The sequence below is a fragment of the Sceloporus occidentalis genome, unplaced genomic scaffold, assembly GCF_023333645.1.
Source record: "Sceloporus occidentalis isolate IW3139 unplaced genomic scaffold, rSceOcc1.0.p SCAF_120, whole genome shotgun sequence".
Taxonomy (NCBI): domain Eukaryota; kingdom Metazoa; phylum Chordata; class Lepidosauria; order Squamata; family Phrynosomatidae; genus Sceloporus; species Sceloporus occidentalis.
In genome coordinates, this window is record NW_028317100.1 from 804002 (window position 1) to 876090 (window position 72089).

Genomic DNA, 72089 nt, shown 5'->3' on the forward strand with positions numbered 1-72089 from the left:
TGTTTTGATCATTTATTGTTTTCACAGATAAACAGCCTTTTATCTAGAATGATCAGATGCCAAAAAGCCTAGGACTAGCGTCCTAGTTAATGTGCACAGGTTAATGCAATGGTCAAGTAATTTGTAAGGTTGTTACCTTTTTAGAGAGTAAGTAAATGATGTCATAGACACTGTTGATGACATTGTGATGTCACAACAGAAGCTGCCTATATATGCCCAGCACTCCCAGATGCTTGTAACATACAAAGGTTGGACCTAGAGATATCAAGTTCGCTGGCTACCTGGCAGTTTGTCAGGGTTCCAGTTGAGATATCTGAAGATTGCTGCTGCTACAGAATGAGGAAGGAGTGACACCTACAGCAAGACGGTCACTTCTTTTTTTATTTCATAGGAAATTTTTACCGGGTTAAAGGACAACTGTACTGGGGGGGGTTCTTTAAATCCTTTAAACATAATTACCATAAAACAGCACTAATCAGGGAATATTAATGTTTGTATAACATAGTTTTAACAGAAAAAATATTCCTGCAAATGTATAATATTGCATTATTAAAAACAATTATTAAAAAAAGTCCTCTAGGTGCAACATGGGTGCAGTTGCAATTTATGTAGGTGTAAAGTGGGTGCAGTGGTAAATCCTTCGTTTTGCAATATGGGTGCAATTGAAGTTTATGTGGGTACAAAGTAGACACGCCATTGCACCCAGTTTGCACTTACATAAATCGCAACTGCACCCATGTCGCACCTAAAAGACTTGTTTTTAATAATTTATAATAATTTACAGCAGGCTGCAGAGAGTGTTGGAGCTGGAAAAAGAGTATTTCTTCTATCCTTGCATTTAAGTTTTACAGCAGCTCTGATTTTTAACCCCTTTAGTCCTAGGGGTTTTGGGTACCTCAAGTCCCAGAGCAATTTTGCCATTTCTGCGGTATATCGGTTCAGCGATTATTTTTACAAATTTAAGTATATACCGTATTGGCTTGGTTATAGGTCGCACCCTTAACGTTTGGTGCTATTTTAAAGAATTTTTTTTAAAGAAATAATACACAAGTGGAATAGTAAAACAGTATTTTACCTAATGAAAATATGTATTTTAACATTTTTTGGTATCTAATATACAGTTAGTCAGCATATGATATATACAAACAGAAAACAAATAGCCATTTTAAGCCCCCCCCCTTAATTCATAATGTACCTTACTTATAGATATGCCACTCTGCCCCCCCGACTTACTAATGCATCCCCCAGACTCCCTGGTGCCTAGCGGAGGCAGGCAGTGGACGTCCACTGCAAGTCTTCATATGCTTGCATTGAGGATTACAGCCTGAGTCATTGGCCAGTAGGAGGACCAATCGGATATCCCAGCAGAGTCTAGGCAGATCCTGTCCTCCAATGACCTTCCGGGTGACGACAGCAGTGATGTGACCCCGAAGGGAATGGCCAATCAGACATGTTAAATGTAACAGTTTTACGGCGCATGCGCCGGCAGCCATTGCTAGCGATGCTGGCTTCTACTGATAGGTGGAGTACAGGCGTTCAAAAAGCCTAATCTCCCATGTAGCGCCAGGGATGTGTATGTCCTAAAGGGCTTTGCTCAATGCATTTTTAGGACATACAGGTTCATCTATAGGGGACTGAAGGGGTTAAAGGATTTAAAGAAACATTTTTTACTACAGTTGTCCTTTAAGAAACACATAGTAAATGTATAAGTGCATAGTCTACAGTAAAAAGTGCAGTGTAGTGTAGCACAGTCAAACAGGCTTTATATTAACCTCTTAGTGCCCAGAGGGAAGGGAAGTTCTTTCAGCCATGGTCCCCCAGAGATTTCCTCCAATGAGGTTTTTTCTCTCCTGAGTGCTGAAGAATGACTCTTTGTGAGTCCAGAGGGGCCCTTATGTTTTACCTCCTTTGAGGTAAATATGTGGACAAAAGCTAAAAGTACACATCTTATTTGATTCATTAATAAACTTTTATCAGTCTCCTAATTCTTTTTGTCTGTGAGTTATTATTTTAAATTATTACAAAGGAATATGTCACCTTAAATATTCTACTGGAGGACTTAAATAAAAATGTATACTGTAAAAACTCTGAATGGCCCTCGGTCTCATGACAAAGGTTAAAAGAGACCCAAAATGCCTGGAGGAAACAAATGCATTTGTATGTGTCTGTATTGCATATGTCTGACACATAACAAAACCAAAAAAAAACAAAAAACAAACATACACTTTCATTCAGAAAACTCACTCCTAAACAGTAGCATAACACAAAATCCTGGGGATCCCTGGAAGGCTCCTCCCCATGTTCATATTCTGTATTAGATCTAAATGGTTTTACATTATAAACTAATTCAGTTATATTATGGAGCAAATTAATGCAATATTGTTCATAGTATGAAATTTTATAGAAGGAATGAATGAAATAATGTTTATACTACCAGTCACTGATATATCGTTAACTTTGGCGTGTGTGTAAACATGTATTTGTGTCTGGGTATGTTTGTGTGAACATGTATCTTTGGGTATGTTTAGATGTTTAATGTGTGAACATGTGTAAGAGAGTGTGTCTGTGTCAAGCTGTGTTAGTGCTTGAACATGTGTTTTTATCTGGGTTTTTATCTTGTGAGTGTGAGGGCCTGGGTATGTTTGTGCATGGGTACTTTAGTGTGTGAATATGTCTTCGGGTAAATAAGTGAATGTGTGTGTCTAGGTTTGATAGTATGGGGTGTGTGCATCTGGGTATGTTTCTTAATGTGTGTAAGGATATTTTAGTGTGTGTATTTGAGTATGTTAGTGTGTGTGAAAATGTGTTTTTGGGATCAATAGTGTGTGTATCTGGTTGTGTTAGTTTGAGTGTCGGAGTATAGCTGTGTGTGAGTGTGTGTTTTAGGGTCTTATTAGTGTGTGTATGTGTGCTAGGTTGAGTGTGTACTAGTGTTGAATGTCTACATACCCAAACAGACTTGCTGTTGTTATAATAAATGTATATTTATTTTATTTGGTCGTTTTATGCTGTTTGTGAGGTGTACTAGGGGAAGGATATTGAGGTCGGGTATTTGGGGAAATGAAAACATGGTGGAGGGCGATTCCGAATATGCAGACTACACAGTGTCACATATTTTAGGGTTTGGTTAGACACATGCCTATCCTGACATGCAAACGTGTGACCTGTTTTTGGTTATTATAATAATAACAGCAGCAATTATAATAATATAATATTTTCATCTACAAACACAATTTCTCCTAATTATAATCAAATTCCAGACTTGTAATGTTTTTATGAAATTTTTCTAATATTTTACTATTTTGTTTTTTTTTTAAATTTTTGTACCTCCTGACAGTTTTTCTGAACGACTGCATGCAGCTAATAAAATTTGACTGATTCAGTTTCCTTAGCTCGTCACGCGCTAACAATTGTCAAATGGACTAGTATAAATAAAGACGGTTGAGAAAAAAAATGAAGAAATGAACCCACTATTACATACCTACTTTCTCCTCAATGACGTTTCAACTTCCCGTCAACCAAGCTTACCTAGGTTGGCAGACGCACATCTTGACTTTGCTGTCAGTACGCTTGCGTATCCGCGAGGTTTTTTTCTCCGGCGCTGCCGCTGATTGGCTTCTGATGCCGGTGTAGTTAGGTTGTCCGCGTAGCTGCCCTCTGCGTGCAGTGACAAGAAGCAAACATGGCAGCCGGTAGCTTGCGGTTCTTGGGACAGAGCTTTGGGATGTTATTGCGGGCAAAGCAAACACCGGTCCGGTAAGGAGAAGAGAGTAAAGTGTGTCGCCGCCGGGTGCTGTGTATCTATAGAAATGGCTGTTTCTAGGTTTATAGGTATCTGCAGGGGCTACTCTGTGGTGGGGTCACTCACGTGCGCTCGTTAACCCTTCGAAGCCTGTCCCGTACAGGGAATAAATGGCAGTAATTAGAATCCCCGGTCCGTTATAATTGCTGCGTGTCACGGCCTTATGCGTTTGGAGCTGTTTTTTAAGGAATGTTACAGAGCAATGGACTGTACCATCTTTATCATGTCACCTCTGTGGTACAGTCCAGACAGCAGCCTTTCTAGTGATATTTATCATCCGGAAGCGAAATGTTAAAGGGACTCGAAATAAACCTCCACTTCTAAATACTAAAGTGACGGTATAATAACTGTTAGTACAGTTAACTTAGTTACATCACTAATCAGATGGTAAATAAAAGTTAAAATCGTTATTATGTAACAATTTTCCGGTATATCCGTGAAGGATGTTCTGCACGAGGTCATCGGGTTGCCCTTGGAAGCTTGTCTGGTATGTTAGATGTTGATGCAACAAAATGCAATCATTTACTAGACTGCCCAGCAGCCCTCGGAGAAACCATATAATCTACTAATGTATTCCTGAATGGGTCTTAATGCATCCAGTGCGAGCGTCTGATACTTTATATTGTGTATTAATTTCCCTATAAATGTAAAAAAAACAAAACCCTGCAATATTCCATAAGTCATCTTTTATTTATATAGAGCCAGCGATTTCCGCAGTGCTTCTTAGAACTTCTACAACTGACAGACTAAGACAAACCAGGGTCCAGCTCACCTAATTCAAACTTATTGTATAAATAAGGATACATGTCTGTAAGTCAAATTATATTACATACTACTTGTTGTGTCCTGTCCACCCATTGTACGGCGCTACGGAATTTGATGGAGCTATATAAAACAATAAATAATATGTAAATCCCCCCCCCCTATATTTACACCAATATGCAATTTACAACTGCTTTCTGCTCCATCGCTTGTTCTAAATTGAAGCCTCATCCAAAAGGATTTGTGACAACAGGTGAAGTCCACCTGTCTGCTCTCTGCTGAAACAATACAGTCTGTGTTAGGTGATATAGACTATTCATCTATAGGATAGTAATATAGTTTACTACAATCTTTAATGAGGGAACATAGGAATCAATACGTTGCGTGAAATGACCTTGCTATCCAATGACCTTGGTAAAGGAGGATGTCGTTTCGGGGCTGGAAAATGAGTTTTAATCATTTAAAGGGAATGTTATGTTCAGCTGTTTATTGCATTATTTAGACACACATAATTATGTTTACATTTTAAGATAAGTCCCCACTTCATGTGTGCTTGTCAGCAGAGATCTTTATTTCCAGGTATTGCTGCCCAAGTACGGGTTACAGGAATAGAAAGTGACATAAGTTAGAAAATGATAAAACGTGTGTCTGTGTGTATATATATATATATATATATATATATATATATATATATAATATATATATAATGTGTGCCTTTGCATTATGATCTCTCTCATTGTTGCAGTAAAACCTTATAACATAAGTATTCTAAATGCATTTGTGTTCCTTCGTAACTGTTCTTTTTGGCATTTCTGTGTCAGAAAACACAAATTAGGTTGAATTAGTAGGTTTTCTGTGCCATAGACAAAATGTGTTTGATAAAAAAGTTGCTCAACAATCTATGTAAACATTTTTGTTTACTCGGGCCGCTTTGCAGGACATGCGGACGACTTCTGTGCACAGCAACTCAGCAGCAAAACAAATCTGATCAGAGCAGCGAAGAAGATAAAAGTAAAGTCCAGAACGAAGAGAGCCCTGACCCGTATCTGGCAGAGAAGGCAAAACTTGAAGACCAACTGAAAGATGTCACAGTGAGTACTAACCTACTGAATCAGGAAGTATAGCCTGTCACTTAGTATGAATAATATGTAACAAAAAAACCAACAAAACAAAAAGGTAATGGTGCCATTGCAAGACTGACCCCCCCCACACCCCCCTGATTTATGTTCAGGAATAACCCCTGAGTAAAGTAACTCACCACAAGTATACAGGTTTATTTTATGTTCTAAGGGAGGAATTTGTATGTTTTTCCATTTTTTTTCCCATTTTTGTTTTATTTTTACTTTTTCAAACTGGATGGTAAACCCTAATGATGTCATGTTTACATCACCGGAGTGCATTTGTGGTTTTTTTTTTTGGTTTTTTTTTCTCCAACTTTGATCCCCCTTGCTCCGCATCTCAAGAATGATCGGTAAGTAGGGATCCATTGCTGACTACAGTATCTATGATCAGCCTCCAGGGGGTTTACCAGAGGAAGCTAGCGATGCTTGTTCCTGCTGACAGGGTAGACCCCCGCCTGATCTTCTGCATTTGAGCGGCGAAATGTCCCTGCCAGTGCAAAAAACAAAGATTTTACGGTTGCATTCTTGGTCATTTAGACTGTTTTATAGGATGTAATAGCACGTTCTATAGTCATGAAGAGGTTAAGCACTAGGTTGTTGTGACAACACAGTCTTTCCTCAGATCTGAAGTTTTAACCCCTTAATGACAAAGCCCATACATGTACAGGCTCAAAATGCATTATTTTCAATGGGTTTAGGGACTGCCCATTGTCCTTAAGCTTCAAAACAGAATTTAACCCCTTAACAGGAGGAATATGAATAGCAAGAATGCATAACATGTTAATAATGCGTGTATTAAAAACATGTTGGCATATGGTGATTGGGAAGAAGAAGAAAACAAGTGAAAATAAAGTAATGGAACTGCTGGAGCTGTAGCACGAGTTCTGCCAGTGCAGTGAATTGTCTGATAGCCCTTAAATACTGACAAATGTGGATCTTGATTCAACCTCCTTTAAAATCAACAGCCTGGTTTATATAACCTTCTGTCAGCGTTTACTTTATTTCACTTGCTTGACACATATTCGGCAACCTCAGAAAAGTACTCCAAAATACTACAACATGGGTAAAATATTGTAGATGATGATGAATAATGGCAGGTCTGTAGGTGGAGATGTAAAGAATGATGAAATCTGCTGTAGCATATATAACACGAGGAGAATCACGTGGAGTCCTTTACCGATTTGTCCCCTTAGCCTGCAGCCAATTAGCTAACAGGAATAGTAGGACCGAAATAACCTGCACGATTATTTTGTTCTGCATCTATTCTGGTAGAAGCGAAGGGATACGTCATGCTTTCCTTTCTATTTGTTTTTCCTAGGATAAGTATAAGCGAGCTCTGGCCGACACCGAAAACTTGAGGCAGAGGAGTCAAAAGCTGGTAGAAGATGCCAAGTTATATGGTGAGTCAAAGCGATGCAATTCTCAGTATGAATGAGATTCAGGAGAAAATTATTTCCCCTTAATTTATGTTTGTGTTCTTGCACATCTAAAACTGAGTCTAGTATTCCTTGCTATGGCATGCTACACACAATCGCTCTTTCTCCGTTTGATATGGCAGGTGCTGTTACTAAAAACTGCTAGTTTACCCAGGGTGCAGTGTTACCCACTAAAATTCATATTTCTTTGTCAACATTAAAGGACGATTAATGCAAACTGAGAGTTATGGAAAGAATTGCATGTAACAAAATAATTCCCTTTCCTAGGGATTCAAGGATTCTGCAAGGACCTTCTTGAAGTTGCAGATATATTGGAGAAGGCAACAGAAAGTGTCCCTAAAGAAGAGATCAAAGATGATAATCCTCACCTGAAGAGCCTGTATGAGGGGCTTGTCATGACTGAAGTACAGATGCAAAAAGTGTTTAAAAAGCATGGGGTAGTCAAACTAAATCCTGTAAATGCCAAGTTTGACCCGTATGAACACGAGGCGCTGTTTCACGCCCCTGTAGAAGGGAAGGAGCCTGGAACAGTAGCGTTGGTAACGAAAGTTGGGTATAAACTCCATGAGCGCACCTTGAGGCCTGCCTTAGTTGGTGTAGTTAAAGGACCATAATTGTATTTTTTTATTTTTAAAATAAAGGCTGTACATTTATTAAATGCCCAGGATATATAATTATTTGCCATTCCATATTCATAGTTAACTTTAAGGAAGATGACTATTGTAATTTCACAACAGATGCAGAACACGAGCGGTCATGTTTTCCATGTTCCGCATTTACTCAGCTCTTTCTTCCATTCCAATAATTTTTTTTCTTTAGAATTGAAGAAGGAAAAGAAAGCAGTCAGATTCCATTTTGTACGGTGGAGGTACATGGTGTGGTGATGCCCTGAATCTTTGGCTAGTAACGCTTAATTAGTAACCTGTTATTGTGGCTTGTAAAGTAACAATTCTAGTTTGTATGAAACGTTTTTTTTTTTTTTTTTTTATATATATTCATCAAATAAAACTATTGTTGCTTGGAGTAACATAATTAGGAAAAAAAGTTCTGCCTTACTCTGAGGATTTATGTAATACACACATCATACAAGTGTCCATAAGAGTGAAGTAGCTATTGCTCCTAGACTTTTACATTGATCTCTGGGGCAGTTGTTTGTTATTCTTTAATACTGTAATGTTGTATTAGTTCAATTTCTAGAATGACTTTCATTAAGTATCCAACCTAAAAGCAGAATGTGTTGTGTCCTAGTCCCCTTGAGCTTTAAATGTAGCTGTCTGAGCAGGTTCGAGCCTAGGGTCACTGAAGTTTTTGTTGTCCCTCGGTGGGTGTTGCTATATATTGCTAACCCCTCCCCTTAAACATAGCACTTCTAACCCCACACAGTCTATAGCAGCCACTCCACCTATTTAGGGCTCCTCTGACTTCAACATATTACCCACTTCCCACAATGCCATCTTTAGCCCCAAACATCTTATCAGATCTGCCACCCCCAAACTTACCAGTGCCTTTAAACAGCTGTTAGTATGATTTCTGTCCCCATCTATCGTCTATGCCATCGTAGCTGCCAAATAGCATTACACAATGTGTCAGTGACCTCCGCCGCTACACCGTTAATGAAGACGGCAAGCATGAAGGGGCATCGCCCCTGACGCAGCACTCCCCACTCTCTCTCCACCCTACTGCCTAGGCTCAGGGTCTGACTTTTCACCATAAAGGCTTTCTTGCCTCTAAAGCCACCACTAGGTAGAAGCGAAGGATTAAATTAAAAGGTATAACCACCTAAATGTGGAATGCTGCTCCCTTTAAAGAGACACTTGAATCATCACTTCCACTTTGATGCATACGAGAGCTTTGTGGTCCTTTTAAATTTACATGTCCGTTTACCAAATGTACAGAGGAATTCTGGATAAACCCCCAATATGCCTTTCCCCCCTTTACCACCCCACAGATATCTTTACAAGGGATGTGGGCGACAGTAATCTCTTTGAGCTTACTATATTGAACAGCACAAAAAATCTTGAAAGTATGGATAACCATACCCTAAAAATCTCTTTATTTTCCTTGTGTTTCTCCTACCCAAGAGTGCGGCATGTACTAAATTCTAACACCCAGTTCACTTTCCTATTCGGTTTGGGTCTAGAAATTAAACCTAGAACTCCTTATAATACCAGTTATTAAAAGCAAATAACTGCAAGGTGGGATAGTGCATGGGAAGTAAATAAAAGGTCATAAACAACTTTTATGGGAGCTACGCAGCCATGAAGCGCATTCTACGCACTGTCTAGACTTTAGGGTAACTTCATGCGCAGGTCTGACACGAGCCCTCCTGTAAAGTATTAAAACAAAAGAGAACGCAGAACTGAATTATCAGTTTCACAGAAACAATTTATTACAGCATACAAAAAGAAATAATGCATATACATATATTGTATTCATATTGGATGCAAAACAATAAATTATAAAACAAAATGTGTAATGGCTTTCATAGTCCAAACAGGAAAAAAAAAAATTGTGCTCAGGGAGAGGCAATGGTTTATCAAACCTTTTTCCTATATATTCAAAGTCACAGTTTGCATTATATAAGAACAAGCTATAGTTTTATTTCGATACACATTGATATTCCCCTCCTTAAAAAATGTCTTGAATGCCAAGAAATGTTATCTGAGCCTAAAAACTATTAGAAAAAGAGAAAAAAAAAAGTGTAGCCGTCACACTGTATAAAGAAATCTATAATAAAAATATTAATTTCTGTGCAAACACTTGAAATAGTATTTTTAAAAAATATACAAGTCGATACATAGATACAACAAAAGTGTAAAAAAAAAATACAGAAACTGGAAATGAGAAACAGAAAAAAAAGTTTCACACGGAAACAATGTATAAAAGTTTATATGAAAAGCGTTCTGACCCGGTACGGGTACCCACACACACCAACATATTTAGCTCATGAGAAGAACAAGCTGAAAAACATCCAACAAACAATAAACAGAGCACAACAAATCGTCTGGATCTGGTGTTCGGTCGTGTATGATAGTTCGGCATAAATAACTCCATAAACTTTTCGATGTCCGCAAGCACCTGGCCACTTCCTAGGGGGAACTATTTTCTAATTGATATAAAACTGATGTAGAATTCATAGTCCAGGCATCCATCAAATTTTGGAAGAAAATGATCCTTTTCATACACGGCATATATTTGCAGGCGTGTGTATATATTTATATATAATATACATATACACACACACATGCGCTGAATGTACCATGTGCCACCAAATTCATCGTGGTGGAACATCTGGCAGTCTTAGTTGTGGGATCTCTTTATATGCAGTCAGCTGGCTTCTATAAAACCTACAGATGAAATGTTATCCAATGCAAAGCATCACCTATGGCTTTTAAAGAGCACATCGGGGGCCCAACGCCAATCCTGTGCTTTACGATCAAGAGTGTAGTGTCTTAAAAAGTACCTCCTACAGAACAGGGCGTGATACGGCTCTGCGAAAATAGAGAAGCCGGCCTTTTCTAGCTCTCAAATATGTCTATTATAATATCATTGATGAACTAACTTATTTAAAGCACATTAGTTCTGACACGGAGCCTGCGCTGAATTCACTTTCTCGGCTAGGAATATGGAACATGACCAGCAGGATGAGCCAAAAGAGAAATTCTGATAATGTTTAATCCGACCGCTCAGAGACACAGCGTTTTCTCGATGAGATTGGCTCTCGGTGAAATGTTCATGCCGTAGGACCTGAACAGGGAGTCTGTGAGGTTTCTTCTAATTGGACCGCGCACTAGACGGTATAGCTAGATACAAGTACTTCAGACCTGAGTATACTAAAACAAGGACACTGCCAATAACTTTTCTTCTACTGATGTCCCCAAAACACCAAGAGACTGCTTATCGCCCTTCGGCAACAGAACCTACTCATCCTCTAGACGTTACGAGCCAACTTCCAATGCACCTTGTTTGCTGCAGGCTTGGACAGAACGTGATCAGGATCGTGGTCTGTTAGTGGCCACAAGCCCCAGTAAGGGGGTAAAGATGGATCAACCCGTTTACTAAATAGTAGCCAACACAACAACTTCTCAAAACCGAACCAGGTGTGACCAGGGCATCTAAAGCGACTAATCTCAGTTTAAATACACCTTCACAATAACCACGTAACAGAACGCAATATTGCCCCGAAAAAGGCAATTCCCGAGAAACATGAAATGTGCGACAAGGTGAAGGGGCACACTAATTGCAATCTGAAATTATATTTAATGCCAAAAAATAAAACGGAGTTGTGACCCACAAGAGAGCCGAGATCCATTTCACGCCACAGACTTCATGAACAATCATCTTTCCAGAACTGAATAGAACGCAGAACTTTCACCAAATCCAGTTAGAACTTAATTGTGTAATTGTTTTGGAGATGTTTGGTTTAAAAGCCTTGAAGATGCAGAGCGCTGTGGCAGAAAGTGTAGAAATTAGCATATTAGCCAACTTCTCGCCCCACCTTCAAAAGACTGCTATCCAGAGGAGGCAGTAACAGGTTAACATAGCTGCTCCTGACGGTGTCCAAAGGAGATGCGTTTCCGATCCGTGTACATATACGCGCGCGCACACACACATATATATATATATACACGCGCGCACGCACATCGCTCTCCTCCATCGCGCCGTATTTAATGCACAGAACCGTGGAGCGGAGGGTTTGAGAGATGGCGGCAGATTGAGCTTCCTCTGTGGATTGTCATATATTAGGCACAGATACACCTATAGAATTCTCTCATCTATGGAACCAGAGGGATATACAGAGGAAACGCATTGACGACAACACAGAACCTGGACAACGGGGATGGATTTAAGCTGTTTGTTTAAATGTCACACATTTAACTTCAAAACGATGAATGCAATACACGGTATTAACAGAAAGAAGAGGCAAAGCTCCACCAGTCACAATGACGCAGGAGCTCGGCTCATCATCCAGCGCGGCCTCCGTACATACTAAAGACCACAGATAATAGATTTAGGAAAATAGAGCCAACAACCACCTTGTAACAAAATTCACACTACAGAATAAACAGATTTCCACTTTCAATATTCATCAATGCCGGAAAACCAATACCCACCTTTCCAGCTCTGTGGATATGACTCTCATCACCCTCAGGCACTGGCAGCCCAGAAACAGCTGAAGATAAATTTTAACTGCACAAAACTGGCCATCTAGCCCAATGCTGAATTTGTGATATCCTTCCTAAAGTTACACAAACTCTGACATTTCACTCTGATTTTAAAAACCCAATTTTAAACCCTTCATTACGGGAAAAATCAACCCCAAAAATTTTCGTTTAATGTGTATCATAGGCAATGAGTACACTCTGTACCTTAAGACCTGGCATGAGTGCACGCGTAGCGAGAAACCTCAAACAAAACGCCCGGAGGGCCACACAAGGCAATTCATTCATACTTTGGATCTGAAGGCCACCATCTGACCCCTCACCGGGCCCAGCAGACTGATTTTATACCCTTAGAACTTGGCATCTAAAGCCTGGTTTTTGGCAATTTTCTTAAAAGACATTAATTCAAAATCCAACACCAATGAACTTATAAAGACAATACATTGAAGAAACAAAAGCGAGTTTTCCCCGTTGGGTATCTGTTAATAATATAGGTTTTTGGGTATTGATCCTTACAGTTAATGCTGTGAGGATAATGAAGAAGAAAAGAAAACGCTGATGAAATGGAATCTAATATTTGAAGCATCTCTCGAGGAAGTTTCATCAAAATACAAAGCATTTCTTTTGCAAATTAGACAATTAGCTGTAAATCATGTAGTTAACCCAATGCTTCCCAAATCCAAACAGCGAAGGTGTGATCACGAGCACTTCAACATCTCTGGGGGACAGAAGTGCAGGAAAGACAGGTGTGAAAAGTACGTGTGCTTCGTACACAAGACGTGTGCACACGCGTGCAGCACGGATGTCACAGAGACGATGCTCCTCGCGTTCCAGGCTCAAATTCGGCGTTGGTCCAAACCTCCCATCTACGATGACTTCCAAGCCTTTATAGCCTCATCACAGAAGGCGATTCCTGACCACCTCCACGACTATTGCAATCGCTTATTGATCTTCATGTCTTCATGACTCGTCCCGATATCTGGAATCGAACCTCCGTAGTGTTCCGGTATGCTGACAAAAGGTCGGGTTTGATTCACTAGGTGAAGGAATCCACTTTCACTCTGAGACACTAATCGGAAATACAGTGCAGTACAAAATCCATAAAAAAAACCCTGCACAGGTACTAAACATAATCGGTAAGGATTAGTTCCGGCCCCAAAAAGGCTTAATGCACAAACAACAAAAATAAAAAAAATTTCAAGATGCTTCCCGAGATATCCAACCACTTTCTGTGAGGAAGTTTAAAATCCTTTTCTTTAGGACTTTGTCTAAATAACTGGGCAGCCGGCTTTTTGAGGGAATTCCCTGCCGCTTCTGTAAATGGTCCTTGATAATTATGGTTTTCACAGTCAGGTAGCGAGTAGGACTTAAGTTCAAGGAGTTGCAGAGTACCTTCTCTCTATCAGATAAGAGTTCAAAGCCGGACAGGTTTTCAATAGCAGCAAACTCTCCTTCCTTGCCTTCTTCTCGCCCTCTCTTGGAGCCGGCTGTGTTTTTGTTCTCCTTCCTCTTCTCTCGCTTATGTCTCGCAGCTTCATATTCTGCCGATTCCTCCATTTTCGTGATCCCGTTTCTGCGGTACCTCTGAAGCTCCCGGATCTTCGCCCGAAGCATCCGCTCCTTGTGCATGTTTTCAAAGAAGTCCTCGACTTCTTTGCTGGACATGAACTGAAATAACGCCCTTAATTTCAGCCTGAGCTCCTTCTCCTCTTTAGATATTTTTCGTTTTACTGGTTTTTCTTTATCTTTTTTATCTTTTCCCAAAAAGGTCGGCACTAGATTATAATCCCTTGCTATGCTCTTCCGTCGCTGTCTCTCTTTCAGTTTTCGAACGTACATGTCCACGTAAGATTCTTTAAGTTCTACTTCGACGTCATCGTCGTCATAATTTACAGACAACCCGCTAATCAAGGTCTCTGCGTCCTGATCGTACTCAATCTCATAATCATCCCGCAAAGGCATGTAACCCAACTGCTGCTGCTCCGCCACGGTCACGTCTAACGGGGGAAGCGGCGTGGTGAGGCTCGGAGACAGCGGACCGCCCGTTGGACACGTATGATCAGTCACTCTGTTGGGGATGCTGTCGGGAATGCACGCTTTGCCGAGGTTCCCGTGGATATACATGCTGACATAGTGTTCCATCACTTCTGTAGGAGTCCGAGAAGCTCCGACATGGGCCGCCATATCCTCCTGCGGTTCAGAAAAGAAACAACGCGTTAGAGATCCAGTCAGCAGCACCAAGTTATTACCTGAACAAGGCCGGGCACTTTTTATTTGAAATTTAGATACAACACTGCACTGCAAACCACAAAAACAAACAAACAAAAAAAAACAACTTTAAACCATCTTTCAGATACAGAGAAATATTTGACGGCAGATGAGTCTTGTAGCCCAAGCGGTGATCAGCTGGCCAAATATGAGCACAGAGCACATTCGGCGAGCAGGACTCAACCTCCCGATTCAAACACATCACCCAGAAAAAGCGGTCGGCCTTCATTGGCTTCGATTAAAGTACAACGTGGCAAACAAAAGCGCCCTCCCGGCCAGCACTTGACGCGTTGGCGCGTCCCGCTCTTTGGGGAACCGTAGAAGAGACTCCATTCAGAGAGGCACTCAGGAGAGGGATAAAAGCACAACGACTTGCTAGAGTTTTCTGCACTTCTCCTACGCTGCCAACACCTCATGTATGGCACGTTGAGGCAAGAAAATAGTTAAAAATTCACGCCAACAGTTACAGGAACACAATGCAGCGCTAAACATGTCCTAGTAGCGCATGTACGCCGCTCTCGGGGCTTCATGCTATGTGGAAGACATGACTGCAAGTAACCAACATAACCCCTGGCTGCCCACAAATGATTTAAACGCCCCGTCCCACCTACTCTGATTCATTTAAAACCATCACAATGAAACATTATCATAGAATAACCAAACCACTCCCCGGGTACAATTACCGAGTCACCGAATGTTTTCGCCTCGATCCTCATTTTATTTTCCTTTATGGGAACACAAACCATCGCGGGACACGTCGCGGTCATAGAACACACACACATATATATATATATATATATAAAAAACAAAAAACTTGCCAAGGTGCGTTTGCTTCTCCCGATTTACGCCAACATTTATGAGACACAAAAACTAGTAGAAATAAACTGAAACCAAAAGTTTGCAAATTAACTGGACTCTCCGGCCATCGTAAGCACTTTAACACATGTGACGGGTGTACTCGGCACGCAGGAGACGTGTTCGCTGAAGAGATCTACATGGATGCGATGTACTTACTGACCCTGTGCCGGCTCAGTGAACGCTGCAGGCGAGATCTAACCCCATGAGCATGCGCAGAAATCCCCCCAGTGATCACAATGACAGCGCTTTCCTACAGCTGGAGCACGGAGGAGGGCAGCAGGTAAGTGCTATAATTAAATATGTTTGATTGGTAAATAATATGTATTGAAGTATTTTAATATATGCTTTACTGCGGCTGCCGGGGACGTTACACACTAAAGCAAATTGGCGCAGGTGTACGCACCGTTCCATACACCCCCCTGTTTACATAGGGCTAATTTATATATATATATATTGTAGGATATTATTAGCCCATCACAGGAAAACCTCTGAGCCATGCAGAGAAATCTAGGCCTGCCAGCCAATCAGAGATAGCAACGTTATGGGGAGCAGAAAAGTGGCAAAAGTAACAAGACAAACAAGATAAAGAATCCTGCAGTACATGCACAGCCCCCAAAGCAAGTTTAAGGACACACGGCTTGGAGTCCTAAAATATGACATCATATATACACAAACATTGATTACATCCCTTTACACGATGAACTCATAACATGATATGCACTAGTGAGCGGCACCACAGGCCAGCACGTCCCCAGCCTCCTCGTACATGTTCACTGCTTACCCAATTGCCAAAGCCGAACTGCTCGATAGCATCGAGCAGCAGCTGCTCTTCCCTGCTAGTCCAGCCTCCCTCGGCCTCGGGCCCCCACAGAGTGAAACGGCCACCATCCACCAGCTGGTATCCATGCCACCGCCGGTGATTCCCTATCTCCGCGCCAGCCGAGAAGCACTCCGTACAGAGCTCAATGTCCTGACACTCGGTGCAGCGAAGGCGCAGACTGGTTACATCCGCTAGGCAGTAAACGCAATACTTCTTGCCCAGGTCCGCCATATTGGCTGCCGAACTGTTGTTGGAATCGGAAGCCAGACCCCGCCCCCCACGTCCGCTCTTACACTGCGCATGCGTTCCCCCTACCGGACACCCTACGCATCTGATTGGCCTAGGCTGAGCGGCAGCTCGCGGAGTGGAGCATTAGCAGTAGGTGCGGTTACGTCATTAGCGCACATCCACTTAAAGAAGCAATGCTGGGCTTTAGTCCCTCCCACAGTAACCGGTCTCCTCGCACGCCTTCTCCATGGAAACCACCGGGAAACATAAATACACAGCGCCGTAGCAGAAAGAGACGCTATGGAATCAACGGTAACCGATGTGGAAAACTTTGATACGAATTCCTTTACAGATGCCGTGACCGGGAGCCAAGAGCCCCGACCCCCGCTCCCTGACACAGCAAACGGGGTGAAGGAGAATCTGTCACTGACAGATCATGGAGTTGGGGAGGAAGGCGGCGAAGAGCCGGATAAAGAAGAAAGGGGGGACAAGGAGGTGAGCGCTAGTGAGGAAGGGGGTCACGAGAAAGAAAGTGCTCATCTTCTAAGCACTAGGGAGGAAGGTGATTATGAGGAACCAACTGGAACAGACGAGGAGAAAACCGGAGAAGAAGCTGTTAAGGAGATGGTTGCAGTGACCGGGGCAAATACCAGGTCACAGGAGCAAGCAGAGGAAGACAACACCCAACCACCAGTCTCTGATCATCAGACTCAGGCTACAGAGACCAGTGACCCCTCAAAGATGACTGAAAACATGTCTGACACTGGAATATCGGAAATGGATGGGGCTGTCACTGTGTCCCCCGAGGTAGACGACGTGGAGGATAAAGAAGACCAAACCAAGAGCGTGTCCCAAGACGAAGGAGATGGCAGAGATGACGAGGATATAAAGCCAGAGGATGGGGAATCTGAGGAAAGCGATACGGAGGATGAAATGAAAGAAATCCTAATTCAGCAGTACCAAGCTCTGGTTTTGGAGCGTGAGAAGGTCCAACAACAAAATACACAACTTCAGCACAAGCTCTATGAATACTTTCGCCGTAAAAAGGGTGAAGACACGCGACCTGAAGTCGACAAGCATGTCCCGGACCAAGAGCAGCGCTACGTGAAGTATCTGTCCACCTTGGAGGAGGTGAGGAAGAAATTCATGTTAGACGCTGACCGCCATCAGCAGGAGATTAACCAGCTCCGAGCCGAGTGCGAGGACGTTGTTAACCGTGTTGACATGGAGTGGGCCGCTTTCCAGGAACACAAAAAAAAGATAACCCTTTATGGCCACCGTGGTGTTGGGAAACGCGTATCTCCTGTGTTGGTTCAGGAGATTGAGCAGCTGCAGGCTAGGGAAGAACGCAAGGAGAAGGAGGTCATTCAGGTTCGCCTGGAAAACATAAAGCTCAAGAATAAGATCCAACGTTTTGAATCCACTTTAAAGTCCAAAGAAGAATTGTCCGAGGGCCTTCACCTCATTGACTTTGAGCAGCTAAAGATTGAGAACCAAACGTATAACGAGAAGATCGAGGAGCGGAACGAGGAGCTGCTGAAACTCAGAAAAAAGATAACGAACACGGTGCAGGTTCTCACCCACTTAAAAGAAAAACTCCAGAGTGTCCAGGCGGAAAATCAAGAGAAGAGGGAGCGACTGATGCAGGTGGAGGAAGTGGTGGCCCGCAAAAGGGACATACTGACTAAAACCAAACAGGCGAGAGATAGCTTGAGAATAGATAACCTGAAATTAAAACAACAATGTGGGCTGCTGGGCAACAAAACCCTTCTTAGAGATTTTGAGGACAAAGTAGATGCCACCGAAGAACTGCGCCAGAAGCTGGACGTTCTCAAGCGCAGACACGCCGAGCTTACTTTGGCCAGTAAAGGGGTGATTAAAAAAATAGATGAGGCAAAGTTGGCTATGAAAGAAATCTAAATGACTTATTCTGTGCAGATAGAGAGAACTTCTTTTCATATCTCACCAGCGTCCCTCTTATCTGTTATGTTTGGTTTCAGAGCACCTTCTTACTTCTGGGAGCGTAGGTTATTCATGTGATGTAAATATATGTTAATATATGAATATGGCACGATATGCAAGACAACAGCCACGGATAAAGTCTTATCAAAATAAAACATTTCTTTCTCACTATGTATCTGAATAGCTGTGTTTATATTCAGCACTTAAGACACTGTTTCCATGGGACTGTACAATGCTACTGTGTAGGGTTATAATTCCGCTTGTCGTTGTCCATAAACCTCTACTTTTAATATAAGTTTTAATTTAATAAATCTTGACAACTCTGGACTTTAAAACCCAATTTTTGTCACATCGCTGATGTCAAGCGCTTAATTTTTAAAATACATATATAACAACTTATAAAAATAAACTTTCATATGAGCCTTCTCTGTCTCACTAATATTTTGTGATTCTGGATTCAAAGCTTCACTTTACTTCCGATGTCATGCAACGAACTCACAAATATATGATGTAATGTGAGATCATCAGTTAAAGGTCTTGTTCCACTGAAACAAAACATTAATTGCACTTTGTATGGAATGCAACTGATTTTGTTATTTCTTAAAGGTTTAATCAAATAAAAAGACAGTTTTAATAAGTTTATTTTTTCAGTTTCTATGGCAACAGTGCCTGCTTTCTGTCACAAGTGTCCCCAGCAAAAAACATGAACAACATTTGTAGTGAAGTCCATTATAAATATTCTAATTGACCCGAATGCTGGTATGAACAGAGACATCTTAATCAAAGACTTTGGATTCCTTTGGAGGAAAGCGTATGTAGAGGTAAGATTTGTAAACGGGTGAATAATTCAATCTGTGGCCCGGAAGCCGTTACAATACGTAGTGGACACTACGGTTAATGTTAGAATAAAGCATATGACGCCCCTTTCGTTTAAACTCTTAAGTGGCCGGATCAGGACTCATTTTCAATTCCTGGGACGCCACGCCAAATACCACAATTTGGTTATAGTTATATTTGCTTATGGAAACTATATTTAGCCTAAATTTTCCCAGGAAAAACCCAAAACAATAAAAACTAAATGTTTGTTTTAAAAGACCCAACCTTTCTTAGTAAATTAATCCCATATGCAGTTCTACATACATGTAGAGTGTCTATGAACCCCCTGTACATGTAATATATAGATGCACAGCATAGACCATAATTCTATAAATCAGCTGCCAGGGGCCTTATTCGTAGCCATGGAAACAGACAGCTATACTACATTCCCAGTTAAATACTCTAGGAAAGCTTATTTGTTTCTTGCGCTTTTACCAGGCGTCTCAGGTCTGATTGGACATAACGGGGCTTCTGGGTGCAATAGGAAGCCAGGTAGAGCCTAAAGAACTATAGAAAATTGATTTATTTAGAGGGGGTCGAGTTGTCAGAGTGACACGATGCAGTTGGCGTACACTGTACCGGCCAAATATCTAAATATTAACCCAAATTCCCAAAACATTTACATTAGCTGACAAACGAAAAGCGTTCTTTACACTGTACAGGCATACTCTGGAACTCCCAAAGTTTGATCCCGGGCGTCAGGATTTTTGCCCCGATCTCAGGGTGTAGAGGCAGATTCTCAGGGTCACACCGTCTGGAATGGACTCCTTCCTATTACTTCCCTGATCATTTTGTGTTTTTGCCACCAGTATATGTTTTGGTCGATCTTCCTGCTTGAATGACAACGCTTTCCATGAGAGCTGCTCACACGATGGGCTACTAAAGGGTTAATATTTCAGCAGTCTCACAACTTATTTGGAAAGTTCACAGATCTGTTTTTAGGTAGTTTTAATAAATTAGATTCAGGTATCCTAAACACTGAAGGTGACAACTTTAAGTTCCCGTTTTCCTTCTTTTTGGACATTAAATGGATTAAATCTGTACTTTTTCGTAAATGCGGCGTCCGTGGGGGTTTTTTTGGTCCCAACTGGTCCATGTTTTAAGTTAAAGTGGTCATTGCATTCACTGCATCCCAAAACCATGCTTTAACTATAATGATTAGGTTTTAATAAAAATATCACCCTTTTCTCAAGCTCAGCCCGTTGGATGAAATTAAAACCAGATTGGTATAGTTAACGTAAACTAGATCATACAACCCTTTACATTACTGTTATTTGTATATATATACACATACATACACACACACATACACACACCAATTTTACATTATACACAGATATTAAGATACATATACATAGACACACACTAGATATAAAAACGGGAGCAGCGGAAACCTTTGCATAAGTTTATTTACTAAAACCATATATTTACAATTCAAAAAAATTATTTTTTAATACAGCTTGTTCCCAAATTAAACAATCTACAGATAAATGTACATTTAAAACACTTGCATTGATTCTTTCCTCTTTGTGCACAGATAAGTAGATCTTTCTTTGTATTCTAATGTTTTCTATACAGCATGTGATAACGTATTGTCTGATTCTATAGAATGCACATACCATGAATATTGCATAAGTGTCTTTCAGGATGTTTTAAAGGTGAAAAATAAACAAATTCATTAGCACATTTTAAGAACACCAGCAGAAACAAACCAATATTTTGTTTAAGAGAAAAAGGGGTTTTCGGGACTTTTCTAGTAAAGTGTTGCTAACTATTGCATGACTCTAATGCCCAATATCCTTTATAACACCCAATTACCCAATGTATAAATAATATTCTACTCCAGCACTGGCTTCCTAACATTTATGGATGTTGAGTATATGTGATTCTGGTGCAAAGTTTGCAAAGTGGTGTTCTCACCATAGCAACCGATGAAATAATCCTCCCTGAATCCATTGGTTGCTATGGCAACACATTTTTAAAACTCTGTACCAATATTTTTTTTATATAAGTAACATCTGTTCTCCAATGTGAGAGATGTCCGCAGCTATGGACTCTGCTTCAAAGCTATAGACGGAGGGTCTATGCGACAAACGGAAATGTATACATTAATACAGCAAGAAAATGCTTGTTTAAGCGGTTTATTATTATTATTATTATTATTATTTTTACTGGCCGTATGTTCTTAAACCCTGATTTTGGACATTCAGATTTCTAATCTTTTTAAATGAAATATTTGGTATGGTACTAGCTGGATAAATATACATAAGTGGGAACCCCAATACAAAATGTTATTACTGGTGTTCAAAATTTATTGACCGTACGCCTGCAAATTGTGCAAAATGGGATATTGCATTGCCGTTATTTTTTTTAATACATATACCACAACATTTATACAAAACATAACAGATTTATATCAATTTATAGTATTTACAACCAAAAACAGCCTGCACAGACTAGATCGCCGGGCTAAATTCACCATGGATAAGGAGAGCTGCTGCCCCTTACAGCTTCACATGAGAAAGGGTCTCTTGCAAAGCGACCCCACGCTGAGCAACTATTAGAAGCTCTTTAGATACCTTCAGCGAGATTCACCATGGCTTGAGTCCCCAGTCTTCTCCCCAGAGAGGGCCGAGTCGGCCCTTTTACACGTATGGCTAACAGGGAGGTTAGATTGTTCATATTTATGCAGCTCTGTCCTGGTGAATTTAGCCCTTTGCTACTAGCATGTCACACGTTTAATACAAAAAACCCAAAACAAAGCAAAAAGTGAATATTATGGTTTGTGCTCTGTATAATTACTGCCCAGAAGTGAACATAATAGAACTCGGAGACGCGTACCTGCAAAGCTCAAATACAATAGCTTCATTTTTTCTATACATTTTATTGTTTGTTTGGTTTTTATTAATAATGGAATTATTTGGGTACCTGAAACTGTACAAGTAATAGAAATTCTGGATAAAGAAAACAAAATTCTTAAATGAGCGTGGTGTATCGGTGCATGTATGCTGTGGCGGTAAATGGCGCCGCTGCACGCAGTAGCCGGGGACACTCGTACAGTCACTGGGCCCATTCATTTACACTTCAGCAGGGGGCAAGCCTGGCCTGTACGACTTTTTACAGTGATTCAACCAAAGCGTGTAATACGACGTTAGCTGCAGAGCGGATGATAAAATGTATTTTTTTGCAAATAAACCAATAGTTACCACATAAAAAGATCCCAATGTATGAATAAGAATGCTTCTTTTTGACCCATTTTTAGCACACACAAAAAAAGCCACTATCCTAAAGGAATTTCCAGTGTAAGAAGGTGCAGGGAATGTGTTCACGGAGTTTGAATTACCGAGCTTTTTACTGTATTCACGTGAGAAGCAGTTTAAGCAGCTTTTACTTCCAGATAAAGCTTCGTTCATGAAATACATGCTTAAGAAACCGCTAGTGAATAAACAGAAAAGGGAGTATACGATATTGTTTCTTCTATAGGTAGGGGCAACCCCAGTGCATAAGAGTCATTAAAGCCAAATTCTAGGGATGCCATGGAATGATTATAGGTCTCCCAATCACGCAGTTACACGCGTGACAAGATCAAACAAGGACATCCTTAAGACGTGGCCTCCTGGCGGCCTTACAGGATTATCATTCAGATACCAGAGATCTATCTACTCGAGTGCTTACTTCAAGTACAGATGCTTTCTATGCAAGATTCCAGGAAACAGATCATTATTAAGCGTTCTTGGACCAGCTCCTACATCAGAGACGGCCATGCGGTTTCCCAGATAAGGACAGGCATGAAAAGAATTGTATTAGGATACAATTAAACAAACAAGAAATCATCATAAGCACAGAACCTTTTGTTCACCACAACTACAGGCTAAAAGCAGTTGCTCCTACCCCGCGGTCATCTTACAAAACGTCTGGACAGTGATGGAAAGGTTTGCTTTCCAAGATGTTAATCATCACCTCAGCAGCATTTGTGGTGGGGAGATGGTCCCAGTAACAGCAAAAATAAATAAGCAGGCAAGCTGGCGGAGATGGTTACCAACCGATGACAAGCCGTATGAGAACATGATGCTCTATTTTTATGGCTATGTTGGCTTGAACCTAGAACATCATTAATGATGCTTCTTCCATCTGGATCTACTTCTTCTCTTGCATATATCTTTGGTTAAGGTCCATTTAACAATGCTTCAGCAACAAAAACGCGTGCCCCGGTTTGCCCGAGTCCGACTCGGGTTTGGGTTACCTACTTGGTAGACTCTTGTAGAATTAGTGATTTACAGGAATAGCACGTGCGGTGTTCTTACGCTAGAAGTGGGAATCTTGCTGATATACGTAGATCCATTCATACTACTGCACACACTAAGGCTTTGCCCCAGAGATTTCACCAAACTTTTGGAGCTCTATAAAATGTCTATCCAAGTCACGGAAATATAATGGTTTTAAAGGAACAGCGCCAACCGAACATTGGCTCCAGTGGTTTTTGTTTTAAGGCCGACTCCAGTGTTTTCATACAGTCCTGAATTTGAATATGTTCTAAGTTAATGCGAGTAACAAAAGCCTCGACATTCCACAAAACGTTTCTTCCGGAAAGCAAAACATTTTCAGCGCTTTAGAGCAGGACTTCTGTTTTCCATATCTCGATTATCCTTCTGTAGTGCAGACAGTACCTGATTAAATGCAAAATGAAAATACTTTATACCATAATGCTTTGGGTTTTACAATTTTGCCATCATTCTTAAAATGTTCTCGCTAACTTTGTGCAGATCTAATATATATATAGAGAGAGAGAGATAGATTTGCTAAGAAGCCCATTTTGGTGCCCTTTAACTTAATCTTATTCCTCCACTGGTTCTCACTGGGTTCTAAAAATGTAATTGTCATTGTTTTGCTAGTTAACGTTAAACATTTGTGGGGTATATATTTTGTTGCTTTAGTTTTTTGTTCTCTCAACCACACCAAGCAATGCAAACTTCAACTGTGATTCTATAGTCATCATTAGACTTGATCTAAGACTCAAGATCTATATCTTGTCTTAGATTCAGGATAGCCTTATACCTATATAAAGGTAGTCCAATACTACCCTAAAGACCAAAGCCCTGTTTGTTTTGGCAAAAAATCCACTTATAAAATATATATATATTCTTACCTGAGCCCACTTCTTATTCCGGCTTTGCATCTGAATTGCAGCAATGGAGGTAAACAAATCATCGGGGGTTAATTCCTCTGGGAGTTTAGTGAGAAACTGTGCAATGTGGATGAAGTCCATTCTAGTCAAAATGTCTTCAAAAAGTCTAAGGATCCCCAAAGCAGTCCTAAAAAGAAACTCCTCACCGTCGCGGCAGAACACATCCCACACTCGACAGGCCAAATCCAGTGGCAGCGACTTACTGTACAGTGTAAAAATCCTGCAAAGGGACAAGACGTAAAGGGTTACTGTGCGGCAGCGAGCTCTGCAAGGAGAGCCCCCTAATACCTGTCACGTAATCAAGCAATCGAAGTTCAACTCGCATGAGACTTAGCTAGCTCTAAACCTATATACATCCATTCTTCAATGTATCCATATGATACTTCAGAGTTCTGTCTTACAACAGCTTTGCATTCCAGCCACTAGGGGAGCCATATTCCTACTGTCTATGTCAGTGATGGCAAACCTTTCTGAGCCCAAGTGCCCAAACTGCAAACCAAAACGACTTATTTTTTTCAAAGTGCCAACACTGGCAATTAAACCTGAATAACGAGGTTTTAGTTTAGAAAAAACAATTCGTTGTTTGGGGGGGACAAGTCAAGTGAAGTGGTTCCCCCCCCTCGCACTCACCTTTCACCCCTCACGCTGCTCCCATCACTATGCGGCCATCAGACTGCTGGAAAACTGATCTAAACGGCCGCAGCTACTTTAATCTTTTTTTTTTTATTTATTTAATATGCCGGATCGGCTTGCCATATTAAAAATAAATAAAGTATTAAAGTAGCGCCGGCCGGCGGCATCAGCACCCAGCGGCCGTTTAGATTATATTTCGGGCGGCCTGGGGGGCAATTGCCCCCCTGCCCAGCTCGCCCCTGGGCATGGCTTCAGTGTTCTCTGGGGAGGATTCTCCCCAGAGAACTGTGGGAGATGTAGTCCGCGGGAGCCGACGCCGTGACTACAGTGTATGACTGTAGTCACGGCGTGCCCACAGAGACGGCTCGGCGTGCCACGCGTTCGCCATCACTGGTCTATGTCAATACCTGGCTCGTTTCAAGTAAACCTCCTTTAAACCAGGTCCATGTAATACCATTTATACCCTTAAATCCTAAGCTACATTTTCCATAGCATTTCTACAGAATGCAGCATGACATCTTCTGTATAGCAGTTAAAAATCTTGACCCCCTGCCTAATATTGTGTAGCTCCCCCGTTTGCCACTAATACTGCCCTGACCCGTCATGGACTAGACCTCTGAAGGTGTGTTGTGGTATCCGGCACTAAGAAGTTAGCAGCAGATCCTGTAAGCTGCGAGGTACGGCCTTTATGGATCGGATTTGTTTGTCCAGCACATCCCACAGATGCTTTACTGGATTTAGATCTGGGGGATTTGGAGGCCAGGTCAACACCTCAAACTTCTTGTTGTGTTCCTCAAACCATTCCTCAACCATTTTTGCGGCAGGGCGCATTATCCTGCTGAAAGAGGCCAACGCCATCGGGGAATACATGGTCTGCAACAACGCGTAGGTAGGTATGTAGGTATGTATGTAGGTAGGTAGGTAGGTAGGTATGTAGGTAGGTAGGTAGGTATGTAGGTAGGTAGGTAGGTATGTATGTAGGTAGGTAGGTATGTATGTAGGTAGGTAGGTAGGTATGTAGGTATGTATGTAGGTAGGTAGGTATGTAGGTATGTGTCAAAGTAACATCCACATGAATGCCGGACCCAAGGTTTTCCCAGCAGAACATTGTCCAAAGCATCACAGTGCCTCCCCAGCTTGCTTTCTTCCCACAGTGCATCCTGGTGCCATGCGTTCTCCAGGTAAGCGATACACCCGGCTATGTAAAAGAAATTGTGATTCATCAGACCAGGCCACCTTCTTTCACTGCTCTGTGGTCCAGATGTAGGCGCTTTCAGCGTGGACAGGGGGTCAGCATGGGCAACCTGAGTGGTCTGCGGCTACATGGCCCCATACACAACAAACTGTGATTCACAATGTTCTGACACCTTTCTATCAGAACCAGTGTTAACCTTTTCAGATTTTTTTCTACAGTCGCTCGTCTGTTGGATTTGAGCACACAGCCAGCCCACGTGCATCAATTAGCCTTGGCCGCCCATGACCCCGTCAGCGGTTCACCGCTTTTCCTTCTTTGGACCGCTTTTGATAGGTACCGACCACTTCAGACCGGGAACACCCCACAAGAGCTGCAGTTTTGGAGATGCTCTGACCCAGTCTGCCCATTTTTCCTGCTTCTAACACATCAACTTTGAGGCCGAAATGTTCGCTTGCCGCACACCGACATACACATACACATACAAACTACATACATACCGCTAATTCCAATTTTGCAATTTTAAAGGCACTGATTATAAACTCCTGGGATCTCGCAATACTGCTGGGGTACAAGGAAACTACGTATACAATGTTATGGATTATTACAAAAGTGAAGATTTAAAAAAATATATAAAATCTTGGGAGGATATTTTTCACAGGACCTACCAGTCTATTAGGTAGATATCTGGAGTTAGGTTGTTCTTCTTGAAGTGTGCAAATAACCTTGGAAGATTTTCTTCAAAGAATACTTCAAATGCTGCAAAGTACGTCAGCATCTAGAAAGAAAAAATATAGAATTATATATGTATATATAAATAACATCAATAATTCGCCAGTTAAATTTGCAGCCAAATGTAGCGGTCCACTCTAAGTGGACTGTTGGTGAGCTGGACAGATTTCTACATTATTCAGTGGATATGAACACTATAATGCAAAACCTTCCTTCCAAGACTCCATGTAACCCCATTCTAACATATCCAAGTGATCACAAAGTAAAAAAGAGAAAGAAACTGCAGTCTGTACCAAGAGTTACAAAGCAGGAAAAGGAAGATTTATTTATATATACACAAGGATAAATAAATATTTCCAAACCTTCGCTGGTTCTTCCAGTTTACGCAAGTCTCAACCGATTGGAAAGCGCCCTTACAGCGAAATCTGGGAGCACCGTGCCTCATTAAACCGGATTTGCACAGGTTGGGAGTTAAAGTATCGGCTTCGAGCGCGTATACTTACTAGGCCATGGTCAACTCGAAAGAACGCCATCTGGCAAGGTTTATTTAGGAGGTTTGAGAACGCGATAAAGGCATCTGCAGTATCCAAGTTCAAAATCAGGACAGCAGCAATAAAGGACATACCCTGTACCTGTAAGAGACAAGAAGGCGTCAGAGGAGCCCAAACACTTCATCAAAATACAATCTTATTTTTATGGGAAATCTCATAATCACAATAAAAACTAAATGTCCTTGTCCGTGGTTTTTGCGATAACAAGATAAGCTTTAAAAAAAAATAAAAAAAAAATAAAAAGATACGCTGTAAGATTAGAATAAAAGAAAGTACATCCCAGATGCCTGAAAACCTGTGACATCCCAGCATGGGATATCCATTGTACAGCACTACGGAATACGACGGCGCTATATAAAATAAATAATAATAATAATATCATGGCACTAATTACAGAAAATGAGCCCGTGAACAAGCCGCTTGTATGGTGACCGATAGCGCAGCTAAATATTTCAGTTTGGAAATTGTGGCACTTTTGTGTCTCGTCATTGGGGGCATATAATGCTTAGTCTGCATTTTTTAGTGTTAATATGGTTGCCTGAATACTGAGTGTTTCTTCATCAATTAAAATTTAAAATAAATACATACACGCATTAATAAATTAAATACTTACATAACCAACATCTGGTCTGTAACAAGTGTAAGCCCCCAATATACTATGCAACACATCGTGATAAGGACCACCCTGAAAGAAAGCATAACACAATTAAAACATCCACACTTATGTTTGTTAAGAGTTAAACTATAAACTGTGGGGAACAACGACCCGGATACATTCTAGTTAATTCACATTAGCTATTGAGTTAAGGAACAGATTAATTCCCAAACTAAAAGGGACAGTATAGCCAGCCCTCCATTGCCTGGGACACTGGAACAAATAATTATCCTATTCATATTTTTTCCCCTACTTAACTAAACATTTCTTGCAGGTCACCCATACTTTATGCCTGAACACGTATAAAAATGAGTGAATTGTAATGCTCTGTGAACCATGCCGGCAGCAGCAGCAAAGAGGAGAATATAAAGGCTCCGGATAATGCCAGACGTACCTTCTGGAAAATACACAGGTTGGGGAAAGTGCGTGAAATGTCCAATTTAATCAGCTCCAAACTGGCCTCTCTGTCTGCCGCCGACAGCCCTGAATCTACAGAAACATAGAAAGAATTAACAGGGTGAATAAACAGGGTGAGAACACCTTCGGTGCTATACGTAAAACTATAAACCAACACTATAGAAATCTTATGAGACTTTTAAGTTTAAGAAAATTGGGATTATACACAATATGTTGGGCTGCGGCTCTTCTGTACAAAGCCATATTTTTCACAGCACTCTGTTTTCTTTAAAAAACAAACAAACAAACAAGGATTTCACAAAAAAACCTCTAAGCATAGAGTATGATGTATAAAAGAAAAATGTAGATGATTTCCAGTAAAAACAAAACAGAAAAAGTGCCCAATTCCACATCCACCGTATTCTCTTCTGTTGAAAAGTCAGACATTAAAAAGTTGAAGCGCTCCCCCCCCCCCCTGAAAATTGCATTTTATTTTAACTTACCAAGAGAGAAAAAAAATAACACCTGATTCTTACAGTAATCTCCCAACTCAACCTGTTCAGTTTTAAATATGTAAATGTACAAAATTAGACACTACAGAATAAAATACAGCAGAAGCTAAAAGCATATGAAGCGAGCAAAATGTAGCACAGCTTGTATACATATCAGAAAAGATAAATCTCTACATAGTTTTGAAAATCATCAATTCTCTGGATTTATAAATAAAGATAAGTCCCAGTAACTCCTTCATTACAGGGCACGGCCGTAGTATAAAGAATTTTCGTTTTGGAACACGATGCTGCGTTTCAACGACCACGACATATTTGGTGCAGCCATAAGATAGGAAACAGATGACGAGAACAGCTAGATACGGGTTATTCTGTATTAAAAGTCCACGCTTTTATTTAAAGAGCGTGTTTTTCTTCACGTGCGCAAATATATTTTCCAGCGACACGTGCCTTCATTACATCCCTAGTGTCTTCCAGAGGACCTCCTGCTAGTTCCTGGGAGCGACAGCAGAAGAACCCACAATCTATGTATTTTCACTAAGAATCGAGGACTATACCTTCGTTTTCTAGTTCAGAACCTCCCATGCTCAGCGATTTCCATCTGTCCTTTGCTCGGGATAAACAAATGTGAAACAGGTCTAAAAAAGAATAAAAGTACAACCATATAACTGAACTTCGCTAGTAACCTTTGCTCTATAACACCTGAATATTAGGAGAGGTGTATATAGAAAAGGAGCCAATTCGTGTATAAACTGTTTTTATATTTATTATTTATAAGCATCACACAACCATCATTTTGCTTTAGGATAAATTTGATAAAACTTATTATACTAGGAGTTATTGGGGGCACATAATGATTCTCCAACCGACTGTGCCAATTATAACACGTATTTAAATACATACAAGCTCAGAAACAACTATTAATACTAATAATTACATATAAATGTATTTTCAAGTGACATCAACAAACGTAAGTTGACCATAATTTGGAGATTTTAGAAAGCAGACCTCTTGTATGTAACTCTCTCCAAAAAGCTAACTTTATAACCGATAGAGAGGCACGGGTATCACGTCGGTCTCACCGTGGGTGATATTTAAATCGTTGCCAATGGCCAGGCTCCAGACTCTTCCACGCACGCTGGGCGGTATCCCCTGCCACCACATTTCCCGGACTCTCCGTGAGCACGACCTGTACGAAAGAATATCAAAAATATATCTTTTAAAGTCATTTTACACAACCCCCACCGGCACATGGGTTCAGTGATCGGACCACCAAAGAACCCCGGAAAAGGGGATGGAAGTTCTTGTTTTATAGGGGAAAAACCAGTAAAAAAAACCCTTTCCTCTGCCTTAGACTGAATCTCCTTTCTTGCAGTCTAAACGCATGACGACGTATCCTATGCATAGTCCTGTTTATGAATAGATTTCCACACAATGGTTTGTATTGGCCCCGAATATATTTATATAACGCTATCATATCCGTATAATTGTTGGCAGCAGAGCACAGGCGGCTCCTAACCAGCCAGTAAGCGTTATATATACATATATATATATATATATATATATTATATAATTGCTATCAAAATTATTCAACCCCCATCGCAAATCAGGTTTATTGTCGATTTGCAGACTTTTAGATGTTTGCAATGAACAAATAAAACAAAAGCAATGGAAATAACTCAACACAAAGAACGCTTTCAGTGTTTTCCCCAAATTCAACTGAAGACGCAGCTTACAATGACTTCTATCCAAACGTAGAGGTTTTGAAGAAAAAGCCCCTCTGTTTGGGACGCAGAAGACATCCCAAGCGTTACATCCCCGGATTTACTTACATGGCTTCCCAGTTAGGTAGGATTTCATTGTTCCACATTAGCGCGGCGTTTCCAATGCTTTCCTCCAGTTTACATCTTTCTTCTAGCTGTTTCTTCCTCCTTTGGGCTTCTTTCAATTCTGAATAATTAGAACATTAAACCACAAGTTTGGTTACGAACAAGATGAAAGTGCTATAAACGTAAGCGGAATCCACGCCTCACCCCTCTTAAAGCCCACCATGAACGCAGACCCCAAGCAGACGATTCATCTTATATGTCCAGTGCCGTATAAAACACATTTTACAAAACAAAAAGCTTAGTCCTAAACAACCGGAAGAAATTAATAAACTAAAAAAACTCAAATTGACCACGTGGATTGGAGTTTTATTTAACCCCTAGAATGCAAGCCGATTGTATGTTACCAATCCCTTCTGGTACTGGAACGGTTAAAAAAATGTATTCACGGGGGAAAAAGCATTCCCTTTTAACCAGCCATTTTTGTACAATGAAACCATCTGGAATACGGTGAAACGGAGAATATATTTTATTCATTACGATGCAGCACGAGGTATTATTTTCAGGCTTCATAGATGAATGAATGATGGGGATGAATGAAGCACAGCGTACCCTTTTCCCTGCTAGGTACGCGGTCTCACAGCAAGGGGATTAAGAATGCGAATCGAGTCATTAAGACGCTGAATTCCCCACGGCGTCTATGGATTACAGTCGCCCTGAGGATACGATACCGCCAAGAGAACGATAGCTTATTCTAATTAAATGCCACTGAAATCGCTTTTAATATTTAAATGACTGCTCCTTTGAATTAAAGTTTGAAATCACCCCCCTTCACCTTATTACTCAGTTTAGCCCCCGGCTTCTGGGGTCTGGCGTGTCGATTAACGGAGCGGGCGACTGGATCATTGGCACAGATAGGGCTCCGCCAGCTGAAATCATGAATTCATTTACTAAGAGCTTGCGGGGTGAGGGCGGTTCTGCTGAACGTCACCATGAATTCGCAAGGGGTAGAAAATGATTATTTCAGGGACACCGGCAGCTATCGTATGTATGAAAGTGGATACAATGGCTGAGGCGGTTTTTTTTTTGTTTTTTACTGAAATAAAGGGATTCGTTTTTATTTTATTTTTTTACCTCTCCGTTTAGCTTGGGCCACCATTTCTTCATACTCCTGCCTGTGTTTTTGGGCCTCTTCGGCTGGCTTGGCCGGGAGGTTCCTAAACAGATAAATAAATATCGCGTTACCATCTTTTTAGAACATTTAAACTGGAAGCGTGATTACGATTGACTTTCATTAAAGCTCTAACTCCAAACTACCTTTCCAAATGTAGCATAAGGACCTGAATTGAAAACGGTTTGTGTTCCCCCCCCCCCCAACACTTTATTTCATTGTGTCTAAACCTCTACCACTTCAGAAGGGAGGCCACTCCACGTATCTACCATCCTCTGGGTAAAAGAAAATGTCAAATATGTTCATACACAGAAAACAAGACATATATAATGTGGATTGAATGCAGCCACCCAATGAGAAACGTTCCCTTAACCCCAGAAAGTAAGAAAAACTTTACAACAAAGGTTAAGTTTAAGCTGAATTTTGATGAACTGGAAAGAACGCTCCAGATTTCTGTGCATTGGACATGGAGGCAAACATAAAAATACAAAGGGTCAAACTCAACAGTTTTTATAGCCCCGTCCTGTAGAAGGTTATTTTTCTCTGAATTATCATTGCTTTCAGTCCACATTAATCTAACCGTATTTCAGGGAGACTCAAAGGCGGTGATATGAGCAATGTGTATGCATAAACACATATACATATAACCATACTTTATAATTATTACATATTGTTTTATATAGCGCCATCAAATTCCGTAGCGCTGTACAGTGTACACACACACGATACACAGATGTTGTGTTTCTCTCTAAAGGAAATCGTGTCTGAATGATCTCACTTTACAGCCAAACCAAGCGTTGGAAGACACTAGAAACAGCTGCTGTGTTTCAGAAAGAGGACACCAGAGATCAAAGGCTTTGAATATTTAACAAGCTCATAGACAAGGCCACTGGGGTTATCACCCTCCTTCTCACTCAGCCTCCTAAAAGAGGGCTATCGCTCACCCCAGAAGGGCTCGCGGCTCCTGTACCCATATGCTTAGCTGGGAAAAGGATTAAGACATAATATAAAATAAGGCAGATCCGTGTGCGGTCTTATTACCGATTTCACGGTTATATACATGCCACGATCAGCAGGCAATACATTGATTATTCCCTTTTATTTACTTACACATTAGCCAATGTCCCTTTGGGGGTTTATTTACTAAATAGCGGCCAATTCAGCTTACCTACAAAAACATGTATGATTCGGCACAAGTCGAAAAGAAAGCGGGGAAAGGTGATAAGGCACCAATAGAAGTTAATTGTGATTAATTAGATGCTGCTCACTTAACCAATTAGAAATATCAAGATTTGTAAAATAAACACTGTTAATTGTTTAGTTGTTTTTCTTCATTTTATTGGAAGATTTATTTTTACTTTGTGCTTTTTTCACTTGTTATAGAAAGAATCTTATAGGCATCTTAAAAAAAACAAAAAAAGTGTTTGTCATCTGCCACAAAAACAAAACGTGTAAAAAGAAAAAACTAACATTCTCAAAGCGGTTACATTAGCTGTATATTTATTGTGCATAATGCAGAATAATGAAAATAATACAAGATCTACGGATCCGGCCACCAGGGGCCACTTTTAGCAGCCAATGTTCAGCCAAGGTGGGGATTTGCAAAATAAAAACAGAATTATGTTTTTAAATGAATTTCACCTTCTTTGGTGAGGCTGCCTGGGACAAAGTCACCAGCAGCTCGTCCCTGCCATTAACCCGCATGGAGTTCTGGTTACGCAAAGATTTAAAATAAATCTTTATGAACATATGTTTGTGGATCTGCAGCCCCTATGAGCCCCGATACACCCAGAACATCCAAAAATAACCATATTATTTGTAGTATAAACCTTGTTGCCACCCCAGTAACGCCATTTCCTAAACCAAACCTGTTATACCGGACCTGCAAAAGAAATCGGATAAAAAAAAATAAAAAAAAATACTCAATAACTAAAACAGCGGGTCAATTAAAGGCTGTTTAGCTATAATTTTAATTGAGCGATTGGGTGTTTTAACCTTTACGGATTTACTAATAAAGCTAAATGGGGAAAAAAACCCACAAACTACTCATAGGCCACACTAACCACAAACATTTCCATGCTTTATTGAACAGCCTCTTCTTCCGTCCGGCTTTATTTTTCACACCCACATTTATCCGCGAGATGCCCAAACCTACCTTTCCTTAACACGTTCAGCCCGGGGTTTTGTTTTTTTGTTACCATAGATCACTTCGCCCATAGCCTTTTCATATTTGATAAACCAGCACAAGTCGTGTATTATTTTGTTTAGGACAAGAAGTGCCTTCTTTTAAGATCATAGAAACACATAAAACCTAATTAGTGATAATATGCAAGTTAAAAACCCCCACTAAAATAGGAAAAATTACCTTTGCTCTTCCTGACCTGTCTGTGCTGATCACACTGTGATTGGCAAGCAGGGCTCCATAGCAATGGATGTGGTCAGTAGCTTTTGGGAGAAGGAGCAAGAGGGGTCCTTTTATCTAAGTGCTCCAGGGACCCGAGACCTTAATATGGCCTTGGTCATTCGTTTCCAAGTTAAAGTGAGATCGGCATTCTAAATCTAGTTTGGACAAGACAGCTTCATCTTTTTAGAGCTTCCCAATAACGTTTTAAATAAATACCCGCTTCCAAAAAAATTGAATGATATCTAGGTTGAGAGAAACGTCAAACCCACCAATACATTAGCAAGCTGTTTTTGTAGCCCTACGTCCATTTTACAATAACCAATGGACGATTCCTAGAAGTACCAATACCCAGCACTGGAACACTCACGCTGGTCTGTCCTCCAGAATGAGGGCCGTGGTCGAGAGAGGTTCAAACACCATGCTCTTCCTCACATTCTGCTTTGGGGAGGGAGACTTTGAAGCTCGTCCCAGTCTGTCTTCATATTCCTGGAGGACAGAGAAACAAAGACGTTACATTTTAACCCAAATAGTGGCGACGTGTTCTGGAACTTACCGCATGACAAACAATAGGTTCTCCGCAAGAAGATAGGAGGTCCCGGCCGATATGCGCGGGTCTCACATAGACTATAATAATCAGAAAGTCCCAAGCCGTTCTGTAGGCTGGACTGCTGCCACCCAGAATGCCAATACAATAAAGACAATGAATTATGATTGGTCCTTTCCTCTGTGATCTGACCTAGTAGAACAATGCAAATTGCAAAGCCTGATACATTAAAGTCTCTGAAAACGCATAAAAGGAGAAGACTCCGCTGTACAGCGCTGTATAAATTATAAGACTATACCAGTTCAGTTGAATACTACGGTTTTATACATCGCCAACATATTCCGCAGCGCTGTACGACGAGAATCACATGAGTGCTGGAAACAGGTATACCGGCTAAATACCTTGGTTACAACAGGGAGTGACAAACGCAATTACACAATGGAAACGGCTTCTTCTAGGTTATTGTATTACAATCGGGGCCTCTACATTATATAGCAGTTTGCCTCTATTGTCAGATCTCCCCTACCCCATACATCCGGCAACATAAACCCTAATAATAACAATCTCAATGATTGAACTATCCATTATACAGGGCCAGCCACAGCTCCTCCTTTGAAAGCCTTCATAATGTATAGAGAAGTCAAGAAACAGAAATACAACTCCCACTTCAGCAATCTTTAGTGAATAAACCCCTTTCTCTGATTGCAAACACTTCTGTGACATGATGTCATGAATATCATGAAGTCATCTTTAGATTCTTAGCAAATCAGTTTGTTTTTTGAAACACAAGTTTAACGCACAATAAAGCCATAATAGTGGACACAAGCATTCATTAAAACCCAACTATTCCTCTTTTGCATAATCTGATGTTTTTAAGCCGTAATCGGCGATATGTCAGGATTTTTTAGGTCCTTTTTATAGCGCTGTTGAATATTCCACAAAATACAGATCTACAATTAGGAAGAATTAGCGCATCGAGTGCAATTTGACTTGTATTGAGCTTCATGGCTTCCAACGTTACCCGGCAGAAATTTGAGTTTAATAGAGGCTTTTCTACCAAGCGGCGATCTGTGAGGCAAAGAAACCCTTCTTTTAGCAGGCGGGCATCCGACTACAACGGCCAGCTCCGCGAACGATGGTTCGCAACAAAGACGAGAAAGTATCATTTAATTAGAAAAGTCACATGACGACGAAATTACATTTTATGTCAGACGCTACAAGCGCTCCGATGATCCCTTTCCCTGCGAATTAAAGAATCAACAGCAAAATAAAAATCTACGAAAGCAAAAGAATATCCACGGGGTGTGACGTACCAGGTACAGATGCTATGGGGTCACTGCGACACCCAAAGGGTTAAAGTAGGGCCAACACCCATCACAACCAGCCAGCTTATATCTGTGTGTTTTAATAAAACAGCTGGAGAGGCACAGTGCCCGACCCCAGCCACATGCACTAACGTACACATTTTAACCTATAGTATACTAAAATATACTATTACACTATTAGGCATCAATTAAAAAACTTGTCGGCATAAATTAACCTTAAATATGTATTACAAGTCTGGAACAAAATGAATAAAAATAACGAGTAACCTGACAGAGGGGGCAGACACCTCTAAAAGCCTTTTTTTTTTTATATTTAGGTCACAAAATGAGAAATATTTCTCAAAGAACGTCACTGCTTGGGTACGGGAACCAAATGCGGCGTAGCATTATAATCAGACAGAATCCTTTATTTAAGAGATTTAAAGCTCTGACAGGGATCGCTCCGGGCGGACGGGATCCGGCGAATATCACCATTGTGACAACGTTTCCCCATTCTGTTGCAGGCATCTGGTGTCATCGGTGAAAAACTAACAAGGTCAAATGACAGGGCAGCGGATCCTGCGCGGCTGGGCACACGTAACGCTCGCCCGGTCACAGGGATCGTTTAGATCTGGTAACACAGAACACGGTGATGCTGCAGATTTAATCCGGAAGCTCTCGGGGGGGGGGGGGGGGGTTCACTCACCATGAACGCTGCAGGTCCTCAGAGACAATGAAGAGGACGCTCCATGCTGCCGTGAATCATTTAAAAAGGACGGAGCGGAGAAGATCAGTGGAGAATACCAAATTACCCTCGCAGGGCTGTCACGTGCATCGCTGTCAGATCCACTCTCCAAAGAACCGAGAGGTCTGCTGCTCGCTGAGCAGGCTGCGACAGCCATTGTAATCAGCCGCAGATGGAATGCAACCAATCCGCTAGCTCCAGCATCACCTTGTAATGCCTTAGAGCAGCGTGATGGGAACACAAGAGCATCCAGCAGGAACAGCATCCAGCTCCCTGAACCGCCACACTCCTGGATTAACCCACGATGTGCCAGGCACCTAACTGGGCGATTCTGTAACAATGTCACACGATGCACACAAGAAAATAGGTTGCCCGGTGTAAATTGATACACATCCCTGTACCAGCATCTATTGTGTTAAATCATATTCAGAGAAGGCTATAAGACACTGTGTCCCTGTGAAATTAAAGGGTTACTGGCACTAAAGGGTTTGCAATAACTAAACCAGTATACAGGTAACCAATGGCGACTAAACGACTGTACTTGTTAGACAATAGAAGCCCATTCGTTCTTTCCAATGAATATTAACTCCTTAAATGAGACATCTGTGTAAGCGAATCCCTAGCCTTTATTGCATTAGTAGCCATAACGCGATACACATCGTATGCGGAATCCACGGACAGGATCCCCGGGGAGACATTCTGGTTTGGTTCACAGATTTTATTAAATAGGCCGTCGCCCACACGTTTATTCACAGAACAACGAGACACGAAGAAGCTCTCATAGAAGATCCGAAAAGATCAAAAACACAAACGCAACGCAACAAAAAGGTCAGAGGACTTCAGCACTGACCATTTTAAAAACATATCCACGAAAGGCAGAGAATGTGGCATTTAACCAGCACTCAAGTGGGAATTCACTTGCATCACATCTCACGCGCACGCATCACACCTCACGGGCGCGCATCACACCTCACGGGCGCGCATCACACCTCACGGGCGCGCATCACACCTCACGGGCGCGCATCACACCTCACGGGCGCGCATCACACCTCACAGGCGCGCATCACACCTCACGGGCGCGCATCACACCTCACGGGCGCGCATCACACCTCACGCGCACCCTGGGCCTCCCTGCCGCACATAAAATTAGTTAATACATTATAAGTCAATACTGGTAAAACGGGCACAGCTTACATTTCACCGTCACACCCCTATTTAGAAAGTACTTTGAAATCTATACGTCACAGAGGAACAAGATATGCTGTGAGTCAACCGCCCCTTTCATAGATACAAAAAACCCTATACATAGAATACATCTCAGCGCCTATAGAATCCAAACCATAAAGCCATGGTAATAATAATTGCTTTTCTTTCACTCCGGGATCATTTTCTGGTATTCTAAAGAACCGGCTGCTCTATTACACCGATTAGGCTGCCAGCTAAGGGTTAAGCTACCAATATAACCAAACCACACAAGGGATACACAGGACAGATCTGTAAATCATTTAAAAGAAAAACCTTTATCCTCTATGATGTGACTAAACTACCGGACATCAATAGCGATACAACGCCAGATAATGTGCCGGATCATCAATATCAAAACTCATGTGCTGACGTAAAGCCGTGGAGAAAGAATCCGTGGATTACCGGGAACCGCTTACTATAAAACCAGTAACGCTTAAAAAGGTTTGTTAGGAAATCAAAACAGCAAGTAAAGCCTGCTTTATGTGCTAACTTCTGCTATAAAGAGGATAATCGCAGCATAAGACGGCAAAACTATGATTATGGGAGGTTGGGCAGAATTCAAACTACAGATATGGCTGGGAAAAATACCATTTCATTCCGACACCTGAATCTTTCACTTAAACAAGTTATCCCATTCTACAATCCATTTAAAATGAAGGCGGCCACTTAATTTCTGCAATACAACCCTTCCCCAGAGAACGCAACAACACCGCCAGCCGTACCCAGAGAACCCAACAACACCGCCAGCCGTACCCAGAGAACCCAACAGCACCGCCAGCCGTACCCAGAGAACCCAACAGCACCGCCAGCCGTACCCAGAGAACCCAACAGCACCGCCAGCCGTACCCAGAGAACCCAACACCGCCAGCCGTACCCAGAGAACCCAACACCGCCAGCCGTACCCAGAGAACCCAACACCACCGCCAGCCGTACCCAGAGAACCCAACAGCACCGCCAGCCGTACCCAGAGAATATTTGCCACCAAGACCAGAGTGTTTGTTTCCGGCACAGAATACAGACCCAAACTAAGCTCATGATATTAAATCATATAGAAAAGGCAAATGACCCGTAGAGCACTAAATGGATATTTGGAGACACAGAAGAGACTAGGGCTGCAACAACTAATCGATTAAATCTATAATAATCGATAATGAAAATCGTTGCCAACGAATTTCATTATCGATTAATTGAATTGATTTTTATCGATTATAAAATAAGGGTTTTTTCAGAGCAAACGCTCTCATTATATAATCCGTTTTAGTGACTCACAGCAGCAGCTCCTACTTACCAGTCCCTCCCTGTAATCACTATGACAACTGGCCCCGCCCCTTCCTTCTCCCAGAAGGCCAGAACCACATGGCTGTGACACTCATCTAACTAAGTATAAAATTAATATTTGGGCTTTACAGTTAATTTAGGGGATGCTGTGGTTGATGGGGTCTTTAGGGTTAATTCAGGGGATGCTGTGGTTGATGGGGTCTTTAGGGTTAATTTAGGGGATGCTGTGGTTAATGGGGTGTGTAGGGTTTTTTTTTATTCTGCTGTTTGTATTTAATTTAAATTTACATTCATTTTTTTTATCCGATTAATCAAAAATAATTGGCCAACTAATCGATTATGAAAATAATCGTTAGTTGCAGCCCTAGAAGAGACATAATGAAAAGAGAAATCAATGAGTGCATTTCATTATCCAGCATTAAAGGAAATTAAATTGTTTCCTTTTATTCAAATAAAACGGTGCGCGCGTGTGTGTGTGTTAGTGCGTGTGCGGTGTCATTACATGGTTTCTACCCTCTATGGTATTGCTGATGCCAATATGACCATATATACTTGAATCCGGATACTCCGTGTTCATCATGTGAAATCCATGGTGTCTTAATCCGGGCTGAAAGGCTTGCACATACGTCGCAGCATATGATGAACGCTACATATGACGCGTGTTCAAGGTTAATGTATTCCTGGGTCGGCTCGCTAGGCTACGACAAAGACAGTCTAGGAACCTATTTTTGACGTGTCGGTGAGTTAAAAGCTCCACGGCAGATTGACGCAATAGCAAGAATAACACTATACAGGGTGGACACACCTGGCCCAACGAGCTAATCTGTGGCCCCTCAGGGCAAACAAAGTCACGCGACTCCAGTGCCGGAATGCATGACATTAATGCATGGAACGCCAATAACCATTATTCTTCAACAAATACCGCCGGCTGAAAATAGCTGACGTACTGTAACAAAACGCCTATTACATATATCTATATCTATGTCGAGCAGGGGTGTCCAAGTTTTTTCTGCAGTGGGCCACTTCATCAGAAATAGTTCTATTTATTTTAGCGATGCACTAAAATCAAAATTCGGGACCAAAACCGAAAATTCAGGGTTCACTTAGCCGAAACTGAAAGTGACCCCCCACACATTTTAATAAAAGTAAGTTACACACCAAAATTGTACAAAAAAATTATATATTATGATTGTTAACAGCAATCTCAGGCATACCCAGATTCCAGCATGTACTGGTTGGCTGGGCATTGTATTTTTCATCCAATTTTAGTGTTAACCACACTTTTATTAAAAGTAACACACCACAATTGGACAAAAAAAATCAACAATATGACTTGGCATGATAGGAGTGTGATTGCTAACAGCAAACACACTCTTTTATACCCAGGCAACCAGTGAATGCTGGAACCTAGGCATGATGGGACTGTGGTTGCTTTTAGCAGATTCCTGTTAGCTGTTAGCAATCACACTCCTATCATCCCAAGTCAGCCATTAGATGCTGGTACAGGGTGGCTGTAAGTGCAGACCCCTTACTGCTGGCAGCATCAATACACAAGGGGGGCAGCTAGCCAGGTTGCAGCATCTACTGGCTGACTTGGCATGATAGGAGTGTGATTGCTAACAGCAAACACACTCTTTTTATACCCAGGCAACCAGTGAATGTTGGAACCTAGGCATGATGGGACTGTGATTGATGTTAGCATGATAGGAGTGTGATTGCTAACAGCAATCTGCTAACATCAATCACAGTCCCATCATACCTAGGTTCCAGCACTTACACATCCATGCTATCACACACACACACAAATTCATTCATTCACAAATTCATTCCCTCAATCTGACATACTCATTCACACAACCTCCCCCACGCCCTTACCTGCACTACAGCTCTCAATGCCGATCACAGACTTCAGCAGGGGGCGCGGCCTCCCTCGTTCTCCCCACAGAGGAGGCAGGACTGGAGCAGAGAATAGACCCTCCCACAAGTAAGCAGCAGGGCTCTTGTGATCCTGGCTGCCGATCTCACGCGGGCCGCACCTTGAGGTTCCGCGGGCCGCATTTGGCCCGCGGGCCGCATGTTGGACGCCCCTGATATAGAGGGTATATACCAAATGTGTCCTGCTTCTAGAAACTGGAGGTTTAGCAGGATCTGGATACATCTTTCCTAAGGGTGGAAATATTGAACGTACGTCATATGCACGTTAATGCGTACAAAAACACCTTTTTGGAGCACGGGAAATGTGTTTGGCCCAAAAATGTCAGCTGTGTTGCCTGCTCAGCGAACACTACGGGCGGCAGGGTCTGTTCGGACCCCAGTGCTGGTGCGCGACAAGCGCTCCCATTGACTTCAAACAGGAGAGGTCAGCGACGGATCAATCAGCGGCAAGAAACGTCAGACCACGGAGGACGCAAATGCTCGGTGCGCCAAAACTGCCCCAGTGCGGGTGTCGCAGCGCACGCCCGCCCGCCATATACAGAAGTCAGATTGGGTGCTGCAGCGTGTGGCCGGGGGCTGAATATGCCGGGCAGCACACTACACAAGCAAAAAAAAATGTAAACCACTTTAGTAGCCTTAAAGAGCCAGGGCCGCCTCGCCACACCAGTCTGATCCCGGATTTGCCACAAAGGCTGGAGAGGTACCCGCTGTCTGTCCTCGGGTACACAAGAGTAACTCATGCAGAACATGATGGCGTTAACCACTCACTCAATGGTATTCTAGTAATAGTACGGTACTTTTATATATATTCCAATCTGTGAGGCAGAGAACGTAAGCCTCTAGGAGCGAGGAATAACGCAAGTGCATTCAAAAGAGGCATTGGATGCCACTGAGCACATAAGAGGGTTAAACATGAACGCTGTTACCCAACCTCTGAAATCTCGTCACGTTCTGGACTGACAAGTACAATGAACACGACAAACACAATGAATATAATATATAATAACACAACAAACAGCTTCATAACCTCAATAGGGAACACCATGGGAGAAATTCCAGGCACTGGCTGCGTGACAGAGGCAATGAGTTATTCCCCATATGACAGAGGGTGAGGTCGTACAATTAATCATCTTATAGGTAAAGACCTGTTTGGCAACGTCACATTTATTTCAGCTCTTAGGGGTCAGAGAGTCCGCAGCGGATGGAATGATATCGCCGTCGCAACAAACGATTCTCCCGCTGCTGTGTATAGAAGACGGACCATCCAGGCAACAGCAGGGCACACAAAATGTATTCATACCGACAGACACTTTATGCCTGCAATCCGCCTGAAAATGCCTTTTATGAAAAAGGGATGGCATTGCTTAAACTTCTCCTAGATTGCGAGCTCCTTTGACCAGATGTCCCGTATCCCCCTTCTCCAGAAAGCGCGGCTAAACCAGCCACGTGGATTCATTTAAAGCAAAAAACTCTTGCCGGAGACTCTGAACATCTTGACTGGCTATCTGAACGATCGCCACGGAAAACACAATCCTAGTTTTTAAAGGAAAGCTTGCAACGAAGGGATAAAAGTTTCTAACGGCACACAACGCACCCCAAAACGTCCTCGCATTACGGCTGCAGAGAGAGAGAGTCAAATACCTGTTGTGTTTTCCGCGGGTTGTTTTGCGGGACTTTCCCGAAGAGTTTCCAGCCCTGATCATTTGGTTTCTCCGCTTGGACGCTCTTTTTTCTAGCAAATATATTCCTGCAAAAAAAAGCAACAGACAGTGAAATATTTTTCTCTAAACACCAAGAATGACTTCCTCCGCGGCTGCGCTAAACGTCACAATACACAGAATATTCATTTTGTTTGAATATCGACTTCTACAAGGAGTTTGAGCGAGTTATTGGGGTACGAGATAGAGGGGTTTATTCACTAAAGGGCGAGTTGTGGCACCGACATGTTTCTCCAGCTAAAAGGTTGGACTGGCCCTTATGCACTCCTCAAAGACACCTAGCTAATTGTACTATACATTACACAGGGCCAGCCAAGGGCTTTCTGCAGCAGAAGGTAAATTGTGTTGGAGCGTTGAGAAGCGTTTTGCAGCCACTTTCCAATCGCCTGGCTAAAGCCCCGCAGCCAACGAGCCAAAGCAGCGCAGCCAACGAGCCAAATCTGCCATCTACCGATTTACTGAACCCGTTTATCAAATGGGAGAAGTAAAGTTAAAATACGACGCGCTTAATAAGAAAGCGCAGAAGCTTAATCATCTGCATGCGTAACCACGACTAAAGTCGTTACAAAGTCAAGTTGTTTTGGCCGATTACATTAACGTTATCAGTAAACCCACAAAGAATCCCGGAGTCCACGGCGACCCCGGCATCCACGGCGACTCGGGAAGCAGATGCAACGTCCGTGCCGATTCCGGAGCAAAGGTATGAGAAGTGGATCCCTCCATGGGTTGGTGATAGAGCGCCGCTAACACGACTTATCACGCTCTTATACCAGAATCACTATCCTTATACACAGGTGACTGATGAGAGCCTGCGCAGCCAACACGTAAAAGGAGAATATACGTGAAATGAGGATCTGTGCACTTTTTGCACGGGACCTTTACGTTTGTATTTTCTAGTGGAAGTAGTAATGAATAAAAACAGAGATAACGTTCACTACCGGCCGGGACCTCGTATATCGGCCGTATCGCTTTAACGTTGCCGTGTTTAGCGCACCCACACGGATAATGGATCAATGTACTTTAACGGAACTAAAGGAGACGTTACTGCACAGAGCATTGTGTTTCTGGCTCTGGGGGAAGTATTGTTCCGGGGGATTTGCCCTTTACGTAAAGGAATACAGACATTTTTATGCAAAGGTCCACTTTCAGTGAATTTCCTCCACGTGGAACCACGGCCTCTGCTCACGTGATGGAAACAACAACAGGCTCTTTGTTTTTTCTACAGTAGCAGGTGAAGTGTAAACGCCGAGTCCTGCGCCCGATTCATCTACCAACACACAGCCGGGAAAAGCAAACCTACGAGAAGGGGAAACATCGTAACCTATAATCCGAACGCCAGGCAGTCTTATGTATTGATGTATTTAACTTTGGGGCTGACCAAGAGCTCCCCCAGCACCCTCAGCCGCCAGCGACCAGAATCCGTTAGCAGGGGGACAGCCACCCTAGGCCAGACTACGTCACTAGTCCTACTGTCCACGTATAAAGTAACACGGCTCCACCATCAGCCACTTATCGCATTCCCTTATTCGAGGCGGCTGTTCTTCACCCTCCATAAATAATGCATATTGTCGGCAGAGGAAAGAGATAAGAACGGCAAAGCCGAGGCACCAAAACATTGAGATGCGGCTCCTCACTTTTTGTGCCTCACTGGCTAACGATCGCCGGCCGTTGGAAACGTTGCATTAACGCAGCAATACGTGTGTATATGTATAATAATTATATATATTGCGACGTTGGATCCATTTTTTGCTACTTTTGCGTTTATTTGAGGTCTTCGCTCGGAATGATTTCGGAAACCCCGGTAACCTCACAGCCGGCAGACTTACAGCTCAAAGTTCTATTATGGAACCGGATAAACGATCCAAAAACACAAAAGAGCCGGATAAGCAGGAGCACGGAGCGAAGACGCTCGCCAGGACCCGGGTTTATGACCAATCCAGCGATAGCCGCGCATGGGGTGAAAGTCTAAGTACGGCAGAAGAAGTGAACTCCGTGATCTCTGCCGCAGTCACCGCCACATCCCGCACGGCTCGAAACATTAACTAAGAATAAGAAATGATTTTATGCGGCACGGGGGATGGGGTCTCGTGAGCCGTTAATTAAAGTTAATCTTTGCATTCAGAAACCTGTGAAAGAGGCTCTATTCCATTAACACTTTCAACGCCACACAGAATGACAGCCCACCCAGTCAGCCCATTGTTCCTGATGTTGAGACGGAATAAGTCCCCGGTCTTGTCTGAAGTGCAGGATAACGTTAAGCCTATCACGTGCATGAAACTGAATTCCCTCACTGTATTAGCCGTTACCACTTTAGCTGGGAGGCTGTTCCACTTATCCACCAACCTCTCAAAGTAGATACCAATGCATGGAGCTCTACTTTTTGTTTGCTGGTGCTGAAAGGGTTACCCCCCCCCCCCACCATTAGCATTCCTTTTAATTCAGACAATAGAGGAACGAATGCGAGTTACCTGGAAACGGGACGGTTACCAGCTCGAGGGCTTCTAATAACACATTTCACAGGTGTCCAACGGGGGCCACGAACAAGGAGCCCCTTTATTTACTGCACAAGAAGGCACGGGGTGCAAAACAGGTTTTCCTAAATAAAAGCCCCCGCTGGGGGCATCCGACGGGCTCTGCATTCACGCCGTCACTCATACAAAAACACGGTCAAAAAGAAACTTCTCCCTTCCAAACTTTATAATGAATATCATGCAGACGGCCGATCCGACCTCCTAAGCGACCGACGGAAAGTTAATCATCCGACCGACTCGACTGAGCGGAAAAAGGCTGTTTATCGCAAACGCTCCAGATTCCCATTTTGCAAAGTTTTATCCCGCCCCCCCCCCCAATATTCTGCGATTCAGTCACTTTTCACCCAAATACACCCGAGACGCGTGCCGACCCGAGACGCACGTCCAAACCCAAAACCGCCAGCCACTACAACGAGTCCTCCCCTGACCCCTTCGCCCCCTTGTCCTTTTAACCCCATACTCACCTGTCTACTAGGAGGAGCAGAGGAGGGGCAGCCATGGAGGTGACCGGGGGGGGGGGGGGGGGGTGGAGGGCGAGCAGGCTGCCGGGGGCTTACAGTGACTGGGACAGCATGGTTGGGGTGATTCCGGACCCTCAGAAGCCGAGGTTTATTGCTTTGGATTCATGCTTAACAGGGTTACCAGGAAGCTGCAGTGTCGGAGTGAGAACAGGATCGTTGTGTTAGCAGGGAAGGGCACGGACGGCAGTAATCAGAGGGTTGGCCGACGGGCTATTCACAGAACTCACACCCACAGAAACCTCCCCGGCCGCATTCTACTCCCCGCGCATGTTCATACGGGGCGAGGAACTTCTCCAGTCTCCTGTCAGCTTTGGGGTTTTTTTATCCATGGTGTCCATTTAACAAGGAGTCAGGTTAAATGCTAGAGGAAGTTTTAACCATAAGGTTACAGATTTAACTATTTCACTCCCTCACCGGGCAGCAAATTCCACCAGAAACCTAAAACTACTTCGTAATATTTCTTAAAAGAATAAAAAAATATTTATAGTCAAAAAAAATAAATAAAAAAAAGATAAATTCAACTAATATTCCTAATGTGCACTTTTATGCTAAATAAACCTGCACAATAGTCCTTATAGATCCATCAGGCTGCGACTGGGCGGTTATTCCTCCCCAATATGCTTTCACTTCCACTTTTGGTCCGAGATGTCAGATTTTAAAAACGGGGAGAAAAGTCACTGGAAATTAACGCAGAAACATAGAATTTCACCCGATTTGACTACATTTATATAAAACAAACGTAACACATCCGGGAACGTCTCTCGCACGCTAAACACAGATGATGGCAGAAACATGCATGGTTACGTGTTCCCGCAGCAGCAGCAGCTACCGCTGTACATCGCTGTGGAATATGTTGGCACTATATAAATGAATAATAATCATAGCATTTCTTGGCAGATCAGATCTGAACCATTAAGTGTATTTTTTTGCAGTAAGCGTCCGTCGGGCCAGACTCGGGATAGACCTCGCGCTGTAAATAAACCCGAATACAGATTTCTAAACGTCCACAAGCACAAAGCCCGAGCGGTGGCGGCACCCGGGACATTTCCTGATATATCGCCGGCAGATCCTGAATACAGATACGAGGGGAATCCGAGCTTATGGGGGATGGGCACATAGTACACCGTTTAATATACAGTTTTATTTCTATTATTATTTCTGTAATTAGCAGGGGGGGGGGGATTTATTAGCCGCAATCCTGCTGGGATTTAATACGGGAATCACTAATTAAAAGCTTTAAGAGACCGCAGAGCATTCAAACAGACGCCCGGGGAAAGCGGACGGGTAAAACCCAACGTGTGCAAAAAAAACAACACATTTCCTTTTGAAACGCAGTCATGCGCTTGTTTTGTTTATTCAGCCGGCAGGGCTGCTGGAACCCCGGCCAAACGCAGCCTTCAGGACTCGACAACTTCTGTTTAGAAACCGTATCCTACATCTATAAGAAGTGTTCAGAACGGGAGCATACCGGGCATGCGCAAGGAGGCAGAGCGGAGAGAACGGGAGCGCTACCGGGCATGCGCAAAGAGGCAGAGCGGAGAGAACAGGAGCGCTACCGGGCATGCGCAAAGAGGCAGCTAGGGGATTCAAAAGAGACAGACGTTGGAATTCTTACTCGGATCCCCATAGAATACCTGTCTGTTTGCATGCAGTAAAATGCACTTAGATATTTAGCGGGTCTATTTATACCAACGATTCCGTCGTGTTTGGGAAATAATCTCAGAAGGCTGATTTTTGTTGACATAACTGCGAGCTCACAGGGATTGGCCCCGAGCGTCAGGGCTTGTACAGCAATCGCAGGGTTAATGGGCAGATCGTCCGGCTCAAACAGTCTCTTTCCATCGCTGCTTCAACACAGGTGACTTAATTCAGAACATCTTGGAACGATGCAATGTTTCTCATAAAGACTACAATTAAAACCAGGGTGCGCCAGGTCGCCATGGCGACAAGAAACCAGTTCCCGACACCCAGGGTTTTACAAAACACGGGGGGTTAAAAGTTGCCAGGACTGTCAGCGTGATTGAGATTTTGGTGCGAATAAATACTAAATGAATGATTGTTATCGGCATGGAAAACCGGAGCGATGGGTAAACATCCAGGCTCGAGTCTTATGGTGAAATACCCTGTCATGAAGGGGTTAAGTGTGGTATTGCACAAAGCTGCGCAGCACTTTAGAATGGTGCGTTTTAGGTCATATCGCCCCAATAAACACCATTTAACTGTGGACCGGGGGGGGGGATAATATGTGAACATAAAAACCATGATTGGGGGGGGGGGGGGGGGAGAAAGAAACCAAAGAGGTATTGGTATTTTACTTTACTGAGAAGATGGTAGATACGTGGAACAGCCTCCCAGCAGACGTGATCGAGGTTACTATAGTAAGGGAATTTATGTATTCATGGGACAGGCATTAATGTTTGCTGAATCTGAAATGAATGAAGCTCTGCGGTCAGCCCATCGCAGCGACAGAAGATAAACAGACTCACAATAACACGGATAACAATCGGATACATATATATTGTGCAATTACACAGCAATTAAACGGCCCGCAGCTTCGTACGGCGCGCGGGTAATAAGTTACGTTTAGTAACAGCTAACGTTAGGCAACAGGAACAGTGTGTTACATACAAGAGGTGAAAAACAGCCCCGGCCATCTGAAGAAGAGACCCCTGAGGTAACGAACTCAAGGGACTCTTTTTCGTGGTCCAATAAAAGGAATCGCCTTTGACTAAAGACCCCGTTATAAATAAACTGCCCCAAAGAGTTAATCGACCCCAAACAGACATCTGCGGGGTCTACAGGGCGTTCTGCCGCCTTGGGTTATATTCATGAACCACCAGTTGGTTCTAACAGGAAGACCCGTCTGCCGCAGACCCCCTTTCATGAGTTGCCGGTAGCCCAACGATATAAACTGTTTGTGCAGAATAATATTAAAGGGAAATATGTTAAGAACCCGACGCGTTTAACAGCAGGATGACGTCTCATACAGAGGCGTATTCACTAAACGGAGCGGAGAGTTGTGCTTCAGACCCATCGCTTCATAATCACCCAGAGATCTCCGGGTAAAACCTGGAGAGTTCCCGGGTATGAAGCACCGATTCTCCGGGTCAACACCCGAATCCTCCGGGTCGCGGGAGCGGGGTCCTGACACGCCCCTCTCCCCGCCCATCGGCCCTTTAAATGGGGGCGTTTCCCGCTGACATCAGTGGGCAGTCCTGGCCGTGTTTCACAAGGGAAGGCTCCGGGTAGCCGGAGTGAAGAAGTTCCCAAGTATATTCAGAATTCATTATGAAGGGACAACTTTAGGGAGATTAACTGTACATTATACAGGGCCAACCGAGTATTGTACCTGTACCCACTGAACCATACATTGCACAGGGCCAACTCTGACCCTCTTACTGGAGAAGGGCTGTCCAGCATCGGCCCTTCATAATGAGCAATGAAGCGAATTCTGGTTGTTAACTCTTTCATTCTATCCCAGGACCTCCACCGTACCCCGCAGACGGGTTGAAGTGATGACCGCTATACACAGGGCTGGAAATCCCGGGGTGTAAGAACACACAGGCTGCGATCAGTAAGAGCCGCTCCCACGGTGCGCGACGTCACCTCTACAGAAGCCTCAGAGCAATGCATCGTCTGAGCCTCGAAGATGGAAACTAAACATTTATTAGCTGGTTTTCCGCATTTAAAAAAAAAAAAAAAAAAAAAAAAAAGAAGATTGCAGGATTTCTAACAGCATAACATTTAAAGAGCAGTAATCGTGCGGCCGGAGTTTATTATTCTAAGCGAGTATCGCAGGAGAGACGAAGACTCGGATGACTTCGCTTAAAGCAGACAAGCGGCTTCATCGAGCGCTCTGACGTCTCCTAAACAGAAGTCACCGCGTTTAACGGCATCGAATAACCACAAACACCCGAGCCAACAGATGCGGCAAACGACGCTGCTCCTACTCATCAGATAGAAGCGCGGACACTTATCGTATGAAGAGAGACTCGCCTTGTAACTATTATAAAACGTAACCACTTCCATTAACACGAGTGAGAAGCCAGGAATATACAGCATTCCGTTACAGCTTTATAGCAGATAGATATTTACCGTATTTGCTCGATTATAAGACGAGGTTTTTTTCAGAGAAAATGCTCTGAAAAATACTCCTCGTCTTGTAATCGGGGGTCGTCTTCTAATCAGACCTCAAATAGAGGTCTGACTATTAGACTAAGATCCAGATCCCCGCACCGCTGCAGGGGACCTGGACCCTCCTGTATGGTAACCTCAGCTGCTGTCGGCATCTATCACCGAGCGTGCCGGCAGAATCCGACGTTCCATGCGCGCGTGCCTTCCTACTCCCGGGATAGCCCACCCACTGCAGGGAAGCTGAGCCGGTTGGAGAGATTGCTGCAGGCCCGGGACCCGGCGGCACTGTGCCGTCCCAGAGCGGATCCAGTAGACCTCGTCGATTTTCTGGAGGAGGCGGGGCCTAGCGGGGTCACACAGCGTCACGCCGTAATCCCGTGGGAGCGGCAGCAAGTGTCTGCTGAGGCATCGTGGTGAGTGAAGAGTGGGTATCTAAGTGTCTGGGTGGGTGGGTAGGTAAGTGTCTGGGTGGGTGGTTGTGTGTTTGGGTAAGGTAAGTGGGTGGGTGGGTATATTAATGTCTGGGTGGTTATATTAATGTCTGGGTATGTAAGTGTCCCCCTATATGCCACTCTGTCGCATTATATGCCTTTTAACCCCTTACATGCCAGAGTGGCATATAGGGGATTAAAAGGCATAACATGGGACAGAGTGGCATATAGGAGGGTATAAGGCATGCCTAAGGGCAGATGAGCATAACTGGCGGCAGATGAGCATAACTGGGGGCAGGTTGGTAAATAAAAGGAAATTTGGAAAAAACAAAAAAATAGTGTACATGAATGAATATTTACTGGTAAAGCTTTTTTCCTATAGGGTCGTCTTATAATCAGGCTTTTTCTTTTTTTTCCCTAAATTAATATTCAGATTTTGGGGGGTCGTCTTATAATCGAGCAAATACGGTAATATATATATATATCACATATCAATTCCATGAAAATCAGTGTGTCTAGGGTTACAGGCCCTGATTCATCAGTGTATACTCCGAGGTTCTCGCTTCACATTTATAAAGCCTTCTTATACAATAAGCAACTTAATAGGGGAGGGATAACTTAACGAGAGCAGAAAGATGAGGGGACGGCTCCCATTCTCTATAGATTAGATGGATTTCTAACACTTTTTTGCTCATAATATATTCATATACACATATGTGGATTAGCGTATAGATCTGTAGAATCTAGGGCTTGTGATAAAGGTAAAAGATCTTCTATAAGCGTTCTGACCGGCACAATGTATAGCAGCCGCAGTAAACGAGTCATAATCTCCGAGTACAGCACGGCTTCCCTGGGTCTCCGGGGAACGTTCCTCTGGGGCAGGGAGTTGTGTTCGGCTACAACCTAATTTCCCCCCCACTTCTAACGTATTCACTATCTGCGGCTGGACTTTAGCCACGGCCAGCCCCGTCCTCTCACAAAGCCCCTGCCTCAGAAGAGGGGGAAGCCCCGGTTGGTGTTTCCCGGGAAGTCCGTAGGCATTCGGAAGGCCACGCGGCCTAACTACTGAGAAACGCCGCAAAATAAAGGACACGGGAGCAGACACCAGATACAATGGATCACCTTAAACATGGATCCACCGATCCGCTGCCGCTCCGTAACACACACCGCCAGTCACCAGATACAATGAGGCAGATCGGGTGCCGGCAATAAATCATTAACAGGTCCTGCGGGATTAAACTACAACGGAAAATACCACATGCTGCTGGAATAAAACAACTTTCCGTATATTAACGCAGCCAGTTAATCGCAACGGTCCAGCAGCTCAGCAAGTGTGTATATAATATATAATATATATATATAATATATATATATACATATACACACACACACACATATACATTATTTTCCAAGGTCAGAAAAAAAGCATGTAAAAAAATACATTATATATATATTGTAGAATAGGGTGTAAAATCGTTTTGGCCCTTTATTTTGCTCTGAAACAGTAAACACATGGAATGGGGAGTATTCGTCTACTCCGGGGATTTTGCTGAAGTTGCGTTTTCTTCTATCCTTTGGAGGTTCTCCTGAGTGATATTGAAGGAGTTACGCTACACACAGGTAACCGAGGGTTAATAACACCCATCGCAGTATACTTGTCCTGACCTGCCTTTGAGGACTAATAACGGGGTTAATGTATGTCTGTATGACTGGAAGAGCACACGTATGAGACGTGTTTGTGGTCATTACACATGTTCAAAGACCTGAGAAGGGGAACGATGAATCGAGCGCTAGAAGAACCGGGAGAATGAAACGATCTCGTATTAAAACATAAACGACACATCCGGTGACAAGAAGTTCCCTGGAACTGACGTAATAAATGTACGGACAGCGACACGGGAATCACCGGGTGCGAGTTCACTAAAGATAAGAACGTTTCCCAGCTCATTATGCTCCTATATCTGTGAATGAGTCGCAGCCAGCCCACCACACAATACATTCACCTTAAATATGCATTCTTTACATTAAAGGAGAAGCTGCAGCTCCAGTGCTGCAGCACACTACCTCTTCTATGTCCTGTTTTCATGCCATTTTTTGGCAGTGAAAGCAAAGCTCTATCGCCATTAAAATCAAACAAGAGTGCTTTTCACGCATGCGCAGGGGGCAGAAAGGGGGCTGACACAGAGCTACATCAGCGAGCAGGGGAACGGGCGGCCACGCAAATCTATCCGGTGTGTGCGTGTGTGTATGTTCTAAATCCTTCCATGAAGGGAACACACTTATATACAAGGAAATATATATCATATGTAGCGTATATGTGGATATTATATATCGTAGACCAGAGATGTCATCGTTGCTGGATGATAACCAAAGAACCAGCACTTTGAGACAAAATCAATGACTAAACTCAGCAGGGCCGCTCATCGCCTGGGACCCAAAACCCAGGCCACCAAGAAACACCGTGATGGAGAAGCTCATCAGAACAACAACTCAAAGGCACCTAAAAGTCCTGATTACACCCCAAAAAGTGTTCAAGATTGTTAAAACTCTATTCACACTAAAACCATTTCCGAGCGGGTAGCGTCCTCTAGCGTTTTACTAAATGTCTCAATACTCATTTTATTGAGAAAAATAATGCAGCGGGAGATATTTTAGTACAAGGATTATTTTTTTCGTTTGTAGGCGTTCTCTTAAAGCTATACAACACACCCTGTATATAGTTCTCTATGTGAATAACAACGTGGGGTGTACGGGGCATATATAAATCATCACTTATAAGTTTACCAGTAAACCGTACCATCAACGACTGAAAACGCACATATATGACCCAGAAATGACACGTTGGAGAAAAAAAAAAATGATGTTACCTGTTAAAGAAGTTACTAAGCGGCCCCAATATTTTCGTTTTATTATCCACATCTCCTTCGTGAATTAAGCCCCGTTGGTTGGAATCGGTGCTGTCCCTGGTGGAATTTAGCGTCACCTCTGAGAAGTGCGTCTCGTCGTTCTCCAAGGTCACGATGGCGCTCGAGTTGCTCGTAACCAGAAAATCCACAATATCCTCGTTGCTGACGGATAACGTGGCTGAGAACTCGGTGCTGAGGCTGGAGATGCTGCAGTCGGAAACGTCATCGCTCCTGTTCAGAGACGTCGGGCTGTACAGCTTCGCGGCGTCGTACCCGGACCTCGGGAGAGTAGATGACTTCCAAGCGACGTAATCGTGGTCCGCGCTCCGGACAGACAGAAGCGGGGGGTTCCTGGCGCTTCCCGAAACCCTTTCATCCGCAGAACCGGCGCAGTTTGTCTTCACGCCGTGATTGCTGCAATGGACGGGTTCCGGGTCACCGATTTCCAGAGTCGGGATGCCAACGTCAACCGGGGTCGCTTCGTCATCCTCGCCGATCGCCCGGAAATCCTGCAGGCGTAGCTCTGGTTCGGACGTTTTTAAGGTGAATTTTCCAAGGCTGTTGACGTCATTCTGGACTCTGATGTCATGGACCTCGATAAAGCCGACGTTTTTGATATTTGGCGATGAAGAATTATTCACATTAGACCAAGAGGAGACTAAGAAGAAAAATAAATAATGAGAATTAGTAATGTCTTTCCTGTCGAGAAGGGTTTTCGCCCTCCAAACGCAACATTTAATTGTGCCGAGCTTATTCCCCCCCCCCATCCTCCCACAATATCTTAATAATCAGTATAAAGGAAACCTCTACACCAGGACTGGATAGACTTCAGAAGGTAAGAAGCGCAGGTTAATAAACTGCAATGTCCTTGGAATACAAACACAGTTTGTTTCATCCAGAACTCTACGGATTGGCGTCTATGGAGCCTCAGCCTCCGTGTATCGAATGTCTGCCGGAGAAGCCTAACGTTCACGCTGTTTCGGAGGGGAACATAATTTATGGGGCCGATCCACTCGAAGAGTTCATGTTTTCGCGTAGTATTGAACAGCCCTGTTGGAAACAAACGCAATCGCTCTGTTTGCCGATAAAATGTTTCTGAGAAGGCGACGTTAGGCGCACCTTACGGTGACAACAATCATTGATCTGCATCTAAAACATTCGCCATGTGTGTTGTTGATGTTGTTTGTGATGCAAAGGTATTTGTTTGCAAGGCTATAAACAGCCGGAAGGAACAAATTATTCAACGCCGAGCATAAACTAACCCTTGCATGCCCGCTGCTGCCCGGCCGTCTCGCGTTCACACGCGAAGGAGTCAAAGAAAAGAAAGCAGCCGGGTGCCGGCGGGGCGCGCCATCCAAGTGTCTGGGGTACAATCTTCTAAACATTCTTTTAGTTTGGACGCTTTCCATGTCAGGCCGCGTGCGTGACGGAGATTTTACAGCAGGCGGGAAAAAAGAATTATTAAACCCAAATCCTAAACAAGAGGAGCTTTTGTAAAACATCTCAAATCCACCTGACCTCAAACGACTATTAATGAATAATTACAACGGGGTTCGAGCCTGCCGGACCAGGCTGGCACCAAAACGCCAAAAATCACTATAAGATAGGTAATTAAAGCATCAAAATGACAGCAAAAAGATCACAAAATAAATACAGCTACTAATTCAGATAAGGGAAAAAAGTTAGTAACTTAGTTTTGGAGTCCTTCTCCTCGCTCAACCGAGGTGGAATAATGCAAAATTAAAGCGCATTGAATGGCACCCATATAATGTAGCAACAGACACTCACTAGAAAGATAAACACTTATCATCCACTCTTTTGGGTGGTTGATTAACTTTAATAGACTAGTCAATAGCCAAGTATGAAAGGGGGAAAAAGTAGGGTATATTTACCCAAAAATATCACACAGAATTGAGCTTTCTTTCCTTTGTTCTCCATGTGACTTTTGTCTAATGGAAGGGATCTTTCCATCACCAACATTCTATCTAGGATCATCTCTCACAATAGCATCAGAAGCGAATCAGTGCTTTCAGTAACCGCCATACAGCATACCTACGGGAGAAGGCGAAACCCCCCACTGTGATAAGGAACGCGAACGCCGCAAAAAGCATCACAATGAGGAGAGAGATCCGAGCAAAAGGATAGGGAGACCATGTGCAGCGGAACGACTCGGACGCAGAACGTTAGATCTCAAGATTGTACCACCTAATGTATCGGTTTGTCTCAGTCTGTCAATTCTCGTCTTGTCAGACCCCTTGAATATATGTATTCTGTTGGCGCCATATAAATAAAATAATAATAATAGAATGTCCCTAATCTCCGCTACACAGCGGCCTGTAATTAGTTATATAACTCTGCCCGTTCCTCCAGCACTTATCACAGAACCCGATCACAAAACGAATAAACAGCTGTTGGTGAATGCAGTTTAAAAACCCACAGAGGGGAGAACCGGAAGGAGAATTTGTGGTTTCAACTCATTTCCTTGCCCAACACCAGCAAGCTGCTTAAGCAATAAGGGCTAAGCTGGCCCTGTATAATGTGTAATTTAATGGGCAAGGCGATTTCACTAATTTAACTATACATTATGCAGGGCCTGCCAAGCTCTCCTTGCAGCCGAAGTTCAAATGGATTCGACCTTCATAATAAAGTAAAGTCAAGCGAAAGGGAAGAATGAAAACAAACAAAAGCATTAGAATAGACAATGTTACACGTAAGACATACTGGGACAGATGGAGAACAGGGCCCTGCTCTTGTGAGCTTACAATCTATTAGGAGGTGGGGGGGGGGGGGTCATATGCCAATATTTACATTTTTAATATGATGAGCGTAATTTGAAGACAGATGAGCCTGGCAGAGATATCCAGCACTTCATCTTACCGCGAGCTATACAAGCGCGTGACAGATCGCTTCAAACACACCTTCCTGACCGCGAGGGGTTAAACAGACCCACAGACTTTCTAGCAGCGGCGTAAGCCGGGAGTTTAGGGGGCTGGGGGGGTTTAGGGGGCTGCATGTACCTTGGTAATGCTGACCTCCGTTGCTGTGGAACTCATGCTGTGACATCGCCCGCACAACTAGAGACCCGTTACAGGAAAAGGGTCACAGCAGGGCTGCAGTCCTTCCGAGCCATTCTACACCATGACTTCTTGACCTGTTAGAAACCTACGCGGAGGGGAGGAAAAAGAAAAGCGATGAAACCGGTGTCCGCTTAACACAGAAACAATTATTCTCTAAAGGGTTAAGGAACACTGAATATACATACGCTATATAGATTACATTTATATAGCGCCCGCATACTCCATGGCAGTGTTAAAAAGTTTATCTAAGGCAATATAAGGCGCTAGTGACAGCGAAGCCGGTGCAGACGGAGCCGACGGGCCCGCGAGCTCGCAGCGTATCAATAATCCCGGAGATTCCTCCCCGGTAATATTTTCTGTGGAGTTTGAGGGAGCGGGCACTTGCAACAAAGTCATGGAAACCCCTATATACCATGCTGGGGTAATAATAAAAAATCTGCCCCCATGACTACAGGGGCTGCTCGGTCACAGGGGCCAAATCCAGCAACTCAAATCCAAACCGACCGCTCTCTCCCGGATCAGCATCACCGGGCACAATGAATGAGCTGTACACAGAATGGGGCGGTTGGAAAGGAATTCTCATGACTCTCAGCCAGCCTGACACAAGCTGTTATATTTCGGGGCCTTGCAGCACCTTTCCCCCCCTTTAACATTAAAAAAAAAGTTGCACACCTTTCCCCTCCCCCCCGAACACCTGCTCACAAAAACTCTGACCTCCCACAAGCACGTGCCCCCCCAAACTGAAAAGGCGGGAGATTGAGCAGCCAGACCCCCAACCGGCAATACCCAGTATAACCCAATTCAGACTTCCTTAAAGAAACACCTAGAGGGGATGCTGCCCGACCCCAGACCAACCACACAGGTCGTCGGCTCCGTTGGGGGGCCTCCCCAGGCGTTGCCCTCACAGACCTGCAGACAGGGTGCTCGGTGCTGTACGCCCTCCCTGCCGGGGACCCTCAGCCGGTGCTGCAGGTGCTGCTTGTTCCTGGTGGGGAGGAGCTTCCTCGCTGAGTGTGTCTGCTCCTCCACTCCTCCTCCTCCCTCCGTGTGCACTCCACCCCCTCACCGTGCGAGCGTCACTCCCCCCTCCCCATCAGACAGGTTTCAGGTCTCCCCCGCGAACAATCCACGCGTGATGCTTCCTCATCACCTGGGGGAGACGCAGCTCAAAGTATTCCGCGATCGCGTGCGGTGCAGATTCAGCCCTTTTCACGAAATAACATGCTTTCTAAAGCTTACAACGCACTTTCATGTTGTGATAGCTTCAGGTATAGATATGGGGCTTTAAAAAATAAGATCCTTTCCAGCTGAAGAAGAGACCAATGAGGTCCCGAAAGATAAATTTAAATTTTTTTTTTTAATGAAATTTATCAACTTCGACTAAAGTCTCCTCTAAATAAATACCAATACTTATAGATTGTAAGCTCCTTGAGCAAGGCTGTACTTACCTCTTGTTTCTGGCCAGATTGTTATGTGACAAACTGCTTGTTTATCCGTTGTACATCGCTGTGGACCATGATGGAGCTATATAAAACATGAAATAATAATACCAGCTGAGATGGGGTCTTTTTCATAACTGCAGACAGCCCAGAATTTGTCAGACAGTCCTGATAACTGGGCGTATGTCCAGACCATTAGGGTAATTGCGACAGCCAGCAGCTTTGTACCTAAGTCAGGAGGTGGGAAGAATTTGCATGGGCGCAGCACCCAGTGACGGCACGCTGGCACCCAACATGGCAAATGGGATGAATGGGGGAGGCCAAACCTAATCTGTACTGACCAATAAACTGAGTCCAGTCATGTGGCTAAGCAGGGGGGTGCAGACGGGGCCTACAAAGGATCCTGCACCATGTGTTCAACTGAAACGCCGTGGAGCAGGACTGGTTGAGGGGATTAAAGCTCTTCGAACCGGCCCAAAGCAAAGGGAGGCACGAGGTCTGTTTATACAATCACACGTATCCCCGCTTAATGCTGAGCGCTGGGATACGACATCATACCCCAACACTCAGCACTGAGCAAACAGACCTCACACTACAAGAATGGTAAGTGAAGAGGAGAGATAGATAATGAGAAAACGTAGCGCCTGTGAGGCGTAGAGATAAAGGGGAGATATAAAGAGTAGGAATAGATCATGAAAAAGATGAGAAATAGGGAGAGGTGGTGAGAAGGGGAGATATTGAAAAATAAGATAGATGGGGAAAGGAGGAGAGATAATGAGAAAGAGGAGTGATGATTATATGATTAGAGGGGATATGATAACGTTATATAAATATATGCAGGGCCGATATAAAGAGCTCTTCAGTCACCTGTTCATTAACAGAAATGTACAAGGAGCAAGAGGTCCCCCGCTGAGACTGGAAGAGCGGAGATTTCATAGATGACAAAGGAAGGGATTCTTCACAGTGAGGACAATAAAGGTATGGAATTCACTGCCGAGGGAGGTGGTGTAATCAAATACACCATACTAAAAAATATACAGACCCTTCAAAAGGGGTCTGGATATTTTTTAGAAAGGCATGACGTACAGGGTTTCTTGATCCAAGCACAAATCCTTAAGAGAGAAAACATTATGTACTATATGTACTACTATGTATAATGAATAGGAGGCGAGAGAGGGAGAAAGGCTTGACAAAATGAGAAGGAGAGGAGATGAGCACAATGGGGAGAGATACAGAGATAAAGAATGGGAGTGATAGAGAAATAAGTGAGATGGAGACAAACAGGAGGAGAGATAATGAGATGAGAAGAACCGTTGCACGGTGCGGGGCGCCCCAGACGGCACCGTGGTAGAGCGGACCCTACACCTGCATTCTCCGATGGACGGCTGCTGTTCCTCTTCTGCTCCTGATCCTGCTTCTGCACCACACAAAAGATGGCAATTTTGATATTTGGATTTGGTGCCTTCTCTGCCCTAAAGAAGCCTCAAAAACTCAAGATACTTTACCCTTTGTTCCTGGCTTGACCTGGCCCGACTATCCTGTTTTCTGGCTCCCTGACCTTGGCTCTGATATCTTCGTTACCCTAAATGCCGGCTTCCTGACCTTGGCTCTGACATATTGTTTATCCTGGACTTCTGACTATGGATTGTCTTGACTATGCTGCTTGTGTTCCGCTCTTGGAGGATCACCCAAAAGGCTCAACCCAAGGGGAGACCAGTTGGAGGGCAAAGAACTGTTCTGAGAGCTACGGTCATTGTCTTGTGGGGACGCAGCGTCATACCCTGCATCAGTGTTACCTCTTTTAGGCTGAATGTGACAGAGGAGAGATAAGGAGAATAGGAAGAGATGTTTTGGGAAGAATTTAGTGTACTGTCTAACTGTAACCACAGATGGAGAAGGCCACATAACCATATGTAAATTCTGTGATAAGAAAGGTTAAAACCCAAAATTATACGCGGGATCGTCTTATACATGGGGAAATACGGTAATCACAATCCAGAACCGCATTTTAAGAAGTATTTGATGGAAAAAACAGTTTCAGCAAGAAATAAGCTATTTCTACAAGTCTTTAGAATATAAATGGTTTCCATGTCTCCTTTAGGAAATAGTCACCACCTAGTGGAAAACAGACAAAATGGACAGGTGTAACTTGTTTAAATTATTATACCCAGCCTTAAGGGCACTCCTTCATTTCCACTTTTGTATTTATAGGGTGGATATAATCCAGACAGCATAGCGTACAATTACACAATTCTTGCTCCTGCGGTTCACAAGGGACTAATGTTGAAATGCTAATATTTCCTTACATATTGGCCAACTAATTCATGCTACACTACACGTGGGGTGCAATTATTCCTGATTTCGACATAAACATGATGTCCAGGTGATCTGTAGTTCATGAAGGAAGTATGGTGGCTGCAGTATGCGGAACCAGGTCAATGGTTTGCTGTCACTCTGCATGTGGAGGTTTTTGTACATTCTCTCTAAGATTGTATTTGTAATGTTTTCTTATTTATTGATAGTGTGTTCAGGGAACCCACAATTGTGAATTTTAACTACTGGTTTTATGTTTTGTGAGTCATAAAGATGGACAAAAATAAACTGAGATTAGAATTTCACCTACTGTAGTCATGGTAATTAATCCATAATTAGAACTACTAAATCTTAATCTCTACAGGGTTATTCTAATGGGGAGTGGGAGTATTTTGTCTGTTTCGTTAAAATCCCCATTGTGATCTCCTCTGGCATGAGAGCATAAATTCAAGTCAAGCTTAACATTTCCAGTATACCCCTTAAAGATTTAAAGGCATGGTTATTTTTATCCAGAAAGGAGAAAAGCCTTAATGCCACTATCCAGCATTAAAAACTTTAAAAAGTTAAAATTTTCCCCAATTAATAAATTTTACTTGCACACATCAGTACAATCCAAACTTTAACATTCCTTACAAGAAACCCTTTTTTTCCCTCTAATCATGGGCATGGGTGTGTATGTGTAAATGTATGTGAGCATGGATGTGTAAGTGTGTGAACATGGATGCGTGTGTGTATGAGCGTGTATGTGTGTGATCATGAATGTGTAAGTATGTAATGCGTGAGTTCCAGGATTTGTGTGAGAGCATGGATGTGCATGTGTGTGTGAGAGGGTTTATGTGTGTTGGAGTGTGCAAATGTGTTTCAAAATGTGTGTCAGTGTATATGTGAGTAACTGGGGGATGCCAAATATAGGATCCAGGAGGCCAGATTCTGAGAGAAAAAAGGAAGACAAAGGTTCAAAAAGGGGCAAGAAAAGAAACTGAGCTGCGGGAAAGGAGACAGGAACACGGAAGCTTTCGGTGGAGAAAGTAGAAAGATGTGAGTGAGAGCATGAGAAAGCGTGAGTAAGAGTGTGAGAGCATGAATGACAGCGTGAGAGCGTGATAGTAAGAGAGCATGAGAAAGTTAATTTATTATCTATGATATAACATTCAAAGTGGACATGGTTTTGGTGGGCATGATTGTAGTGGTGGGGACAGGATTTTGTCTTCGGAACCAGGTAGCACATTGTCTTGGGCTGGCCGTACATTGACACATTGTTTATAAAAGATAGCAGTGAAAGTTTCTTGGCACAGCTTTGTATAAATATGTCGCCAGCTGGCACCCGTTCCAATAAGATACTGGATATGGACTATCCCTTATGAAAAAAATACTGCAGTTTTTCTGAAGTAATACTGCAGTTTTTTGGACATGAAAAAACTGCAATACTGCACTTTTACTGCAGTATTACTGCACATTTACTGCACTTTTACTGCATTTATACTTCACTGTACTGCAGTTTTAGTGCAGTTATTTTTGTACGGAAGTACAAATGCAATAAAGCTGCAGTACATTGAAGTACAACTGTAGGTTTGCAATATAAAAAAAAAAAGTGCAGTAAATGTGCAGTAAAACTGCAGTACAGTGAAGTACAAATGCAGTAAAACTGCAGTAAATGTGCAGTAATACTGCAGTAAAAGTGCAGTATTGCAGTTTTTTCATGTCCAAAAAACTGCAGTATTACTTCAGAAAAACTGCAGTATTTTTTTGTAAGGGTTATGTGTAAGAAGTACAGCCTCCAAAACAATTAAAGTACAACACATGTACCACTAGCACACAAACCAAATAAGCCCAGCCATGCCAGGTTGAGAAGTGTGTTAGCTGAGGTGAAAAGGCTTTGGTCATGGGTTCCCTGGGATTCATTGAAGTTGAAGTAAATGTATTTGGTCTCTCAATGTCTGTTAAATCAAAACCCGCCAGGACTGGCCATCTAGAAAAGAAGTAAATGTTTGAAGGGCTTATTGGCCGATAGAGCTGCATTCTTACCCATAATGCCGCCCCAGCAGCAGGTTGGATCCTGGATTATGCGGCTGCCAGCTGGAGGTGCGTCTTTTGGCAGTCGCTAGCCTTAAAGGGCCCGGGCTGTTTAGTAATCCCCAATCCAGTACAAAGCATTCCCTTATCAGCATATAAATGTAATTTTAATTTTTAACCCTTGTTCTACATTCTGTTTACTTTCATTAGAGATTTTTCTTTTCATCCCCAGCTTTTTTATTTTTCATAATTTAATATTTTTTATACATATTTTTTGTTTTTTATTTTATATTATGTACATATAATTTTATTTGTATTGATATTGTATATGATTCTTCTTAAGTCTTTATGGATTTTTTACATATTCTGTAGTTTTATTAGTATAGCATAGGTCTATATGCATTTTGTGGAATAAACTATATAAAATTTTATATATTTATATATTTAAATATATATATATTATATATTTATATTAAATTTATGTAGACCTTAATAAATATGTGTTTTAAATTAAAGTGCATTGGTGTATTCTTGTTAATATATGATAGTTTCTCAAATTATAAATTAACTGTAATGTGCAAATACTTATTTTACGTTCCCTGTTTACTTTTCGATGCATGTGCTTAAAACATGCAGATTATAGGGTCATTTGATAAGACTTGATATATACAGTGGGGCAGAAAAGTATTTAGTCAGCCACCAATTGTGCAAGTTCTCCCACTGAAAAAGATGAGAGAGGCCTGTAATTTTCACCATAGGTACACTTCAACTATGAGAGACAGAATGAGACAACAAAGTCCATAAATCACATTGTCTGATTTTTAAAGAATTTATTTCCAAATTATGGTGGAAAATAAGTATTTGGTCAATAACAAAAGTTCATATCAATACTTTGTTATATACCCTTTGTTGGCAATGGCAGAGGTCAAACGTTTTCTGTAAGTCTTCACAAGGTTTTCACACACTGTTGCTGGTATTTTGGACCATTCCTCCATGCAGATCTCCTCTAGAGCAGTGATGTTTTGGGGCTGTCGCTGGGCAAGACGGACTTTCAACTCCCTCCAAAGGTTTTCTATGGGGTTGAGATCTGGAGACTGGCTAGGCCACTCCAGGACCTTGAAATGCTTATGAAGCCACTCCTTCGTTGCCCGGGCGGTGTGTTTGGGGTCATTGTCATGCTGAAAGACCCAGCCACGTTTCATCTTCAATGCCCTTGCTGATGGAAGGAGGTTTTCACTCAAAATCTCACGATACATGGCCCCATTCATTCTTTCCTTTACACGGATCAGTCGTCCTGGTCCCTTTGCAGAAAAACAGCCCCAAAGCATGATGTTTCCACCCCCATGCTTCACCGTAGGTATGGTGTTCTTTGGATGCAACTCAGCATTCTTTCTCCTCCAAACACGACGAGTTGAGTTTCTACCAAAAAGTTCTACCTTGGTTTCATCTGACCATATGACATTCGCCCAATCCTCTTCTGGATCATCCAAATGCTCTCTAGCAAACTTCAGACGGCCCGGACATGTACTGGCTTAAGCAGGGGGACACGTCTGGCACTGCATGATTTGAGTCCCTGGCGGCGTAGTGTGTTACTGATGGTAGCCTTTGTTACTTTGGTCCCAGCTCTCTGCAGGTCATTCACTAGGTCCCCCCGTATGGTTCTGGGATTTCTGCTCACCGTTCTTGTGATCATTTTGACACCACGGGGTGAGATCTTGCGTGGAGCCCCAGATCGAGGGAGATTATCAGTGGTCCTGTATGTCTTCCATTTTCGAATAATTGCTCCCACAGTTGATTTCTTCACACCAAGCTGCTTGCCTATTGCAGATTCTGCCTGGTGCAGGTCTACAATTTTGTTTCTGGTGTCTTTCGTCTTGCATGGCCATAATGGATGGCCATAATGGGGTTTGGAGTGTGACTGTTTGAGGTTGTGGACAGGTGTCTTTTATACTGATAACAAGTTCAAACAGGTGCCATTAATACAGGTAACGAGTGGAGGACAGAGGAGACTCTTAAAGAAGATGTTACAGGTCTGTGAGAGTGTCACGGGGTCAGGTAGCAAAGGAGGATCCAACTATGCAGATATATAGACATAGAGCAGTCCAGTAAACAGTCCGATCAAAGGGCAACGGCAAACAGCGAGGTCAAAACGTATCCGAGGTCAAGGCAGGCAGATCAGAAGCATAAACGGTATAAACAGGTCCGAGGTCAAGGCAGGCAGATCAGAAGCATAAACGATATAAACAGGTCCGGGTCGTAGGCAAGCAGCGCAGAGTCGTAGTCAAAAAACAGGCAAAGGTCGGTACACGAGGCAAAAGATAAATAACAAGGAACAGCACACCCAAAAAGCAATACACTTTGAACGGGTAAAGAAAAGAAAAACAAATGGCGTTTATATAGAAGGTACTCACAACCAGGTCGCGCCGTGGCGTGCGTGTGTCGTGTGACGTCATCGCGGCCGTGGCAGACATCCGACCCGCGGTCGCGGCGGTATGAGGACGTGCAGGCGCAATCCCGAGCGAGGGTGGGGAGGCAGGACTACCCTGCCGGCGTCGGGTCGCGGCGGAGGCGGAGCTTACAATAATCAAGGGTGGTGTCACGGACAGGGCTATCGGCCGAGCCGTGACGTGGGAGTATGGGTGTACAAAGGCTTGAATGCCAACCAGACTTCCGGCGCGTTTGTCACTTGCCCCCGCAGAGCACCAAAAACTCCCAGTGTAAAACACGCTGCCCCCACCAAGAACTTTAAAACCTGGAGTCTTAGGTTACCCAGATAACAATAAGACTGTAATATACACGCAATCCTCTAACTGTAAGATAACAATATAGTTACCCCCTTAGTAACGTGGTATATAAAAACAAAGGCAATCTTCAAGGCTGAATTTGTTTAAAGAACAAAGACAGAACTGATTAAAAGTATTTAATATGAGTATATGATAAGTCACAGTGCTGTTACTCAAAAATGCATATAAAAAGAGACATAGACATAAATATTACAGGCACATAAACAGTGTAAAAGAAAAAGTATCATACCATTTCTTGGAGCCTTGGTATTTTCTCTGTGGTGGTAAAACAGGCTCTCTTTAGTTACTAATTGCCCACCTTTTTATCCCCCCCCCCCCAAGACCGCCCTTTTCCTGTTACCTGAGCAAGGGGATGGGAGTAGGGGGTTCAGCACTATGACCTTCTGAAGAGGGTGCAAGGGGAATTAGAAACTATTATCGTGAGCAGGGGAGTTAGTATTCTACAGTATGTGAGATCAAAAAAGGAGGTAATGGAAAAGAATTTGGAAGCCAGTGTGCTCAAAGGGGTGTCTATTGTAATGTTGAAGTCTCCAAGGATGACAGAGGGTACAACAGAGGAGAGGAAATGGGGACGCCAAGAGAAGAAATGGTCCAAAAAAGATGTTAGCAGGGCCAGAATGTATAGATAGATAGATAGGATTTAATAGCAACCTCAATTGAGAAGAAAGGAGATGATTCCGGAGATTGATGTATTTACTTTTTAGGATCATCTACTGGCAAATTGCCATAATTAGGAGTTAATTTTCACCTGTGGCTTTATCCAATGGCCTACCAGTAGAGCCAGGGCCTTTTTGCCTTTGATGCCATGGGAAAATCCAAGCAGACATACTACTACAGCCAGCATCATGGGAAGTGAAGTTAACAGCAGATAAAGCTGCAGATGTTAGCTGTGAATTACAATTCCCATGATGCTCAGCCAGCCAGGTGTCCACCATAATGCTGGCTGAGTATCATTGGAAGAGTAGTCAACCGGACCCTTACACACTGCCTTTACACACACGTGCCCATAAACACACATATACACGTACACTGCCCTTACACACACCTGCCTTTAAACACACATACGACATTACATCCCCGTGCTCTGCATTATTTGCCGGCGCGTAGTGATTAGAGAGCAGTAAAGCGACAGACCTTGCGCTCCCTAATGTTGAGCTGACTAGAGGGAGATTGTGATCTCCCAACTAGTCCTGCATGCTGCAGCTGCTGGTCAAGGGGGTGTGTGCCCCCTTGCAGCTGCCCCTTGGGACCAAGGCTGTTTTGACACTTTTGCGGTGCTCGTGTTAAGCGGGAATGTTCTCCTCCCCCATTTAGTGTTTGTGATGAAGAAAAAGAAAGCACAATCAATTTAGTTATATAATTTGAAGCATTTCCTCAAAAAGTTTGGCCATTTTAATGGGCAATTTTATGAAATCTTATTTTCTAAATAATTATTTCACATCAACAACTCTCTAATAACTGGGGTTGAGATTTGGTTAAGGATAATGTGAGTTGTAGCCCATAAGCTTGAAACCTGCACCAATAAAATACTTATGTCACAACATATAAATGTCAAAGAAATCAGTCAATTTAACAACAGGTATTTGATTATATCATTTAGAAAATACATTTTTCTGACAGGGGTATTACGATGGTCAGGGGCTCTACACTAATACATACATACATACATACAGCCACTCTAACACCATACATTTTACATAAACATACACACACACACAACACCTCCAACTTCATACATATATACATTCATACACATAGCCACTCAAAGACCATGCACTTATACATATAAACATACATGCATAGATGCAAGCTCTAACACCATACACAATGTTGTCAAAATCTAATATGAGGAGAGGGGCGTGGTTAGCCGTCGGAGAAGATGGACGCTTAGGTGAAGAGCTCCACCGCGGTCCTAACCGTTTATAGCCATCTATAGCCATCCTGCATCATGGGCAGAAACAAAAAGTTACCTGACGGCTCGGAGACCCCCAAGGGCAAATCGTCCTCCACCTCCTTGCGGGAATATTTCCAGACGCCACGGGACCTGTCCACACTACCGCCTGAGAGCCTTGAGGTTCCATCGCCTTTGAGCACAGTGGGTACGGACGACAGCAGACAGCGTGTCAGTGAGGATGTTCCTACCGATATCCGAGGTCAGGAGACTGTACACCGTCTGTTTTCTTCGGCTCCGTGGAGGGAAGACTTCAGTACCCTCATCACGGAACTTAAGCACACGGTGAAGGAAGAAATGGCGTCGCTGTGGGCAGAATTACTAGGCCTCGACAAACGCCTTACCACCCAGGAGCAGGAGTCTACTCGCCTAACGTATAATCTCGCGAACGTGGTGAAAATTTCCGCACAACATACTCTTTACCTGGCGGATTATAGACGGCGCTTGGAGGATTTAGACAACAGGGGCAGGAGGCATAATATCAGGGTCCGAGGCCTACCCCAGGAGGGTGAGGACTTGTTCCGGATACTTACCATCCTGTTCAACACGCTCCTCAACAGACCCCCAAAGACGGTGATTAGTATGGACCGAGCCCATAGGGCTTTACGACCACGTGGTCCTCCGTCGGCCCCCCCTTGAGATGTCATTTGTCACCTAGTGGACTTTCGCCTGAAAGAATCCATTATGCAGAGGGCGCGGGAGGTGGGTTCTTGGCCTTATGAGGGCCACGATATTTCCTTCTATCATGAGCTCTCTGATCTCACGCTCCAAACCCGAAGGCTATTGCGCCCATTGACGAGGGAGCTGCAACGGAGGGAGCTGAGGTATAGCTGGGGCTACCCCTTTAGCCTGAACTTCCATGAGCTCCCGGAGTTTTTGGACGTCCTCTGCATTTCCGATCTTCACATTAAGGACTCGGGTCTACCGGAGCTGCATCTACCTCTAGGCCGTACGGATCGTCTCTCCCGCAGACGACGCCGTGAGACATCCAGACCCAGAAGGCCTCCACGAAGACTGGATTCGGTTCTTGTCCCTCGCCGTACTGCTGACCCTCCAGGAGGTTTTATGAGAGAGGAGTGAAGGTTCTCCTGTGTAGTGAGTAGTCCCCTGGGGGACATCATAGTTTGCGGCCCTATGTCTTGTTTTGGGCTTTGGATTTGGGCCTCCTGATTCCCCACTTTGGCCCTTGTTGGCTTATTTCATGGCCTACTTCACGTTGCATTGACCTTACCTGTTCCGTTTCAAATTTAGGGGAGTTCTGCTCCTTTGCCTCATGTGGGCAGGTTTGGGCCCTACCACGTGGTTTTCGTCAGCTGCAACATGGCGCCGAGACTGTACACCCGGGACTTCACTCTCTACCTTATATGCTGGCACCTGTGTCTGCTGGGAGTCGGGGTCTCCCATTCCACGGTTCTCTCTACGGCTCACCCTGTGGACGTGTCTCCTTTCTGAGCTGACATGCCCCCCGTGCCTTCAAACCCTGGCTGTTTGATTTTGGTTTTAATTATATTATACGCTGGGGTATGCTCCGTGGGGCCTGTTACTACTATTTCTTCGCCGTCATATCATATCATATATGTACCATTTGAGTGATGTACTTTGAGAGCGCGATCTGTTATTATAATATTTTTTTTTCTTTACACCTGTGGTCAGACATCGCTGTCAGAGCGTGCCCTATGGTCTTTCCTCGTACCTGTCTTGCACTTAACATTAAGCTTCCATGACCTCACTGTCCTGGTCCCAGTTTATTTTTCTCAGGACTGACTTGGTTCCCGGTTTCTCTGGATTATACATACACATTCCGTGATGTATGCACTCACCACACATTGTATTGTTGTATCGTTTTTCCATATACCGTATTGGCCCGAATATAGGTCGCACTTTCCCCCCCCACTTTAAGTCTTTAAAGTGGGGGTGCGGCCTATATTCCGGGTCTAGCGGTGCAGGGGACCTGTATCCTACTCTCTGATACGCTCAGACAGCCTCCCCTGCCATCACTTCCCACGGGGGGGGGGGGGTATGCTGGCATGGGAGATTGTACAAGCGCATCGTGCAGACGTTCACCGGCAGCAGCGATGTGCGTAAACAACCTCCACTGCCGGCACATCTGCACGATGTGCTTTAACAATCTCCCTTGCTGGGAATTCCCACGAGGGGAGTCCCGGAATTACCACACATTTTATCGTTGAGGGCCCCCCCCCCTTTTTTTCTTTCTCGCCGTGGTCCAATCCTGGTTTGGATTTAGGATTCTCAGGTTATTCATGTGCTCCCTTTACTGTGCTCTTCCGATCCAGGCGCAGAGTCCTTTCTGGGTTTCCTCGGGGAGTTGCTCAATTGCTGGTAAACACCACACACACACACACATATCTATGCCATATGACTCCCTGGTAGAGGTTTTATTTACTCCTTTATTGTTTTTATTTTTCGCACCTCCCTGCGGTCCTATTAGGCCGTGGAGGCACCCATCGGACGGGTGTTCCTCTTGCTTTCCTCCTATTAGATTCTTTGCCCCGCGGGGTTGTTCCCCTGGCTGCGGCTCCGTGTCTGGACTGGATTTTATATTTTATGTTTTACATGTTGTACACATACTTTCAAGGTTCATGTGCCTTGGCCTGATCACGGAGCTCCTCTCTCCCCCCCCCCCACCCTAACCGCCCCCCGGAATGCTGATATTCGAGGACTCAGGGTCGGGAAGGACACGCACAAAATTTTGGGCTATGCGGACGACTTGCTCTTCACGGTTACGCACCCACAGCTGTCTCTTCCAATTATTCTCCGGGAGTTTCGGGACTATGGGGAACTGCCAAATTTAAAAATCAATAACTCCAAATCTGAAATCCTGAATATCAATCTCTCCGCCACCGCAGCAACCCACTTGCGATCTAGTTTCCCCTTTAAGTGGTGTACCAAGAAGCTGCGATACCTAGGTATCTGGCTCACGAACGATCTGTCTGCTCTCTATCGACACAATTACGTCCCTCTGCTGGTTACAATACAAAAAGACCTCAATGGCTGGACTCCCCAACATATATCTTGGTTCGGGAGGATCAACGCGATTAAGATGAATATAATGCCCAGACTTTTATTTTTCTTTCAGTCACTCCCGATCGCGGTTCCCTTGGCCTTCTTTACCTCTGTACGGTCCATGTTCCTGCGGTTCGCCTTGGCGCGGAAGCAATCCAGAATAAAATTTGCCACCCTGTGTATGACGAAACGTTGTGGCAGTGCAGGTCTCCCTAACCCTCGCTTGTATTACCAGGCATGTCATCTTCTCAGGGTCCTGGAGTGGTCCCATCGACTTCTCCATAAACTTTGGGTGAATATTGAGTCCGCTGCGATTGCGACGCCGCTGCACCATCTTTTATGGCTACCGCGCCACCACTCCCGGGCTCTTGCCCGCGGCCACCCATTTGTGACAGCTACTCTACACATCTTGCACTCTTTACACTTGACGCATGCTTTAACGACGTACCCCTCACCCTTGCTGCCTATCAGGAACAACCCTGACTTTGCTCCGGGTCAAACTACAGGCCCCTTTCTTTCAACAACACCGACGGACAGAGCCCCGATCTCTGAGTTTTTGGCTGACGGCAAGTTGCGACCCCTGACAGACATTATGGTTGACAGACTGCCTACCATTTTAGACAAATTTCATTACCTTCAATTGACGAGTTTTCTTGCTACGGTTCCACGGAAGTGGACTCTGACCAGGGAACTTACTAGCTTTGAGCTTCTCTGTACCGGGCCTTCCCTGCCTGCTCATGGCATCTCGTTGTTGTATCAGCTCCTATTGCAATCTCTGACTGCCGTCCCACTACGCTTTCAGGGCTATTGGGAGCAGGCTTTGCAGATCATCTTGAGCCCCCCGGAGTGGGAAAAGGTTTTTCTTCTTACTCACAAATGTTCACGTAGCACGAAGTTGCAAGAAACTTCGTATAAACTTCTTACTCGCTGGTACCGGACCCCTGAAGCGCTTCACGGTGCCTTTCCGGACGTGCCCAATACTTGTTGGTGGTGCATGACGGGGGTGGGTACGCTACTGTATATTTGGTGGGAGTGCCCGATGATAGTTCCCTTCTGGCGAAAGATTCATGCGCTCTTGCCGAGGTTCACAGACTGCTCCATACCGTTTTCACCAGCAACCTTCCTTCTACACAACACCACTAGTTCGATCTCCAGTTATAGGAAGTCGGTAGTTCCTCATCTTTTAAATGCTTCATACCCCTTCATTGGAAGGACCCCTTGCCTCCCTCCTTCAAGGAGTGGGTTGTGAAAGTGGAAAGCATAAGAACACTGGAGGAACTAGCTATGTCCTCTGATGATCAGAGTGAGAAATACAGTAGAATGTGGTACTGTTGGATGGAGTATGTCGAGAGTCCGGGTGCTCGGTCCATGCTGGGACTCTAGGTGTGGGCATGGCGCTTGGGGTGCTGTTGAAGACGCTCTCCCTACCCCCGCCTTTTTTTTTTTTCCTACTACTGTCATTTTGTACAATAAATAATTTGACAGAATTTCATTGCATGTTCATAGTTATGTTTTCTGAAAGACAATGTCAGAGGTTCCAAGATGTCTTAGCTTGATCTACTACATGGAGTAACTGTTTACATTTTATCAATGCTGTTTATTAGATTCATTCAGCAACTAAAAGAAA

The 72089-nt window shown here is 43.4% G+C and overlaps 4 protein-coding genes across 4 annotated transcripts; 2 read left to right on the forward strand and 2 right to left on the reverse strand.

Moving 5' to 3' along the window:
- Positions 1 to 3682: 3682 nt before the first annotated feature.
- LOC149282252 (grpE protein homolog 1, mitochondrial-like) lies at positions 3683 to 12333 on the forward strand. The gene is made up of 5 exons (XM_089498440.1): positions 3683 to 3756; positions 5502 to 5655; positions 7004 to 7085; positions 7389 to 7720; positions 12274 to 12333. Exons 1-5 carry the CDS (start codon positions 3683 to 3685, stop codon positions 12331 to 12333), a joined length of 702 nt encoding a protein of 233 aa, XP_089354566.1.
- Positions 12334 to 13480: 1147 nt separating this feature from the next.
- Positions 13481 to 16460, reverse strand: LOC149282253 (transcriptional adapter 2-beta). The gene is made up of 2 exons (XM_089498464.1): positions 16191 to 16460; positions 13481 to 14473 (listed from the first exon to the last, which is right to left on the reverse strand). The coding sequence occupies exons 1-2, from the start codon at positions 16458 to 16460 to the stop codon at positions 13481 to 13483; spliced, it is 1263 nt and encodes a 420-aa protein (XP_089354590.1).
- A 297-nt stretch (positions 16461 to 16757) lies between these two features.
- LOC149282254 (cilia- and flagella-associated protein 184-like) lies at positions 16758 to 18377 on the forward strand. Its single transcript, XM_089498441.1, has one exon. It carries the CDS (start codon positions 16758 to 16760, stop codon positions 18375 to 18377), a length of 1620 nt encoding a protein of 539 aa, XP_089354567.1.
- A 5519-nt stretch (positions 18378 to 23896) lies between these two features.
- On the reverse strand, positions 23897 to 56904 carry TBC1D14 (TBC1 domain family member 14). Its single transcript, XM_089498444.1, has 14 exons — positions 56859 to 56904; positions 53803 to 54499; positions 43242 to 43347; positions 34917 to 35035; positions 32109 to 32191; positions 30981 to 31098; positions 30231 to 30337; positions 29706 to 29786; positions 28638 to 28732; positions 28202 to 28273; positions 27541 to 27669; positions 26974 to 27083; positions 24442 to 24700; positions 23897 to 23962 (listed from the first exon to the last, which is right to left on the reverse strand). The coding sequence occupies exons 1-14, from the start codon at positions 56902 to 56904 to the stop codon at positions 23897 to 23899; spliced, it is 2088 nt and encodes a 695-aa protein (XP_089354570.1).
- Positions 56905 to 72089: the final 15185 nt, after the last annotated feature.

What these genes read in the sequence shown, in the direction of transcription:
- LOC149282254 (XM_089498441.1), top strand. Translation starts at nt 16,758, where the DNA reads ATGGAATCAACGGTAACCGATGTGGAAAACTTTGATACGAATTCCTTT.
- TBC1D14 (XM_089498444.1), bottom strand. Translation starts at nt 56,904, where the DNA reads ATGTCACAGCATGAGTTCCACAGCAACGGAGGTCAGCATTACCAAG. An exon ending in CTTAGTAACTTCTTTAACAG is followed by an intron (nt 43,348 to 53,802) that starts GTAACATCATTT and finishes TTTTTTTTGCAG; the next exon opens with GAATATATTTGCTAGAAAAA. An exon ending in ATTCTGGAGGACAGACCAGC is followed by an intron (nt 32,192 to 34,916) that starts GTGAGTGTTCCA and finishes TTATCTGTTTAG; the next exon opens with GAACCTCCCGGCCAAGCCAG.
- LOC149282253 (XM_089498464.1), bottom strand. Translation starts at nt 16,460, where the DNA reads ATGGCGGACCTGGGCAAGAAGTATTGCGTTTACTGCCTAGCGGATGTA. An exon ending in AGTTCGGCTTTGGCAATTGG is followed by an intron (nt 14,474 to 16,190) that starts GTAAGCAGTGAA and finishes TCTGAACCGCAG; the next exon opens with GAGGATATGGCGGCCCATGT.
- LOC149282252 (XM_089498440.1), top strand. Translation starts at nt 3,683, where the DNA reads ATGGCAGCCGGTAGCTTGCGGTTCTTGGGACAGAGCTTTGGGATGTTA. An exon ending in ACCAACTGAAAGATGTCACA is followed by an intron (nt 5,656 to 7,003) that starts GTGAGTACTAAC and finishes TGTTTTTCCTAG; the next exon opens with GATAAGTATAAGCGAGCTCT. An exon ending in AGAAGATGCCAAGTTATATG is followed by an intron (nt 7,086 to 7,388) that starts GTGAGTCAAAGC and finishes TCCCTTTCCTAG; the next exon opens with GGATTCAAGGATTCTGCAAG.